The following is a 72089-nucleotide window of genomic DNA, read 5'->3' as shown; positions in this document are numbered from 1 at the left end:
GGCCTACAACACTACCCTGAAGAACTCCTGTAGAGATCAGATGACTGTGTGTCTCCAGCCACCAGAAAATTTGTCCTGATGCCCATTGATTCCAGTTTTGCTAGGGTTCTCAATGCCACACTCAGTCATATGCGACCTTGATGTGAAGGTGAGTCACTTTCACTTCACCCCTGGAATTCAGTTGTTTTGTCCATGAATTAATCAAGGCTGTAATGAGGTCAGGAGGAGAGTGGCCTTGGCAGAACCCAAACTGGGCATCACTGAACAGGTTATTGCTGAGCAGGTGCTCTTTGACAGCACTGTTAATGACATCTTCCATCACTTTAGCGATGTTTGAGAGTAGATTGATGGGGTGGTAATTGGTGGCTGGATTCTCCTACTTTTGGTGTACAGGACATACCTGAGTAAGTTTCCACATTGTTGGGTAGATGCCAGTGTTGCTATTGTTCTGGAAGAGCTTGGTTTGGAAAGCAGCAAATTCTAGAGCATAAATCTTCAGTATTATTTTCAGAATGTTGTTAGGGTCTCTTGCCTTTGCAGTATCCAGTGCTTCCAGCTGTCACTTGGAATGAATCAAATTGGGTGAACACTAATCACTGTGATGCTGTGGACCACTGAAGGAGGCTGAGATAAATCGGCACTTAGCTGAAGATTGCTGCGAATGCTTCAGCCTAATCTCTCCTTGGCTCTTCCATCATTAAGGATTGGGACACTTGTGGAGCCTCCTCCTTCACTAAGTTGTTCAAGTGTCCACCAATATTCACAACTGGATGTGACAGGACTGCAAAGCTTAAATCTCAGGTTATGGGATTGCTTAGCTCTGTCTATCACTTGCTACATATGCTGTTTGCCTCGCAAATAGTCCTGTTTGGTAGATTCACTAAGTTGACACCTCATTTTTAGGTATGCCTGGCACTGCTTTTGAAATGCCCTCCACATTCTCCATTAAACCAGGTTTGATCCCTTGACTTGGTGGTAGTGGTTGTGTATGTTGGGACATGAGGTTGCAGATTATATTGAAGTCTGCTGATATTGATAATATGCAACACCTCATGGATGCCCAGACCTGACTTCCTAAATCTTTCAAAGTATGCCCCATTTAGCAAGGTGACAGTGTCACTCAACATGGCAGAAGGTATTCTCAAAGTGAAGCAGGATTTCATCTTCACAAGGATTGTGCAGTGGTCTCTTACTGATATCACCATGGACAGATGCATCTGTAGCTGCCTAATCACTTGCTAAAGACACAGTCTAGCAGCTGTATCATTTAGAACCCGACCGGCTTGATCAGTAGTGCCCTGCTGAGCCACACTTGGTGGTGGACATTGAAATCTGCTAACCAGAGTATATTTTGTGCCCTTGATACTCTCAGTGTTTCCTGCAAGTGTTGTTCAATGTGGAAGAATACTGATTCATCAACTGAGGGAGAACAATACATGGTAATCAACAGGAAGTTTCTTTGCCCATGTTTAACATGAAACCATAAGACTTCATGGAGTCTGGAGTTAATGTTGAAGATTCCCAGGGCAACTCTTTCCATACCGTATACCAGTCTGCCACGATCTCATTTGTGTCTATTCAGAGAGCAGGACAGGACATTTCCAGAGATGGTGATGGTGATGTCCGGTACATTGTCTGTCAGGTCTAATTCTGTGAGTATGAGTATGTCAGGCTGTTGCTTGATTAGTCTGTGAGACAGCTCTCCCAAATTTGTCACTAGCTCCCCAGATGTTAGGAAGGAGGACTTTGCAGGGTCTACAGAACTGTTTCTACTATTGTTTTTTGCAATGCCTTGGTCAATGCTGGGTTGTCCATCTGTCTTCATTTACTTGTTGAGACTTTATAGCGATTGATACAGTGGCTTGCTATGTATTACAGAAGGCAGTTGAGAGTCAACCATGTTGCTGTTGGCTGGAGGCACATGTAAACCAGACCAGGTAAGGATGGCAGATTTCCTCCCCTGAAGGATATTGGTGTACCAACTAGTTGAAACTTTATTGCTGGAACAGCACAGCAGGTCAGGCAGCATCCAGGGAACAGGAGATTCGACGTTTCGGGCACAGGCCCTTCCTGAAGTTTCAGCAATAAAGTTTCAACTTTGATCTCCAGCATCTGCAGACCTCACTTTCTCCTCGAAGTACCAACTAGGTCTTTCTGACAATCAACAATGATTTAATGGTCTTTCGTACATTCTTAATTCCAGATTTATTTACTGAATTCATATTCCATAATCTGCTGTGGCTGGATTCAAACTCAGGTCCCCAGAACATGAGCGGAGTTTCTGGATTAATAATCTCCCAATAAAACCACTAGGCATTGCTTTTCCTTACATTGTAGAAAATTCAAAAAGGCATTTTTATATTAAGTGAGTCAAGAAAACTCTGACAAATTTCAATCCAAATTGATGTGAAGGACCAAAAATAAAAGATCAACACATTTTATTATAATGTTTTCTTGCAAGAATTTGTCAATCTCAGATTTAAAAACATTAATTGAACTTGCATCCATTGTTTTTGTGGGACAAATCTGCACTTCTATCTAATGACATGTAGAGATCCAAAGACATCCAAAGACAGCTCCCTGAAATATAGTCATGATGTTAAAGAAATTAATTACCAAGGTGAGCAGAATTTTTACCTTTTTAACTGGAGCACTGGAATGTACAAGCCAGAAGTTTTTGCCAAAACCATGAGAGGCAATGGAGTATTGCATATTGTGTGTACGTCTAGACACTGTGCACCATACTTTGAAAGAATTGTAGAGCAGATTCACCAGATTATTATCAATGCTCCCAATAGATAGATTATGAGAAAAGATATACTGGATTTGTATTCCCTGGAAAATAAGAGGTGTGGCATAACATGATTAATTTTTTAAAGAATTTTGTAATGATTTTAAATAAGGTAGAGAAATGTTTTCCTCTGATAGGGAATTCCAACAGAAGGTGACAGAGCCTAACATTAAAGTCAAGCGATTAAGGAGAGAAGTTTGGAAACATTTTTATATGTGATGGGTGATGGAAGTGTGCAACTTTCACAAACAAAACAATAACAGTTAGCTGACTAATGGTTCAGATTTTGCAGGGTTTTGGATAGAGCACCGGCAACGTTTGTTCTTATTCTATTTGACTACAGCTTCTGAATTTAGCACAGCAAAGATTATTGTTGAAATCCTTAAGTTACAGTCTGTCACTCAATATTTTAATACATGCTGTGCAGAGGACCAGCAAACCTAACCACCACATAGATAAAAAGCACACAACACCAGGTTATAGTCCAACAGGTTTATTTGGAAGCACCCTTCAGAGTGCTGCTCCTTCATCAGGTAGCTAGTGGAGCAAGATCATAGGACACAGAATTTATAGCAACAGATCATAGTGTCATACAATTGATGCGATGTATTGAACAAACTTAGATTGCTGTTAAGTCAATAGACAATAGACAATATGTGCAGGAGTAGGCCATTCTGCCCTTCGTGCCTGCACCACCATTCATTATGATCATGGCTGATCATCCTCAATTAGTATCCTGTTCCTGCCTTATTTCCATAGCCCTTGATTCCACAATCCTTGAGAGCTCTATCCAACTCTTTCTTAAATGAATCCAGAGACTGGGCCTCCACTGCCTTCTGGGGCAGAGCATTCCCCACACCCACCACTCTCTGGGTGAAGAAGTTTCTCCTCATCTCTGTCCTAAATGACCTACCCCCTATTTTTAAGCTATATCCTCTGGTTCAGGACTCACCCATCAGCGGAAACATGTTTCCTGCCTCCAGAGTGTCCAATCCTTTAATAAGTCTTTAATCACTTAGAATGGGTTGCCAGTTTCAATTCAATAATATGTAAATCTCAGAACTTCTTTCAAGTCACATTCCCGAGATAGCTTGAGATTTTATTAAAAAAAGGTGATATCTCAGCTCAGACAGTGCATTAAAGGTGTGAGGTTAGAGGATGTATGTATTCAAATCTTGAGTTAGACTGGTTCTATTTCCAAAGTAGGAATTTATAAAATGTCACATGGATTGACTGCTTATAGATTGTGAGATTTTGAAAAAAATAGAATGTATCTGCAAACACAATTCTGCAAATGGAACTTCACTCTATATGCTGATGTGTGTGTGTGTGCATGTATGTGAGGGAGAGAGAGAGTGAGAGAGTTGGTGTGTATATGTGTTTATATGTGGGAGAGAGGGAAAGAGTGTGAGTGTGTGCATATCAATGTGTGTATGTGGCTGAGAGAGAGAGCGTGTGTGTATGAGAGAGGGTCTGCATGAGTGTGTGAGTATGTAAGAGTGTGTGTATGTGTGCTTGTGTGTGTCACCTGTAGTATGATATGAACCCAAGGTACCGGTTGAGGTCATCCTCATGGGTACTAAACATGGCTTATCAGCCTCTGCTCAATCACTCTGCGTTGTTGCGTATCCTGAGGTCCACCTTAGAGGACGGTCACCCAAAGATCCAAGGCCAAATGTCCCTGACTGACTGGGAGGGAACATGCCTGTCTGGCGATTGTGGCACGATGTCTGTTCGTCCATTATCATAGACTCTGCTTTGTCTTGCCGATGTGCCATGCCTCGGGGCACATTGGCAGGGTATGAGATAGACAACATTGACCGAGTTATATGAGTACCTGCCACGTATATGGTGGGTGATGTTCCCACGTTTAATGTTAGTATCCACATCGACACTCTGACATGTCTTGCAGTGGTTGCCATAACGGGGTTGTACAGTGTTGTGGTCGATGTTGTCCTGAAGGCTGGGCAGTTTGCTGTGAACAATGGTCTTTTTGAGGCTTGGTGGTCGTTGAAAGGTGTGAAGTGGAGACATGGCGAAGTTCTTGGTGAGGTGCTCATCCTCATTGATAATGTGTTGCAGGCTGCGAAGAGCATGGCGTAGTTTCTTCACTCCCGGGAAATACTGGACAACGAAGTGTATCCTATCCGTTGCATTCCATGTCTGTCCCCTGAAGAGATCATCATGGTTTCTGGCTGTGGCAGATCGGAACAGGCGATCGATGAGTTGAGCATCATATCCTGTTCTTATGAGGGCGTTTAGCACCTTTAGATATCCTTCACATTCCTCCTCATCTGAACAGATTCTGTGTATCTGTTCCACTAGCTACTTCATGAAAGAGCAGCACTCTGAAAGCTTCTACTTCCAAATAAACCTGTTGGACTATAACGTGGTGTTGTGTGACTTTTAACTTTGTCCACCCCAATCCAACACCGGCACCTCCACATCATCACCACATAGACCGCAATAAGTGAATATACGATGAGAAATACCCATTTACTACCATCAGATCACTGAGAAGAAATCTTATTGAAAAGTTCAATGAAGTGTGACTTTGTTTTCAAACAGCAATGAGAGTTATGAATATTGTTAAAGAACAAATTGGACCTGAGAAAAATAATTTTACATTTCTGGAAGGTTATTAAATGTCTCCATTATATTAGTTACTAGATAGTTAGTTACTAAACACCAATCAAAATGCAGATTGACATAAATGTCAGAATTCTGAATTAAGAACAGAAAATACTGGAAACACTCAGCAGATCAGGCACTGTCTGTGGAGAAAGGAAAAACTTAAAAGCTACACATTGACGAGTTGATGATAATGCTGTGATGAAGAGTTATTGACTTTCTCTGAGATATTAACTCTTTCTTTCTCCATAGGCTGAGCATTTTTAGTATTTCCTTTTCAGACAGTTTACACAGTTCTTAAAAGAACTAAGAAAACATTTTTCCATGATATATCAAATGTAACTTTCATCATGTCTGTATGTCCCATTCTTTATTTTATTCGATGTTAAATTCTGAAGAGAATATTGTTTGATGTAACATTTTTCATTTTCTGGTTAGGTGACTCACAACAAAAGATGGACATTTCTCATGGCAGAGGTTGCTAGATCTCTCAGCAAGGCTTCCTTTTGAGGTCAATGCAAAGCACACTTGCCTCACTACTGACTTCAAAACTCTAGCCATTAATTTGAAACCATCAATCTATAAGATTGTTACAAAAAGATATATCTGGATATGGGGCTAAGGTATGGGGTAGTGGCCATGGTGTTGTTGAACAGCCTAAAGGGCTATTTTTGTTCCAATGATCATTATGCAATGAGATATGTAATAATATTCATAATCTAGAGGTTGGCTTTTGTATTCTGTGGAAAGGAAGACATTTTGTATTATTTTTACCTTTGATAATTAATAAAATGTAAATCATCTCGGAATTGACATTGTGGGACAATGGTTTTGCCTTGTACCACCCTTTGTATTTCTGTTTTTAAAGTCAAATGCAGGCAAGGTGGCAAAGCAGCATAGGTGCAAGGTATTGTAATTTTAAAGTACTCCATTCCTATTGCAACAAGTTTGACTAAGTACATTATTCTACAGCCCTTCACCAAGTCATACATCAATACCATTTAAGAGCCAGCAAGCTGCAGTTTGGTGGTAACGAGCAAATTGTGTATTAATATACAATTCTGCCCTTTTCATTTGGTCATGATATTAATGAGTAATGTGATGCTGCCAATTCAGAAGGCAACAGAAAATAACTGGAACCAGGGAAACAGCGTTTCCGGTGTCCGATAAACTGGACAAGTTGAACATCGCAGTTACTCAATTGTGAATCAGACCTCTTATAATGTCAGTTTAAGGACAAGCTGGGAAACTGATGGACTTGACCTTTGTTCTTGTTGTTCAATTATCTAATCCACTGTTGCTTGGAAAGGTAGTTCACACATATATTTATGTTAATTTACAAGGTAAATGCCACAAAGTTCAAAATGCAACTCATTAGATTGGAATGATCTTGCTTCGTTCTGCTCTACTTTAGCTTATCTGTTCACCCCACCAGCCTTCTTTCTTCATATTCTCCCATATTAAATACATCCTGCAGAAATTCTAGTTTTCTTTTACTTTTGAAAAAATGCTAACGAAATTACACCAGTTTCTGTTTCCCATAGCATTGATTGCCAGGATCTGGAGAGTAGGGCTTGACGACTTCAGATGCCTGGAGGTAAATAAGAGTAAACTATTTCGATTTGTTAACAATATTGAGCTTTTAGGCTGGAGCCGGGTTAGGTTTTGCTCTTGGGCACCATCGCCTTTTCAAAGGCAACTAGAGATGAGCAATAAATGCTGACCAGCCAGCAATGCCTACGTTCCACGGGTGAATAATAGAAAAAAAGAGCTTTTCGGGAAATTAGTTTTGGAATTTCCACTTCAGATTTAACACAAATATATAATGGATCTCATTTCCTTTATGCCAAATAAACTAATTGCTTAATAATAAAAAAGAGACAATTAGATAAAATTCAACTCCAGGAACAGCTACAAACAGCAACAAACAATTGTACAATTCAATGCTATCACACTTCAAGGGATTGTTGGTCACAGAATCAGGGTTTCAATTTTGTAGCTATTTCTCTTTACATAATGTATGTGTGAGTCTCAGGTTGCACCAGTACACAGTTTCAGCATCTGTTTTAACTGCAAGCTTCTCTTCTAACCTCAACTGTTGCCCAGCAGGAACAAAACTGTCCCCTGCTTCTACCTCCATAACACTAACTGCCTTTATACATCTCCTGCTGGTATCTTCATCTATCACTCTGCTGCACCCAGACAACAATATTCCAATGTTTTCCACGATGATCTCCTGGTAACGATTCTCCATCACTTCCACTCTTGTGAAATTCTGCTAGTCATAGAGTGATAGAGCCATAGAGTCCTACAGCACTGAGGAGACAAGCCCTTTAGCCCAAACTGGTCCACATTGACCAAAATGTCCATCCACTCGAAACCCATTTCCCTGCACTTGCCCATATCTTTCTAAACCTTTCTTATTCATGTTTTTGTCCAAATGCCTTTTAAATATTTAGGGTGTAGGTTTGCTCGCTGAGCTGTAGGTTTGATACCCAGACGTTTCATTACCTGTCTAGGTAACATCATCAGTGGCGACCTCCAAGTGAAGCGAAGCTGTTGTCTCCTGCTTTCTATTTATATCTTTCTCCTGGATGCGGTTCCTGGGGTTTGTGGTGGTGTCATTTCCTGTTCCTTTTCTGAGGGGTTGATAGATGGCATCTACATCTATGTGTTTGTCTATGGCATTGTGGTTGGAGTGCCAGGCCTCTAGGAATTCGCTGGCATGTCTTTGCTTAGCCTGTCCCAGGATAGATGTGTTGTCCCAGTCGAAATGGTGGTTGTTTTCATCCGTGTGTAGGGCTACGAGGGAGAGAGGGTTGTGTCTTTTTGTGGCTAGCTGGTGTTCGTGTATCCTGGTGGCTAACTTTCTTCCTGTTTGTCCTACGTAGTGTTTCTGGCAGTCCTTGCATGGAATTTTGTAGATGACGTTGGTTTTTTCTATGGGTTGCATTGGGTCTTTTAAGTTTGTTAGTTTTTGTTTGAGAGTGTTGGTGGGTTTGTGTGCTACTAGGATTCCGAGGGGTCTTAGTAGTCTGGCTGTCATTTCTGAAACGTCTTTGATGTATGGTAAGGTGATTAGGGTTTCTGGCTTTTAAATATTATTAGTGTACACACTTCAACCACTTCTGCTGGCAGCTCATTCCATGTGCGTACCACCCTCTGTGTAAAAATGTTGTCCCTCAGGTTCCTTACATTCTTTCCCTCTGACCTTAAACTTTTGCCCTCTAGTCCTTGATTCTCCAACTCTGGGATAAAGACTGAGGGCATTCAGCCTATCCATGCCTCTCATGATCTTATACACCTCTATACGAACACTCTCAGTCTCCTACAGTCTGAAGAAAAAAGTCCTAGCTTGTCTAACATCTCCCAGTAACTGGGAGTCCTGGTAATATCCTTATAAATTTCTGCTGCACTCTTTCCAGTTTAATAGCATCCTTCCTATAGAAAGGTGACCAAAACTAAACATAATACTAGGAGACAGTGAGGTCTGCAGATGCTGGAGATCAAAGTTGAGAGTGTGTTGCTGGAAAAGCACAGCAGGTCAGTCAGCATCGAAGGAGTAGGAAAATCAACATTTCGGGCTGGAGCCCTTCTTCAGGAATGAGGCTGGGACTGTCAGGGGAGGAGAGATATATGGGAGGGGCTGGGGCTGGAGAGAAAGTAGCTGAGAGTGCACTAGGTGGCTGGAGGTGGAGGTAAAGGTGATAGGTTGGCGAGGAGGGTGGAGCGGATAGGTGGGAAGTAAAATTGACAGATGGGACAGGTCATCCGGGCAATGCTGAGCTGGAAGGTTAGAACTGAGGTAAGGTGGGGGGAGGGGAAATGAGGAAATTGGTGAAGTCCACATTGATGCCCTGGGGTTGAAGGGTTCCGAGTGGAAGATAAGGCCTTCAACCCCAGGACATCAACGTGGACTTCGCCTTTCCCAGACCCGCATCAACCATTCCACTTTCCATTTCATTCATTAGTGTCTGTTGTCATTCTTATGTGACTTATGCTGCAGCAATGCTTTTCTCGGCCCATGGCACCTTTGCAAGTTCCAAATATGATTAGGTGAGTTTGCCAAGCATTTGCCCCCTCTTAAGTCAATACTATTGACCTCTGCATCACTGAGATGACAATGTTAGTTTGGCTAGTATCCATGGCATGTTGGCAATCTGCTTTTAATTGACAATTGATGTATAACCAAATTCACTCTGCACATTGAAATAACTGCACATGGGCTGGCTCCTGTCACCAAGTCACCCTTTATTTACTAGTGCACAGTACAAGCCAGCCAGCAGCCAACCAACCAGTCCCCTGAACTGAAGAGATTCTAAATCTCCTGTTAAATCTTTTTTTAATCTCCTGTTAATTTTTTTCTTCTTTTTTCTTTTTTCCTGCTCTTTCTTTTCTTTTCTTAAACCCCCACACTACCGCCAAGTGGCCAGTGACAAGCAGTGCCCTTCACATCAAAGGGCAGTGCTGTGTGATCAAACAGTGAAGGGGAGGGCAGGGATTAAATCAAAATAGAGTTGGAGGGGGAAAAAATGCACCCCACTCCCTGCGGCGCCCACCTCTCCCTGAACAACTCCAGGGTGTTGGTGGAGATCACGTGCTCCTTCTCCAAGGACACCCGGGCTCTAACGTAACCGCGGAAGAGGGGCAGGCAGTCGGCCCTCACGACCCCTTCCACGGCCCGCTGCCTGGACCTGTTTATGGCCAGTTTGGCCAGACCCAGGAGCAGACCCATGAGGAGGTCCTCAGACCTGATGTCCTGTTAATTTTTTTTTTTACTAGTGCTTATTTTATCCCCAGCACCCATGGTATGTGTGTATACGTGTGAGACACAGTGAAAGACACAAAGTGCACGAATCTTTATTCAATTTCCACCACCAGGAAGATAGGAAAACACCTGGGTGGCCAGTGACAAACACTGCCCTTCACATCAAAGGGCAGTGCTGTGTGATCAAAACAGTGAAGGGGAGGGTACGGACTAAATCAAAATAGAGTTGGAGGGAGAAATAATGCACTCCACTCCCTGCGGCGCCCACCTCTCCCTGAACAACTCCAGGGTGTTGGTGGACACTGCGTGCTCCTTCTCCAAGGACACCTGGGCTCTAACGTAACCGCGGAAGAGGGGCAGGCAGTCGGCCCTAACGACCCCCTCCATGCCTGGACCTGTTGATGGCCAGTTTGGCCAGACCCAGGAGCAGACCCATGAGGAGGTCCTCAGACCTGATGTCCTGTTAATTCTTTTTTTTTCCACCACCAGGAAGATAGGAAAACACCCAGGTGGCCAGTGACAAACACTGCCCTTCACCTCAAAGGGCAAGCACACCTGTTTTTTTTTTATTTTAACCCCCACACTACCACCTAAGTGCGGTAGTGCTTATTTTATCCCCAGAACCCATGGTGTGTGTGTGCAGGTGTGAGACACAGTGAAAGACAAAGTGCACAAATCTTTATTCAATTTCAACCACCAGGAAGATAGGAAAACACCCGGGTGGCCAGTGACAAACACTGCCCTTCACACCAAGGGACAGTGCTGTGTGATCAAAACAGTGAAGGGGAGGGTAGGGACTAAATCAAAATAGAATTGGAGGGAGAAATGATGCACTCCACTCCCTGCGGCGCCCACCTCTCCCTGAACAACTCCAGGGTGTTGGTCGACACCGCGTGCTCCTTCTCCAAGGACACCCGGGCTCTAACATAACCGCGGAAGAGGGGCAGGCAGTCGGCCCTAACGACCCCCTCCATGCCTGGACCTGTTGATGGCCAGTTTGGCCAGACCCAGGAGCAGACCCATGAGGAGGTCCTCAGACCTGATGTCCTGTTAATATAGACAGACAGGGCTTTCCTGATTGGCACAAGTTCACAACCACAATCAAAACCCTCATAGTCGATGAGGACACCTGGTTCAAATCACTACATCCGAGGATGTAGGTCTGGTCTTTCCCTTATAGCTTGTCTTGTGATGTTTTCGCTCCAAGTCCTGTTTCTGTGACTCAGACTTGGACACAGGCACCATGTACTGGACCATGGCCTGTCTCTTGCACCCAGAATGTTTCAGGAGAGTTTTATCCTCTACTTCTGGTAGCAATAGTATTGAGGTTGCTTTCATTTTGAACTCTGAGGTTTCCTCAACACTAGATGGAGGGAGAGCATCTACAGTTTCTGACAGGCCTTCTGTCTGTTCCGAGGGGTCAGGTATGTTTTATTCCTGCCCTGTTTGCTAGGTAACGGCTTTCAGGAGATTCATATGATTGCTCAGGAATGGATCACCTGCACCAACTTTGTAAGTCAAGTGACCTGACTTCACATCAACCTTGCCTTGTACCCATATAAGGTTAGAGACAATAAAAACTACTGATGCTGGAATCCAAAGTAGGAGACTGGCAGGAGACTGGAAGAACACAGCAAGTCAGGCAGCATCAAGAAGTGGAGAAGTCAACCTTTCGGGTGTAACCCTTCTTCAGGACCCTGAAACATTGACTTCTCCACCTGCTGATGCTGCCTGGCTTGCTGTGTTCTTCCAGCCTCCTGCCTGTCCACTTACTTAATCTATCAATATCTCTCTGCTTGCAACTCTCTCACAATTTGCCTTTGTACCTATTTTTGTGTTGTCTTCAAATTTGGTTACAGTACATTTGCTTCCTTCCTCCAAGTCATTAATTTATATTGTAAACAGTTGCAGTCCTTGAGTAACTGGTTACAGGTCACCAACCTGAAAATGAACCCCTTATCCCCTGATCCTACTCATGAACCAATGTTTTATACATCTGATATACTACCTCCTACTGTCGTGGGCTTTTATTTTAGGACTTAACTTTTGTGAAGTTGAATGCCTTTAGGATGTCCAAATACAATACATATACCCTAAAATGGCACCGGAAAGTGGCAACTCTGTACCTGTTTTCACTGTACTCCGGTACTCTTGTACTTGGGTATATGTGACAAAAAATAAAAAATATAAAATTTAAAATATATATCTACTGGTTCCCTCTATCCACACTTCTTGAGATAGCACTGAAAACCTCTTATGTATTAGGTGGACACATTTCCCTTTCATGAATATATGCTGACCTTGCTTGATTAGATAAAGCTTTTCCAATTGTTCTATTATTACTTCCTTGATAATTGATTCCAACATTTGTTTCAGCAAGAGAGGTCAGCTAATCACCCTATAATCATCTGCTTTTTTGCTTCCTTCCCTTTTTGAATAGAGTGTCACATTGATAGTTTTCTAAACCTCCTGTACTTCTCCAGAGTTCAAGGAATGTTTGGAAAATTACAACCCATATTTCCTGAGGGTTTCTGCTTTAACCACCCTTACAGTCAGTGAGTTCCAGCATCCCTTCTAGTGTAAAAGTTCTTCCAACATCCCCTCTAAATCTCCAGCCCCTTACCTTAAATCTATAGCCATTGGTCATTGTTCCTTTCACCAAGGGAATAGTTCCTTCCTATCTACCCTGTCTATGCCCCTCATAGTTTTTTTTATGAGTCTCAGTTATGTAGTCCCTCACTCTTCTCTGCACCAAGGAAAACAAACCCAGTCTGACCAGTTTCCCTTTGGAACTGAAACTTTTCAGCTCAGGCAACATCTTAGTTAGTCTTCACTGCACCCTCTCCAGTGCAATCACATCCTTCCTACCATGTGGATTCCAGAATGGCACAAACACCGTAGTTATTATCTACATAGAAATATTTGCAAATTAAATGAAGCTCGAGTTTACAAATGGATGCTTCATGTATTTGTCCCTTTGACTACTGAAAGTTTAGAAGACATGGATTTTGAGCTTTTGCCCATCCACCTGGGAATTGCTGGAGCGGGTTCAACTATTGCATTGCCTGTTTAGAGAATGACAGAGATGGCAGAGAATACAGTGCATGGTGGACACCACCATCAGCACTGGATTCGGTTTGATGGCTGATGCTGTCCCAGAGCTTTCCTATCCTTACTTATCTCTCAGTATCCAGACAGCCCATTTCAACCCACCTCTCAATGTGAAGATTGACCAAATTGAACTTCACTTCCAAATATCCACATTGCCCACTGAACACTGGTATTACACCTGAATGATGCCCACTCTTCTTCTTTTCTCTCCCTCTTTAGAGACTACAGTGGTAGTCACTGTAACTAATTACTGGCCCCTTCCTATTCACTGCCATGCCCTCTGATGCTGTTTTGTACACATCCCCCCCCTTACACCTTGGGTTTTGCCTGTGTTGTTTCTACCTCAACAAATGCATCTGCACTCTCTGCCCTACAGACTTGACACTCCCTTTGCTTTTAGCAGTGACCCCCTCCAGCCTCCCATTGCACTCTCCATTATGATTTAAGGATGGACTCCGAGGATTGTATTCTCCACAGACCAGTGACCAACTTTGATCAACATCCCTAGACATGACTGACCAGATCTGGCTTTTGTGTTTGCAGCTCCTTGACTGACACTATACGATGCTCCTGACTGCTGCTGTTGGCTCTACTGGATTGACCATTGACCATTCCTCAGACTATATTTCGACACATCCCATGATCATGAGCATCCCTAGCTGATGACTGACTGTGGCCAAGCTTGTGCTATAACTGAAAATACGAGGACAGACAGTGAAGCACCTGCTTTATTGGACTGAGGAGTAGCCCAAATCCACTTTCTGATGTGGCTATTTGGTTGCATACAAGTTCAGTGTGTTTGCTACTCAGGTAGCTTTCACATGCTGCTTGATACTTGGTGTGCTGCTCACATTGATGATGCCCATACTTGTGCCTTCCATATCTCTGTAGCTCCCACTCTGCAGACATCTCTACTGACAAACATCAAACATGACAAGCAGTCTGACTATGTATTGGTGCTAAAGAGTATATTAGTATGATAATTCTGAGAGACTTTATCTCTGGCTGAAACATTAAAATGCAAACAGAGATTACATAGTAAAGTAAGGTGTGGATGCTGAGCATGTAGTTAGGTGCTAAGTGAGCAAATAGTAAGAAAGCAGGTGAAGAGTCCCGAGATACAACCTGATCCAATCAGTGTCCTGGCCATATTCTTTTATGCTCGTTGTTGGTGTGTCCTGAAATGCACATCTGTTTCCAGAGTGGTCTGCAAGTGGATTGGAGAGGTTCCATAATGGTCATGAGGGGTTGGCAACCACTGTATGTGATTGTCCATCATCAACGGATGTGAGTAGCTGGTGCTATGGATCGTGTCCTGAGACCTTAGGCCTTAGGCAACACGGAGGCTTTTCCGAGCAAACAATGAATTTGCCAAGTATCCACTCTGATTTCCGTGTTGTATTTTTTGAATGTCTAAGTAATTCAGCACGTTTAGTAAGATAGGAAGCTGAATATTAATGAGGCGAATTGGGTTGTTAATAAGGCATTAACAAGCAATAATTTCCCTTCATTGCAACTCGCTGCTGCCTAACGAAAAACTCACTACACTGCTTGTTAAGAGCATAAAAAATGGAGCATGTTTCTCCTGCTGTTAAGATGGCTTCGTTGGACAACTCATCTGATTCTACCACAACCTGCCATACTGAATGCTCTGTCCCCTGACTTTCACTCTACATAACTTTATTCGGATAAAAGGATTTTGCAGTATACCCTGATCATAGGCTCTTGGTTACTGGAAATCAAGTACTATTTCCATTCCATCTCTCACGAGGAGATAGAAATGTCGTGAATTGATTATTTTATACAGATTAATATCAATTAATAGCTCACAAAGGTCAAATTTCACCTTATCATAATGGTGATTGACATTATTGTAACTGGCTTAACTGTTTAAGAGTCCATGGTACTGCCAGTTTCTTCTGTTTAACAATTTGAAATAGTACCTGCTGTGAGGGAAATGCATCAGCAACTGCTTAGAGAATCCTCTTCATCCCCAAAACGTAATGGTATAATGACTGAACTACTCACCACTGGAAGAATACTTTCAAGAATAAGTAACCATTTGAAATTAAACGCAATTAGTTTGAAGCTTGCTCCTGGCACGAGAAAAATCTTTACACTTCAACATCTCAGTAAACATTTAGATTTATTCTGTGGGACATTTATGGTCGTTGGAACCATGTTCCTTTAATCTGGATGGCAAGCCCATACAAACAGAAACAGAGAGATACATTTTAGGCCTCTTTGTGTTGAAGTACAAAGTCACCCATTGAGGATAATGTAGTGTCTTTCAAAGATAATTAAATCATTTCAGAATGGAACATTTTCATTTGTGTTCTTTGCACAATCCCTTCTGCATGATCAAGAAACAAACAATCTACTGAATGATGTGGGGTTTATAGAGTCATAGAGTCATACAGCATGGAAACAGACCCTTCAGTCCAACTTATCCATGCCAACCAGATATCTCAAGCTAAACAAGTCCCATTTGGCTCACATCCCCCAAACCTTTTCAGTTCATGTACCTGTCCAAATGTCTTTTAAATGTTGTAACTGTATCTGCCTCTACCACTTCCTCTGGCAGTTCATTTTCACACCACCTTCTGTGTGGAAATGTTGCCCCACAGGTTCCTTTCAAATATTTCCCGTCTCATACTAAAATCATGAGTAAAAGAATGTGGTGCTGGAAGAGCACAGCAGGTCAGGCAGATTCTGAGGAGCAGGAGAGTTGATGTTTTGGGCATAAGCCCTTCATCAGGCATGTGGAGGGGGAAGGGGGCTGAGAGATAAATAAGAGAGTGGGGTTGTGGGCAAGGTAGGTGGGATGGCAATAGTGGATGCAGGTGGAAAGTAATTGTGATATGTTGGTTGAGAGGGTGGAGCCGAGAGGTGAGAAGGAAGATGGACAGGTAGGACAGTTCAAGAGGGTGGTGCAGAGTTGGATGGTTCAATCTAGGAGGAGGTGAGGGGTGAGGAGAGTTGGAAACAGAAATAAATGTTGATGCTACGTGGTTGTAGAGTCCCGAGGTGGAAGATGAGCCATTCTTCCTCCAGTTGGCAGGTGGCTTTGATTTAACTGTGGAGGAGGCCCAGGATTTATATGTCCTTGGCGGATTGACAGGGGGAGTTGAAGTAGTTGGCCACAGGACAGTGGAGTTGTTTGGTGTGTGTGGATCAGAGATGTTCCCTGAACCACTCTGTGAGTTGGTGTTCTTTTTCATCTTGTGCGGTGGCAGGGGAAGGTGTCGGGTGCAGAGGGTGGGTTGGTGGGGCGGGGGGGGGGGGGGGAGGTGTGACCTAATGAGGGAGTCACAGAGGGAATGGTCTTTGCAGAATGCTGATAGGGATGGAGAGGGAAATATAGTTTTGGTGCCGGGGTCTGACTGTAGGTGGCAAAAATGAGGGAGGATAATGCGCTGTATCCAGAGATTCGTGGTATGGGAGGTGAGGACCGGGTGGTGGTGGGGGGACGGGGGGGGGGGGGGCGTCTATCCTTGTTGCGGTTGGAGGAGTGGGGCTCAACAGTGGAGGTATGAGAAGTGGTGGAAATGCGAGGGAGGGCATTGTTAATCATGAGGGAGGGGAAATTGCTGTCCTTGAAATAGAAGGACATCTGGTATATCCTGGAGTTGCATTTCTCCTCTGGGAACAGGTATGCAGGAAGCAGAGGTATTGGGAGTGGGATGGCATTTCTCCAGGAGGAGTTTGGGAGGAGGTCGAGTCAAGTTGCCTGTGGGACTCAGTGGGTTTGAAATAGTGTCCGTGTTGTTTCAGTTGCCGGAGGCAAAGAGGAGACTCCAGGAAAGGGAGAGAGGTGTTGAATGTGAACTTGAGGTCAGAGTGGCAGGTGTTTGTGAAGTTGATGAACTGTTCAACCTCCTCATGGGCGCCACTACAGTCATCATTGTAGCGGAGGAAGATGTTGGGGATGGTGCCGGTGTAACCCAAGAAGAGGGACTGTTCCACATACCCAATGAAGAGGCAGGCATCCTATGGGTGCCCATGGATACCTGTTTGGTCTGGAGAAAGTGGGACGATTCAAAGGAGAAATTGTTGAGGGTACCAACAATTGAATGAGTGTGTCAGTGGAATGGTATTGGTTTGTCAGTGAGAGGAAGAAAAGGAGGGCGTGGAGGCCTCTGCTGTGGCTAATGGATGTGTACAGGGACTGGATGTCCATGGTGAAGATGAGGCATAGGGATCCGGGGAACCAAAACTCATAGAGATGGCAGAGGGCGTGGGTGGTGTCCTGAATGTTTGTGGGGAGATCCTGGACTAAGGGGGACAGGACGGTGTCATGGTATGGAGAGATGTTCGGTGGGGCAAGAGCAGGCTGACATGATGAGCTGACAGGGGCAGCCAGGTTTGTGGATTTTGGGTAAGTGGTAGAATTGGGTGATGCAGGGTTCCCAGACTATGAGGTTGGAGGCTGTCGGTGGGAGATCCCCTGAGGTGGTGGGGTTGTGGATGGTTTGGTGATGGGAGCTGGGGTCATGGTTGAGGGGGGTAGGAGGAGGTGTCAGTGAGTTGGTGTCTGCCTTCAGCGAGGTAGATGTCAATGAGCCATCGTACCACTGCACTGCCCTTGTCAGCTGGTTTGATGGTGAGGTTGGAGTTGGAATGGAGGGAGTGATGGGCTGCATGTTGTGAGAGTGAGAGGTTGAAGTGACTGAGGGGGTGGACATGTTGAGTTGGTCAGTGTCGTGACAGGCAGTTGGAGGTAGAGTTTGAGGGAGGGTAAGAGGCCAGCACGGGGTGTCCAAGAGGATGGAATATGTTGGAAGCAGGTGAAAAGATCCTCAGAGGGTGGGTGGAAGCTGTGATCGAAAATGTAGGCATGGAGGCAGAAGTGGTGGAAGAAAAGTTCAATATTGCAACGCGTGTGGAATTCATTGACATGGGGGCATCGTGGGATGAAGGTGAAACCTTTACTGAGGACTGACTGTTCATTCTCAGTGAGGGGGAGGTCTGGGGAAATGGTGAATACTGCGCACGGCTTGGGGCTGGAGTCTGATGTAGAGCTGGAATTGGGAGTGGGGGTGGTCATGTGATTGTAGGTGACATTGTAAGTGATGTCTTCTGAGGAAATGACGTGCCTCGTCTCAGGGGCTGAAGTGCTGCATTCAGTGCAAACCATGGGGGCAGAAGTGATGTTCTTGGCCACATTCTTGGCTGCTTTTGGCAGCAGTGTTTTTGGTTGAGGTTGCAGAGACTGCATTTTTGGCACTGTTCCAGGAAGTGACCTCAACGGTGGCATTTATGGAGATGGAAGTAGTGGAAGACCTCAGCACCAAAAATATATTTCCCTCCCCAATCCTACCTGTGTTCTGCAGAGACTATTCCCTTCTTGACTCCCTTGTTAGGTCCATACACCCGCCCCCACTCACCCACCTCCCCATCCAGCAGATTCACCTGCTGCTTCATGAGGTGCAAAAGCCCCGCCCACACCTCTCTCCTCACCTCTGCCCAAGACCTTAAAGGAACATTTCAAATCTGGCAGAGATTTTCCTGCATATCCACCCACCTCCTCTACTGCATCTGTTGTTCTCGATACGGTCTCCTCTACATCAGCGAAACCATGCGCCAACTCGCAGAGTGGTTCAGGGAATATATCTGGTCTACATGCACTCAACAATCTCACCACCCTGTGGTCAACCACTTCAACTCGCCCTCTAAGTCCCCCAAGGTCGTGCAAATCCTGGGCCTCCTCCACTGCCAAATCAAAGCCACTGGCCAACTTGAGGAAGAACCCCTCATCTTCACCCTCAGGACCCTACAACCACACGGCATCAACATTGATTTCACCAGTTTCCAAATCTCCCTGCCCCCACTTCATCCCAAATCTAACCCTCCAACCGGGCACTGCCCTCTTGACCTATCCTACCTGTCCGTCTTCCTTCCCACCTATCCACTCCATTCCCCACTAAAACATCGCAATTACTTCTCACTGGCATCCACCTATCACCATCCCACCCACTTTCTCCCCAGCCCCAGTCCCATCCCCGTATTTATCTCTCAGCCCCCTTCCCTCCCCACATTCCTGATGAAGGGCTTATGCCTGAAATGTTGACTCTCCTGCTCCTCGGATGCTGCCTGACCTGCTGTGCTTTTCCAGCACCACACTCTTTGACTCTGACTCTCCAGCATCTGCAGTCCTCACTTTCTTCACATTAAAATAATGCCTTCTAGTTTTGAATCCCCCTAATCGAGAGAAAAGGCTTTTGCTATTCACCTTAGTTATGCCCCTCATGATTTTATAAATCTGTATTCAGCCTCCAATCGTTCAGGGAAAATAGTTTCAGCCTGTTCAGTCTCTCCTTATAACTCAAATTATTGAAGATCACCTGACAATTGAAGGTTATTGAAATTTTTTATGCACCCTTTCTAATTTAATGATATCATTCCAGTAACAGAGTGACTACAACTGTATGCTGTTCTCCAGAAGTGGCCTCACCAACATCCTGTGTAGCAGCAATAAAACATCCCAGTTCCGATACGCAGTGCTCTGATCAATTAAGGCAAGTGTGCTAAATGCCTTTGTCACCACCCTGTCTACCTGTGACACCACTTTCAAGGAAGTGCATACCTGAACCCCTAAGCCTAACTATTCGACAACATTCCACAGGGCCTTACCATCAATTGTGCACATCCTGCCCTGGTGTGACTTACAAAAATGCAGCACCTTGCATTTATCTAAATTAAACTCCATCTGCTGCTCCTCAGCCCATTGACTCAGCTGATCAAGATCTCATTGTATTCTTAGAAAACTTTCTTCACTGTCTACTATTCCACCAATTTTGGTGTCATCTTACTAATCATGCTTCCTTTATTCTCGTCCATTTATAAAAGTGACAAAACAACAGTAGATCCAGCACCAATCCCTGCAGAACACCAATATTAATTAAAAAGAACTAATGTTTTTTACTCAATTTTTAGCACACTGTGCTATGTATATGGATAGTAAATGTGTTATGCTAGTCTCATATGGTTGTGAGTGTACGAAGATGATAAAGTATTGTGTTAAAATAAAAGAATAAGGTGACATTAGGAGAATTTACCTTGCTCTAACGTGAACATCAGTTGTCAGGTGATCTTCAGTTTTTAACTAATGCCTGAACATGCTTCTGTAAAGTTCTTAAAATGTAAATGACCATAAGTGGGATCTTCTCTTGAATCGACATGCCAAGATAAAATTCCTCTGTGGAATTCACATCTCTTATTCCTGACCAAAAGTCAAAATCTATGGAGCCCTGGACTGACTGTCTCTGAGTTCAAACCTTAATGTAAAGAAACCACTGATGTGCAAGCTATCATGACAATGGGTTATCAACACAATAGACTCATGAGCATATGAATCTTTTGAGTGTGATAGTTTTTTTGCTCTTAAAAACAGAGAGGGCAAACCAAAATAATGGTGCTGGGATCAAAAGTTCTGAGAAGATAATTCAATGACTGGAAAATTCCTGTGATTATTATACTCAGTCCCAAGGGAGACTGTGGAATTGCACATCTAGGAGATGTCTAAGAACTTCAGATAGAAACACTTTAACAGGACGGAGACGATGCAAATGCTAAACTGTAACCTCCTGTGGTTACAGAGACAATGGGGATCAGTTACAATCTCAGCAGAAACCATCTCCTGTGAGGTATACCCCAGACTATGGATAGGAAACAAGGTAAAAAGAAACAGTTCTTGGTGAAAACCCTGTTTGTGTTCTCGCCTTCCAGGAATACATGAGAGAAGGAGTTAAAATCCCAGGTGAAACATAAAACTGTGCAGGCTAGAGTGGGGTTTTAGTTCTATGAGTTTAGTATATGGTGCAAAGGTCACAGCTGAAGAACTTCTGGGCACCTCTGCAGTGATACGTAGAAACAAAGTGCTCTTTCTCTTTCACTGTCTGTAGAACTAAGTCACAATTCTGCACAGCCACTGTTGAAGATGAAGCAGGATAAATTAAAAATCAAGAATTTCTGAACTGATTACCCAACTGCCAAGGTCAGTAGTGTTGGAAGTATCCAACTTAATGGCAGTAATTTTTCTGCTCCTCAAAAAAAAAGACTGATTGGTATTTTTTTCTCTACCTCTTATGTGTTTCCTCACATCTTATTTTGAATTTATGTGTATGGGTGTTGTGTTTTATTATTCTTATCTAGGTTTTAGCCATTAATTAACTCACTCTCTGTTTTACCCAGAAAGTCTAGTTAAACTGGTTCCCTTTAAAGCATAAATATATTGGAACTGGGAAAAATATCCACGAGTGAAAGAATCCCTTGTATTAAGTTAACCATCTTGTGAGTAACCGAGGCAAGGCAGGGTTGAATACGGAAGCAAAGCCAATTACTCCTGCCTCATACAGATGGGTAATAACATTGGTGTGTTCATATGAATCATAATGTGTGGCAATCTTCTCCTGGAGTCTGGTTGTAACAAAGACTGTCATCCTGTATAATTTTATAACAACTTTTATGACTTTGAATATTGCAAAGCATTACTCCAATAACCACAGTCAAATCAGCAAATCTGGAGAGATAAAGGGCAAGAGGGACAATTTCTCCACCCAAGTGGCCAGAACTCTGCCAAAAGAGAATTCCACAGTTCAAGGGACTCATTCATTTTCAACTGAAAAGATTTAGTTCTACAGACATTCAACCATCATCTTGTTTGGGAATGCAGAAACTTCCATTCTTCTTCAAAGAATCATCAGAGGAAGTCCATCCACCTCTATACACCTTAAATGTCTCAATTTGAATACGATTTGCTTCTTATATTTTATTAAAATCTGGTCACAAGCTTTATTCTCTAAATTCATTTTTACTTATGTTTGTGCCTTTGTGCAAGAGAGTAAGTGTGTCTATTGCATTTACCTTCCAGAGTGCTATATGAATAAATATTTATCTTTGTTTGGATTTAAACATATTAGAAATGCTGTATCATGTTTATGATTGAAATAGTAAAGCTCAGAGTGGTTTAAAAAACTTCCTCTCTAACACATCTTGAAAACCAAGAGGTGAAGAGACAGGGAAAGATTTCCTCCAATGTCTCACTCCCATAACAACTACTATATTTTAGCTATTTTGGAACTTCTAGGCACTACCAAAGGCAATACTGCTATAATCATTTTTTGGATTAGCTATGTTAATTACTTGTCAAGTCAGTGGCCTACATTAAAATTATGTGATGCTATTACAAACCAGCAATGTACACATGGATGGAACTACTAACTTAATAACAATCCCTTTGAGGGTTCACAAGAATAGATTTTGAAGAGGACTGTATTAAAAGGCCACAGCAGATCACTGCAATTATTGTTCAATTGTCTCTTTTCTAGATGTCAGAAACATGGCTTTCAATTAACATGCTTGAATTTTAATTTAACACTCCTGAATGAAATATTATCAATAAATTTACTAATGAGGAGCTAAAAATACACCCTAAATACATCATATGAAAGTATCAGTATCAAATTTATTAAGAGTTTAGTTATATAAAAGCAAGAAGATAATTAAGACACTTTTTTATTAATTCACTGGATGCAGGTATCAAGGACTAGGTCAGCATTTTACTATAGAGAATTCATTTTGTTATTTGCGATAGCATACTGAAACACTTTTCCAGGAATATCCATTGGTATCATCCATCAAAATAAAATATACTTAAATAACATCAGTAATTACCTGTTTGATGGATTAGCATCATCTGACCTTGAAAGACCAATGTTTTCAGCTTTCATCATGTAGTAACTTATCATTGACAGGTTTAGCATTTGTATCCATTTAAATAAATTAACACCCAATCATTTTTGAATAATAATATAATTATTCAGCTAGAGTAGGATTTATACTTACCAAGCATAAATCATCTTAAATACAATTTGTCACAATGCTATTAATTGTTTGCGCTACCCAAGATCGAGTTCAGCAGACAATGAGGCTGCTGAGGTTGCTTGGCCTTCATGTTTTGCCTGGACAGAGTGCGCCGCATCATCTTGTTAATTTATGCTCTGCAGGCAATGTGGTAGATGCTGAGGAACTGGGACAATAGGAACAGTCTTCTTCTGAGAAGGAGAAGGAGGAGGATGAGGATACTGAGGAGGAAGAAGCTCTCCTTGTGCATGGCAGAGCTTAGGTGTTTCAGGCTCTGCAAGGCAGACAGGAGGCATTGACATTCATCTCCCATTGATGAGAAAAGGGTGCAGCGGAAGGAGTAGTGCTGTTTCAATGGATATGTGTTGAGTGGTATGTTCTGGGAATTGTGCATGGTAAGATGGGAGTGGAACCAAATGAGAGACAACATGGGAATGGGATAGGTAGTTAAGAAATTGAGTTTGGTTTGGTGAGAAGTTTCTCTGTACCTTATGGTGAAAATCTTCAAAAATTCTTGATGCAGCTCATGTTGAGCCAAAAAAACTTAAGATTCAGCTCTTTGTGTTTGTCTTCACAGTAGAATGTGGCAAAGATGGGCATTTTGTACCAGTTAGAGCTGTAAGGATCACGTGTTGAGGCCTTAACTATTTACAACATAAAGTAATGACCTGGATGGAGAGAATTATGTAAGTTTGCTGATGATGTAAGAACATTTGGGTAAGAGGCAGATCATTTGGGACTGAAGTGACAGAAATTCCTCCAATCACCGTGGGCGGCACGGTGGCACAGTGGTTAGCATTGCTGCCTCACAGCGTCAGAGACCCGGGTTCAATTCCCGCCCCACTCTCTGTGTGGAGTTTGCACATTCTCCCTGTGTCTGCGTGGGTTTCCTCCGGTTTCCTCCCACAATCCAAAAATGTGCAGGTTAGGTGAGTTGGCCATGTTAAATTGCCCGTAGTGTTAGGTGAAGAGGTAAATGTAGGGGAATGGGTCTGGGTCGGTTGCGCTTCGGCAGATCGGTGTGGACTTGTTGGGCCGAAGGGCCTGTGTCCACGCTGTAAGTAATCTAATCTAAATGATTGTGAATCTATGAAATTCTCGACCCTGAAGGGTTGTAGATGCCTCATCTTTGACACATTTAAGGTCCAGATGGACAGAATTTTCGTCTCTGAGGAAGTCAAGGACAGGAGAGTGGACATCAAAGTGCCCTAAATCAGCTATGATTTTATTAAATAGTGGAGCAGGTTTGATGGATGGTGTGACCTATCTCCTACTCCTATTTCTTCTGATCTAGTGTACATGTTCCAGGAGTGAATTTGTGAGTATAGCCAGCATAAATCATTTTGAATACAATAAATTTTAAATTGCTTGCTGAAATCAGATTTACTCATAAACATGATTTGAACTGTAAATAATATTTCACTTGGGTTCATAAAAACAGTTGCAATGGTAAATGACTGAGAACTCATCAACAGGATAAACAGAACTGTGATTACAACATATTTAAGTAATTTCATGGAAATTTAATCATGGACTTTGGAAGTTCTTCAAATGATGTTACACTACTGCAGTTGTAGGCTTGAGCAAAAATTCCTAAAATTCCTAGAGAACCTGGACTTTTCTAACATCTAAAATATTGGACAAAATCCTGGGCTTAGGCTGCAAATATACAACATAGACAGAATGATTTCAGTCTGCGGCTATTTTCAGCCTAGAATTCCAATTTATAACTCCACTCCAAGAGAACCACCATCCAACTCAAACACTCTAGACCAAAATTAACTTTTACACCTCAGGCTCCCCAGCACAGACAGTATGAAGTCTGCAGAGATACCAAACGTTCAACTTTAATCAAAATCTATTTATGTATACTTGTACTAATCGGGAAACCAACTGGTTTCAAAACGAACACCAGTAACACAATGGAAAGCATGGATTTGGTGTGAAGATAAGGGGCCCACAATCAGTAAAATTGCAAGCTCTGACCTCACCTGAGGGGGCTACACCCGAAAGACATTCCAAGGAGCATTCCCCAAGAGCAATTTCAAGAGTTACCAGTACAAGCCTGTTCCGAATCAGGGGAACTAATGGCAACCGGCCACGACCTAAGGACCGACAAACTCAGAAAGCTACCACCCTGATCGACACGACAAGGCCGCAGACATATTTTGAGGTGAAATCCAGGCCTGCAAAACTACCAGAAAGAAAGGAAAACCAATGCTTGCCTGATAGATCCACTACACATCCTACTGCAATTGCAGACTCAACCCAGACTGAAGGTCTACGCAGTCCAAAATCTTCATCCAGGCACCGGATACAGCAAGCCAGAACTACCAGCTCTAATTCAAAATTGTGGTTTCCTCAGTGGTGAACTTAAATTCCTGAGACCCCAAATTTTCTGACCTAGCTAACAGGGAGGGAAAGGCAGGTGGTGACAGTGACAGGACTGCAAGGGTAGGAAGACTGATTAAAGTTGCTGTAATTAAAACTGCTGTTTAGGTTCTAATAATGTTTAATCTAGCTAATAGTATATTTCATAGTATTACTGTCCTATGTATAATTGATTGAGTCAATTTCACTGTTTATTGTATTTACCTTTATTCCTTGTATTATACTTACCTTTTGTATTGTAAATAAAGACAGAGATTCTCTTACCCTGAAATATCTGTCTACTGCCTTCTTCATTTTGCCTTTTCTAAGTAAGTCCAGTATCTAGAACCAGGGATCTGGGAGTGATTTGAATCACCTAAAATCTGTAAATTCCTGATTGCAAACCAGAATCCTACAAGTATATTAAATAAGTCTGCTAGCACTGTATTTAGCAGTTTCTTGTGATATGACTCCATGTAGAATAAAAAGGGTGATTTGTTTGAGGTAGCATTTGACATTTAAAAAATGTATTGTCACTCCAAAGTTACAAACTATCTGAGCAAAGACAGTACAACAGACCTGATGGCAGTTTGATTAATGAGATTAGGGAAATAACAGATGCTTGTTTTTTTGTCCTTCAATGGAATGAAACAGAATGTTGTCCATTTTTTGGTATTATTAACGACTAAAATAGTTATTACAGTTATGATCTGAACTTTATTCGTAAACCAGCTTATTATACCATTTTAAAAATCTTCAAAAATATTTACAATTATATACTTCACAGGTCAGCTTCAAGACTACCTATGTGTATGCAGTGTAATGTATGACATACAGTTGATTGATGAATCACCAGTCCTGGTTCTGATATAGTCAGCAATTAATTTTCAATCATAGTTGTGACAGATGAACATGATCATAGGAAATTCAGAATGTTAAAAGCTTCCAGTATCAGGCCCTTGTGGTGCAGTGGTAGATCCTCTATCTCTGGACTAGAATTTTCACCTGTTCTAGGGATTTGAGTAGGTGCTTGCAAAGTATCATATGCTTCTAAAGCATGGAATAGGCCTCTTGCATGTTTTAAACTTGTAGATGTTGCTTGCTCATTCCCTAAATGATGTGACCTGCAGAGTGTGAAATTCTGACTTCAAGTGTTTTCTCATAGAGCTCCCTTGCCCCTTATAGAAGTACAATGGCTCTACTGCCAGTGGAGACAAAATAGACAAGAAAGTTACAAACTTAAGCAATTAGCAATTAGCAATTTAGAGCTGTTGAAATTACTGTAAGTAAAATTTCATTTTAATTAACAGGCACTTCTACAAAACTATCCCATTGATTTTATGTACTTTGATATCATCTTTTGTGCATTCTCTGACTTGAAACCGTGCAGTAATTAATATTATAAACTTGACCATACACTTTGGAATTGTATTTTAAATGTTGCAGCCTGAAATTACAATTCTCATATAAAGAAATATATCCAAAATTGAAACACATAAACCTCTTAATTCCTGAATCTCTCCAAATACATCCAAGGTCATTGTCTTTTTTTACTATGGGGTAAAAACAATGACTGCAGATGCTGGAAACCAGATTCTGGATTAGTGGTGCTGGAAGAGCACAGCAGTTCAGGCAGCATCTACAACACAACACAGGAAGTGCAGAGGGATCTGGGTATGGAGAGATCAATCTGGGTTTTCTTACGCCAGAATCACAAGTTGTTAATTTACACTCCAGCAGCTAATTAGGAAAATGAATAGAATGTTATTATTTATCACAAGGGGAACTGAACACAAAAGTAGGGACATCATATAGGTACTGGTGAGACTACGTCTGGAGTACTGTACACAGTATCGGTCACCTTATTGCAGGAAGGATACAAGATCATTAGAGGTGGTTCAGTGAATGTTTGCTGGGCCAATACCTCGAAAGGACAGATTATTTTCTGAGAAAAAGTTGAATAGGTGAGGAGTGTATTGGGTGGAGTTTATAAACAGTAAGAGATGACTTAATTGGAATAAATAAATTCCTGAGGAGTTTTGCCTTGGGAGATGATTCTTCTAATCGGCAAAATGAGAAATGGGTGTCACAATTTAAAAATCAGGAATGTCCATATAAAAGAGATGAGGCAAAAGGTTTTCTCTCAAAGAACCGTAAGTCTTTGGAAACCATTTCCTGGAAAGGTGGTTGAAGCAGAGTCATAGACATAGAGTCATAGAGATGTACAGCATGGAAACAGACCCTTTGGTCCACGCCGACCAGACATCCCAATCCAATCTAGTCCCACCTTGCTGTACCCAGCCCATATCCCTCCAAACCCTTCCTATTCATATACCCATCCTGATGTCTTTTAAATGTTGCAATTGTACCAGCCTCCACCACATCCTCTGGCAGCTCATTCCATACACGTACCAGCCTCTGCATGAAAATGTTGCCCCATAGGTCTCTTTTATATCTTTCCCCTCTCACCCTAAACCTATGCCGTCTAGTTCTGGACTCCCTGACCCCAGGGAAAAGACTTTGCCTATTTATCCTATCCATGCCCCTCATAATTTTGTAAACCTCCATAAGGTCACCCCTCAGCCTCCGACGTTCCAGGGAAAACAGCCCCAGCCTGTTCCGCCTCTCCCTGTAGCTCAAATCCTCCAACCCTGGCAACGTCCTTGTAAATCTTTTCTGAACCCTTTCAAGTTTCACAACATCTTTCCTATAGGAAGGAGACCAGAATTGCATGCAATATTCCAACAGTGGCCTAACCAATGTCCTGTACAGCCGCAACATGACCTCCCAACTCCTGTATTCAATACTTTGACCAATAAAGGAAAGCATACCAAACACCTTCTTTACTATCCTATCTACCTGTGACTCCATTTTCAAGGAGCTATGAACCTGCACTCCATGATCTCTTTTTTCAGCAACACTCCCTAGGACCTTACCATTAAGTGTATAAGTCCTGCTAAGAATTGTTTTCCCAAAATCCAGCACCTCACATTTATCTGAATTAAACTCCATCAGCCACTTCTCAGCCCATTGGCCCATCTGGTCCAGATCCTGTTGTAATCTGAGGTAACCCTCTTCGCTGTCCACTACACCTCCAATTTTAGTGTCACCTGCAAACTTACTAACTATACCTCTTATGCTTGCATCCAAATCATTTATGTAAATGACAAAAAGTAGAGGGCCCAGCACCGATCCTTGTGGCACTCCACTGGTCACAGGCCTCCAGTCTGAAAAACAACCCTCCACCACCAAAGGTCTTCTACCTTTGAGCCAATTCTGTATCCAAATGGCTAGTTCTCCCTGTATTCCATGAGCTCTTACCTTGCTAATCAGTCTCCCATGGGGAACCTTGTCGAACGCCTTACTGATGTCCATATAGATCACATCTACGGCTCTGCCCTCATCAATCTTCTTTGTTACTTCTTCAAAAAACTCAATCAAGTTTGTGAGACATGATTTCCATGCACAAAGCCATGTTGACTATCCCGAATCAGTCCTTGCCTTTCCAAATACATGTACATCCCGTCCCTCAGGATTCCCTCCAACAACTTGCCCATCACCGAGGTCAGGCTCACCGGTCTATAGTTCCCTGGCTTGTCTTTACTTCCCTTCTTAAACAGTGGAACCACGTTAGCCAACCTCCACTCTTCTGGCACCTCACCTGCATGATTTTGTCTTGTACTTCTTTGAACGCAGAAGATGTGATTACATCAAGATATTGCTAGGGTTAATACAGAGAAACCATTTCTTCTGTTGATGCAGTCTAGGGAAGAGTGATAAAAATTTTAAAGCTTGAACTAAGTTGGTTGAAGTACAATCAGCATTTTTTTTACAAAGTATGCACTAGTGTCTATCCCCTAGTGGCTCAATTGAAACTTTGCAGTTGGAGATTGGTAGGCTTTTGTTATGTATTGGTATCAAGGGATATGTGACAAAGCTGAATAAATAGACTATCTCATAGATAGTCAAACAGTATTGGAGGAGTAAATTGAGAGTATAACAAATATCACATAGATTGGAATAATTATGAATAAACAGCTGTTGGAGATTTATAAGTGAAAAAGTCTAAACTCTAAATTACATAATACTTGAGAGAATTGAACTCAGTCCACAGGCGATTTTTTTGTAAATTGTTTTACATAAAAGAATTGAGTAGTTTCTTTTAGATAAAACTGTTGAGCCTTGTCTTAAACTGACATGGTGCTGCAGTCTGGAAGCTTTAAGTCACGAATTGTCCAGAAAAGGTTGTTGAGAATTCTTAAGGTAAATAATGAAGAGTGATAGCCTGGATATGATGCATAAGCTGAATAAGATGGAAAAGCTGTTCCCATCAGGTGAGGAGGAATGATTTGTTTCTTCTCTTTTTGACACCTTTGTTTGACTACAACAAAAATGTAAAATTCACTTTGGCACATAGCTACCCCTCACTTCCAAAAAAGCCATAGCTCACCAGAATCAATTAGGGAACTAAATTGTGAGGATTTTGTGTCAAATGAAGCGCAATTTGCTGACCTGAGAAAAATAGTAAAGGTGCAACAACAAACAAAAGCAAAAACAAAGGTCAAAGTTTTAAAAAGGGGACAATGTTCAGGACAAAATGAAAGATGAAACAATGTGCAATTTAACAGTCCTGAGAGTTGTCTTGAGATGTTAAGATTTGACCGGAGATCACGGTTGCTTAACTGATCTTTCATATCGTCAGTAGAACTGAATTTTCTTTTATACATTCATGAGAAATTGACATTGTTGTCTTGTCCATTATTTATTGACTATCTATTGTTGTCTATGTGAAATGGTGAGCTTTCTTCTTGAATCACTGCAGTCCAGTTGGTGTATGCACATCAACAATGCTGTTAGGAAGGGAGATTCAGAAGCGTTACTTCAGAGCCAGTTAAGAAACGATGGTATGTTTCCAAGTCAGGATGGTGGGTGATTTTGAAATGAACGTGCACATGCCATACATCTGCTGCCCTTATCTTTCTAGATGAAACTGGTGATGTGTTTGGAATGTGCTTGGCAGGTGCTGTCCAAGGAATGTACATCTTGTAGGTGGAACACATTGCTATTACTGAGCATCAATGTTGGAAGGAGTAGATATTTGTGGGTGTAGTGTCAATCAAGCAGGCTGCTTTGTCTTGAATGATGTCAAGCTTCCTGAATGTTGTTGGAGCTGTACTTATCCAGGTAAGTGGGGATTATTCCATTATACTCCTCATTTGTACTTTTTCCACTTGTACCTTTGTAAATGGTGGACAGCCTTTAGAGAGTCAGGATGTGAATTACTTGTTGCAGCCTTCTCACCTGCTCTGGTAGCTATTGTATTTATATGGTTCATCCAGTTTAGTTTCTGGTCATTGGTAACTGCAGGATGGTTTTAGTAGACAATAAAGTGATGGTAATAGTGAATGTCAATGGCCGATGGTTAGAGTCTCACTTGTTCGATATAGTCACTGCCTGACATTTGTGTTATACGAATATTATTTGTGACTTGCTGTCCCAAACTTGGATGTTGTCCGGGTCTTGCTGCACTTGGACATGGACTGCTTCAGTATCTGAGGAGTTACAATTAGTGCTTGGCATTGTGCAGTCATCCGCGAACATTCCCACTTCTGGCCTTATGGTGGAGTGAAGGTCATTGATGAAGCATCTGAAAATGGTTGGGCTTAGGATACTATCATGAGTAAATCCCACAGAGATATTCTGGAGCGGAGATGACTGGCTTGCACAACCAAAACCACCTTCCTATGTGCTGGGTATTACTCTAATCAGTGGAGAATTTTTCCTGATTTCCTTTGGTTCGTGTTTTGCCAGGGCTCTATGAAGCCACATTCAATAAAATGCAGCCTTGATATCAAGGGCTGTCACTCTCACCTCACCTTTGGAATTCAGCTCTTTTGTCCATGTTTGAACCAAGGCTATAATGAGCTCAGGAGCTGAGTGGAACCCAAACTGTACATTAGTGAGCAGTTATTGCTAAGCAGGTGCTGCTGGATAGCACAACTGATAACACCTTCCATCACTTTACTGATGATCAAGAGTAGATTGATGGGATAATAATTGACTGTTGGATCTATCCTACTTTTTTGTACCTCGTGTGCCTGGGTAATTTTCTACATCATTGGTTAGATGCCAGAGTTGGAACAGTTTGGTTGTATGGGCACTGCTTGGTGAGAAGTGCAGCATATTCAAGAGTACAAGTGTCCAGTGCTATTGATGGAACATTGTTTAAGGCCCATCACTTTTGCAATATCCAGTAGCCTCAGCTGTTTCTTGATATATTGTGAAATGGATCAAATTGGCCAAAGATAGGCACCTGTGATGCTGGGCACCTCTAAAGGAAGCCAACATGGATCATTTATTTGGCACTTCTGGCTGAAGATGCTTGCAAATGCTCAGCTTTATCTTTTGCACTGATGTGCTCGACATTCCCATTATTGAGAATGGGGATATTTGTGGAGCCTTCTCTTCCAGCAAATTGTTTAATTATCCACTACTATGCTCTTTTTGTTGCAGGATAACAGTCCGAATTGATATAAGGTGATTATCATTCAGGGCTAACTGATGGTACAAATCATTTGATGAACAGAACTAAGTTGTAATTGATCATTATTTATGATATTTAATCCAGAACTTCACACATTGATAAAAGGAACTGTGTATTCTCCTAAAGAAACACATTCAATATATCATAATTGCATCATAATCATCATTCCAATGACAAAGTGCTCAGCTCAACAAAGCAATGTCTAAAAATAAAGGAACAAGAAACACCAAAAATACATTTCATCATCTGTAATAGAATCTAAAACAAGTTCCTGTAACTCTGGTTCTTATTGCTTTAAAATTTCTAGTACAAACAAGATACTTGCATACTACTCCCCTCCCCAGTCAAATACTGGAGATCTGCAGGCCAACAAAACTTAGATCTGATCTGTTGGTTATAGATTGCTTAGCACTATTTAGTATTTTGCTGCTTATGCTGTTTGACATGTAGGTAGTCTTATGTTGTACTTTCAACAGGCTGATATGCCTAGTGATTCTTCTGACGTGCCCCTTACACTCTTCATTGAACCAGTGCTGATCCCCTGCTTGACAGTAATGGTAAAGTGAAGGCTATGTCATGCGTTAACTTTGCAGATTTGCAGTTGAGTACAATTCTGATGCTGCTGATGGGCTACAGCACCTCATGCATATTCAGTCTTGTGTTGCTAGATCTATTCGAATTCTATTTCATTCAGTACTACACAACATCATGAATAGTTTCCTCGGTGTGAAAATGGGACTTTATCTTGTTAGATTTTGATGGTTCATGATCACTGTTGTTAGGTATAGGGAGGTGACCATTTGTAAGCAATTTTCTATAGTGTCTTGACTTTGTTCAGAAGCAACAGTTAAGATATGGTACGTTAGTTAATTAGATAAGAAAAGGAAATATGACTGGTGACAGAAGACAACATCTTATTGATCTCAAAGTCATTCTTTAGAATGGAGAAGCAGAGGCGGTGAACCCCTGTGGTTTATATTGGCTAGGTATTCATTTCTGGTGTTTCACAATCTTTGATGATAGCAGTCTTTGTTCTTCCCTCAAATTTCCGGTCTTCATCCACATAAGTGATAGCTTTTGACTCTGGAGCCTCTCTATATCACTTGCTACCTGTCATGTCTATTGATTTATCTTATTTTGGGGGCTGGCAATCTCTACTTTGTCAATCATTTGTCTGAATACTCTCAGCCATAACCATGGGCTGTTACTTATGATGGCAGATGACTTGCTGACCTTCATTTGAAGATTAAGTTGTCATTCCTTCTCAGACTGAAACATCCTGTTTTCCTGAACACTGGAATCTAATAAGGTAGTGTGGGCCTGATAAATCTTTGACATCAGATCAATGGAACTTCATCGCCTCATTGATTCTTGTGACCTTTCTTCTTTTTACATATGCCAGAAATTTGTTTTATATTGGTAGAAGTCTAGTTATAACAGTAGCATAATTCAATTAGGTCTAATGTTAAATAGGAAATATTAAATATGGAATATTAAAAATAATTCAGCTTTAAAGATTGCCTCAATTTCCAACAATTTCAACAAGGACTGTCTGTTGATCACTCCTTTCAATAAAATTATAGACAAATGTGTCTGCAGCAGGCAGATTAGTGGGTATGAGATTAAGTACATTTTTCCCTCTTGTTCGTTCCACCAACATCTTCTTGAGACACAGTCTAGTTATATACCCTATGGAAGCTAACTAGCTTCATCACTCCTGGTAATAGAGTCATAGAGTCATAGAGATATACAGCACAGAAACAGACCCTTTGGTCCAACTCGTCCATGCCGACCAGATATCCCAACCAGACTTTCAAGTCATTCAGATATGGGGATGTATATGTTTTTAAATGAGTCAAACATAATAAGGTTTCCTCTCTTAACATGCTCTTCCCATGATATGTCTCACTCTCATTTTAATTATAGTGTGATAATCAGCCTAATCTTCGGTGAAGACAAACAGAAAGTCTTCAAGATGTCCCTTACTCGTATTCTCTGCCTCCACAGATAGGTTGCCACTTTGATCATAATATAGCTGACTTGTTGCTTCATTTATCTTTGCACTTTGCATACTTCTAACACAAAAAATTGTTTTTTTTTTGGTGTATTCCTGTCCATACGCTTTCCTGATCTGTTTGCTTTTCTTTCCTGAACTTCGTTTTATAATTCACCTTTATGCTTATTGTGCTATTTATGATTTTCTGCAGTATTTCACTCGCTTTGCCGGATATTATTTTTCTTGCTTTTTTGAAATTGGATCCTTATTGCAGCTGCTCAGTAGAGCAAGGTGTAGAGTTTGTTGTTTCACATGTTTGATTGATCAGATCATGTTCAGCCTAAATTTCCTTACTCACCTTTCTGTCAGTGTCCTCTTGGACTGTCACAGATTTCTGTTATCATTGCTATTTTCAGCTCACTTGCTTCTCAGCCAAATACGTTTGAACTCCCCTTATAGAAAATTTGCTCTTATTTTACCCTTTTTTCCCACATTTATGCTAAAATATGCATCACCCAACACAAAAAAAATGCTCTCCTACTAATAGTCATTTGAGCTATTCCATTTCAGTGTCCGAAATCTAAATGTGGAATTTCCAAACACTGGCAGGTGCACCATTGGACTACGACAGACTGGTTAATACTGCTGTGCATTTAAAGTCTGAAGTAGAGTATTCATGCAATTTCAGTGACTATGTGCAAATCATGTAAGGTCTCATAATATTACTGTTTTTGTATTCTTGATTTTTTTTTGAACTTACCGGGAACTTGCCTCCAACATGTACAATTCTCCTCCCTGAATTCTTGCAAAATTAGCAATATCATGCTTCATTTTTTGAACGTGTGTCTTTTCCTTTGTAGATCTATCTAACATATCCCCTCTCTTCTACCTCTTTTTAAAATTTAAATAACTATTGCTGCCTGCAACTTTGGTTTTCTATTATGAAATCCTGTCTGAAATTCCAGGAAATCAAAACTTTAGGATGTTGTTCATTCCCTTCTCTAAGCTGTGATCTTAATCATGCCACATATGTGCCATGCATTGACTATATTGACAGAGAATCTAACCGTCACCCCTTGACAGTCAACGACATTGTCATTATTGAAATCTTCAGTGTCAAGCTTCTGGACATTATCTTTGATCAGAATCTGAACTAGTCTATCCATATTGGAATAGGTCCGGGTGGGTTATTCTTCGGAGAGTCAGTGTGGACTTGTTGGACCGAAGGACCTGTTTCCATACGTAGGGAATCTAATCTAATCTAATCTAATCTATTAATATTCTAGCTGTGAGCGTAATTTCTCCCACTGTGAATCCTTTACACTTGCAGCTGAAGTTTTATGGGATTTAAATCATTTTATTGATATCCATTTTCAAAAATAGGACTGTCAGCGAAACCTCAGTGAACAATATCACCTCAAACACTATTGCTTGCTTTCAATGGAGATTTAGTAATGTTGAGCTATGAGGAAGTGAGGACTGCAGATGCTGGAGACCAGAGATGAAAAATGTGGTGCTGGAAAAACACAGTAGGCCAAGTAGCATCCGAGGAGCAGGAGAATCGACGTTTCGGGCATAAGCACTTCTTCAGGAAATAATGCTGAGCTATCTTGATGTGGCCATTTTAATTCCCCATCTAAAGTATATTTTGTGATCCTTGTCATCCTCAATGCTTCCTGCAAGTAGTGTCAGTATGGAGGAGCACTGATCGTCAGCTGAGGGCAGGCAGTACATGGTAATCAGAGACTTCTTTGCTCATCTTTAACTGGTGCCGTAGCACTTCATGGGATCTGGAATCAGTGTTGATGATTTCTTGACCATCTGCCTCTGACAGTGGGACAGGATGTACTCAGAAGTGATGATGGTGTTGTCGGGGGAATTGTGAGTATGACCTAATTGGGCTCTGCCAATCTAAACTAGTCCCCAGATGTTGCTAAGGAGGGCTTGTAGGATCAATAAAGCAGAGGATGCCATTGTCATTTCTGGTGCATAGGCTGATACTAAGTGGTGCATCTGATTTTATTCCTTTTTTGAGACTTTTTAGCAGTTTTTACATAATTGAATAACTTGCAATTACTACCCATTCCTAGTTGCCTTTGAAAAGGGGGTGGTGAACTACTTTATTGAACCGCTGCAGTCCGTATGTTTTAGGTAGGCACACAATGCCATTTGTGAGGGAGTTCCAGTGACATTGAAGCTGCTGAAAGTGAATTGGTGACATGCCATGATGATACAGAGAGGCTGCTAAATGTCAGAGTCCATCGTGCGGATGTGCAGTCCGTGCAATTGCTTTCTATGGAGACTGGTGTGGGGGTATATCCAAGGTGGATGTCAGGAGGAGCAAGTAACAAACTGGGGTCATTAGGTAGCCACGCAAACTCTCATGAAAGGATTTCCCATTGTTTAGTTTCTAACTGTGGCAGGGGTGGTGAGACAATAGGAGGCTGTAGATTCAGGAAATGAGAAAATAATAACACGTGTGATAATGAGTGATAATCCATTCTAAAGAGCCTCTCAATACTCACTTGTGAGGAACTTATCTCTCTATACAGGACCTGGTTAAGACGTTTTGATCTTAACATCAACGAAGAGCTCACTAGACATTTCACCCAATTTTCACAAATTCCAAGCGATTTCCCATGTTGTTCAGTAGTTGGAAGAACCCACATTAACAGTTACATCTTGTAAGTAAGTGTAAATACTAATATTTCAAACTATCATGTCATCAAATTCAACTTTTTTCTGTCATTGGTGTCATACAGATTGAATACTTTTCACTTTGGATAGAGTTCAATGAACATAGTGTGGTATGGTGTCTCAGTGGTTAGCACTGCTGCCTCACCATGCGAGGGACATGGGTTTGATCCCAGCCTCGGGTGACTGTGTGGAGTTTGCATATTCTCCCTGTGTCTGTGGGGTCTACTCTGGTTTCCTCCCACAATATAAAGATGTGCAGGTTAGGTGAATTGCCCATAGTATAGATTATTAGTCAGGGGTAAATATAAGGTAGGGGTCTGGGTGGGTTACTCTTTGGAAGGTTGGTGTGGGCCTGTTTCCACACTGTGGGATTCTAATTCTAACATCCATTTTCAATGCAGCTACATTACACTCTTTGAACAAAGGACAGAATGTTTTGGGATTGTCTCAGTTACATCACTACACTTCTGGTTTCCAGGCAACCATATTCCCTGGAATAATCAGAGGCAATTTGATCTGTCCATTCTAGTTCACAACGTCCAGGAATTGGGCTATGCAGAGATACTTTCATTTCCAAAGCTGTGTTTTTACAAAGGAATTTTCAATTTGTGAATAACATTTCTTTGTTTACAAGCCTACCAAATTATCATACAAGGCACTTAGTTACATGACCATGTCTCTTTAAGATCATGAAGAAAATTCTCTTGTGGTTTATAAAAGATTCATATGTGAATTTACTTCATAATTCTTTTTTGCATTGCATTATAAGTTGCTGTGGAATGTATAACTATAGATTATTATATGAAGCTATGATGAACAATGGTTGCAATTTAGGTCAAGACTGGTAACATTTTTAAAAGGTGGAGGAAATCTGAAATTCCAGTTATTTATTTTAAAAATGAAGCCGCAAGATCATATGTGATACATAAAATAATTTGTATTATAGAAGTCATACAAAATGAACACTAAATTCTATGTCAATACATAGAATCCCTACAGTGCAGAAAAAGGCCAGTCAGCCTACCAAGTCTGCACCAACACTCTGAAACGTATCCTACTCAGCAACTGCCCCCCACCCTATCCCCATAACCTTCATTTACCATTGTTAATCAGCCTAACTTGCACTTTCCTAGACACTATAAGGCATTTAGCATGCATATCTTTGGATTGTGAAAGGAAACTGGAGCAGCCAGTGGAAACCCACACTGACAAAGGGACAATGTGTAAACTCCACATAGACAGTCACCTAAGGCTGGAATTGAACTTAGGTCCCTGGTGCTGTGAGACTAACTTCTGAGCCACCATGCCATGCCAAATTATGCATACTTTAAAAACCCAATTTAACATCTTGAATAAACTTAAATTAATAGGCAAATTATAGTCATAGAGTCATAGAGATGTACAGCATGGAAACAGTCCCTTCAGTCCAACCGTCCATGCTGACCAGATATCCCAACCCAATCTAGTCCCACCTACCACAAACCGGCCTATATCCCTCCAAACCCTCCCTATTCATATACCCATCCAAATACCTCTTAAATTGGTGGGCGGCACGATGGCACAGTGGCTAGCACTGCTGCCTCACAGCGCCAGAGACCCGGATTCAATTCCCGCCTCAGGCGACTGACTGTGTGGAGTTTGCACGTTCTCCCCGTGTCTGTGTGGGTTTCCTCCGGGTGCTCCGGTTTCCTCCCACAGTCCAAAGATGTGCAGGTCAGGTGAATTGGCCATGCTAAATTGCCCGTAGTGTTAGGTAAGGGGTATGGGTGGGTTGCGCTTCGGCGGGTCGGTGTGGACTTGTTGGGCCGAAGGGCCTGTTTCCACACTGTAATGTAATCTAATCTAAATCTAATCTAAATCTAAATCTTGCAATTGTATCAGCCTCCACCACTTCCTATGGCAGCTCATTCCATACACGTACCACTCTCTGTGTGAAAAAGTTGCCTCTTAGGTCTCTTTTATATCTATCCCCTCTCACCCTAAACCTATGCCCTCTAGTTCTGGACTCCCTGACCCCAGGGAAAAGACTTTGCCTATTTACCCTATCCATGCCCCTCATAATTTTGTAAACTTCTATAAGGTCACCCCTCAGCCTCCGACGCTCCACGGAAAACAGCACCAGCCTGTTCAGCCTCTCCCTACAGCTCAAATCCTCCAACCCTGGCAACATCCTTGTAAATCTTTTCTGAATCCTTTCAAGTTTCACAACATCTTTGAGATAGGAAGGAGACCAGAATTGCACGCAATATTCCAACAGTGGCCTGACTAATGTCCTGTATAGCCGCAACATGACCTCCCAACTTCTATACTCAATACTCTGATTGATAAAGGAAAGCATACCAAATGCCTTCTTCACTATACTATCTACCTGCAACTCCACTTTCAAGGAGCTATGAACCTGGACTCCAAGGTCTCTTTGTTCAGCAACACTCCCTAGGATCTTACCATTAAGTGTGTAAGTCCTGCTAAGATTTGGTTTCCCAAAATGCAAACTCGCATTTATCTGAATTAAACTCCATCTGTCACTTCTCAGCCCATTGGCCCATCTTGTCAAGATCCTGTTGTAATCTGAGGTAACCTTCTTCACTGTCCACTACACCTCCAATTTTGGTGTCATCTGCAAACTTACTAACTGTACCTCTTACACTCGCATCCAAATCATTTATGTAAATGACAAAAAGTAGAGGACCCAGCACCGATCCTTGTGGCACTCCACTGGTCACAGTCCTCCAGACTGAAAAACAACCCTCCACTACCACCCTCTGTCTTCTACCTTTGAGCCAGTTCTGTAACCAAATGGCTAGTTCTCCCTGTATTCCATGAGATCTAACCTTGCTAATCAGTCTCTCATGGGAAAACCTTTTCGAATGCCTTACTGAAGTCCATATAGATCACATCTACCACTCTGCCCTCATCAATCCTCTTTGTTACTTCTTCAAAAAACTCTTTCAAGTTTGTGAGACATGATTTCTCACGCACAAAGCCATGTTGACTATCTCTAATCAGTCCTTGCCTTTCCAAATACCTGTAGATCTTGCCCCTCAGGATTCCTTCCAACAACTTGCCCACCACTGACGTCAGGCTCAATGGTCTATAGTTCCCTGGCTTGTCCTTGCCACCCTTCTTAAACAGTGGCACCATGTTAGCCAATCTCCAGTCTTCCGGCACCTCACCTGTGACTATGGATGAAACAAATATCTCAGCAAGGGGCCCTATAATCACTTCTCTAGCTTCCCACAGAGTTCTTGGGTACACCTGATCAGGTCCTCAAATTATGTTTGATTATAAACTCTAAAATATATGTAAATGACAGATACAAACAAGTCAGATTTTACCAATGAGCTCAATAGTTTATTCAGAAAATAGTCATCAAACTTAGTCACAAACTCCAGATTGATTCTGTTATGAAGGGGTAGAAGTGTACTGTACCTTTAAGACAGTGAAGGACTTAGAGAGGTGCACAGAGTGCTGGAGAATTTACAATGTAACATTTGGTCCAGTAGCTAGGGTAGCTGGTTGTCTGGATACAATAACAAATTCAACTGCGGTCAATCAATTTAAATTACACAAATTCCAAGCTTGTATGAATTTAGTATATTGACAATATTAAAAACCAATAACACAATCTGATGCTTTGGGGTATAAGACTGGAAGAACTTGAACAGTTGAGAGAGAACTGCCAACCATCAACATTTGCAGACTGCCTGGAAAATTAGCTGTCTTAAAGGTACATTTATCTATCAATGACCGGTGAAAGAGAAATTCTAAGAAGAAGAAAATCGACAGAGGAAGATACAAAGGGAAGATTCAACAGCTACCTGTTTTTGAAATTTGCATTTTGATAAATCTTAATTGGGGGGTTTATTGGATTAATATTATAGAAGGGAAAATAAATGATAGGTTAGAGGAAGGAGTTGTAAATAGTTGTTAGTTAATTATTCTCTATTGTACTTTAAGAAATAAAGTTACTTTTTACTTTAAATAGTTCTTGGCCTCTCGAATTTTCAGATTACTGCATGGGATAAAATCCTTTCTGTTGCTGGTTTAAATTAACAGAGGGGGTTTACCCCGTGTCATAACAATTCTTAAAAGAAAATATCACTAAAAATTGTAATAAATTTATAGACCTATTCTTTTTGCCTCAAGAATGGAGAGTTACATATTCTGAGATTGGTTAACTTAGGAGAACTTTCTCTGCTGCTTGGTAAATACTTTGTAAATATATCTTATCCTGAGATACCTTTGGTAGTCTGAGTGCTGCTAGGATTGAGAACACTTTACATTAGGCCCAAATTTGTAGCTAGTAATGCTAAGTTCCTACAATGATTTAAAATCACACCCAGTTGAGGATATGGGTTAATAATAAGATATACTGAATACATTTACCTTGCCAGGGATAAGGATAATTGAACAAGATGACCAGTTCACCTCAAGGTCCTCTTATGCTTCAGGTGAGCAGAAAGGTGCAGGCATGGCTTGAGAAGGAGAAGAGGAAGCCATATGAAGCAGACTTCTCAAGCCACTCTGGTGTCAACAGTAGTTCATTAGCATGTTCCACTGTAGTTCCTCTGAGAGTGACATTAACCTTTCACAGAGCTGCAATGACAGAGAAGACTCCTGCCCTTCTGCAGGAGGTCTTCAATAGGCTGCGACTCTCTGGACACCGGGCAACCAGAGGATGATGGGCAAGATCATCCCAAGTAAAAAATAGCAAAGTCAGCAGTCTCCTTCCACCTCAGCTGACATTGTATGGGGAGCACAACATTAAAGCACCTGTTAGAGATTTAAGAAGAACATTGACCTGCATTTGGAGTTCAGCAGTTGGAAAATTTTGGAAGAATGTTGCCATTTTTTTCATTTGTTAATAATCTGCATGGAAAGATTCGGCAACTAGACTGCCTTACTTTGTTGACATCATGTCTCCTTCTTAGGAAAGGTGAATTGACTGGGAGGAAAGTCTTGTGGTGGTTGCAAAGCAGTTGTACCTTGAAAAAAGGGCAGCCCCTCCTATTGGTGAAGAGTGCTACCTGGCCAGTGGGAACTTTGAAAGCCTTAGCTATACAGTTGAGAACATCCCACAACTGGTTGCACCCAATGATGGCTGCAAATTGTACAGCCATCTTTGATTGGCTTTCTGGATCAGCACAAAGTGTGTCTATTGTCTGGTCCTCGCAAACATAGTTGATGCAGCAATGTGCTATAAAATGCAAGATTTTGCATATGTGCCCTGTAGATCCCTTGAATGAGCTTGCAGCACAGAAATTCATAAATCATTGATGGTTATCCCTTCCTACACGGCTCAGCATATCCCCTGTAGGTAGCTGAATCTCAACTAGTAGATTGTCCATGGCAAGTAAGCTCATTTTCACCTAGGATGTGGCTATTTGTCCCTTTTCACCTTTTCACCCATCACGATCCTGAAGCTAGCTCACTAACTGCCCTCTAGATTTTGATACCTCATGGCTCTGGCTGCTTCTCCTTGGCTGCTTCTCCTTGCTGTAGGAACTGAGACATGAGTGATTGAAGCCCATGGCATGCAGATTCTTTGAGCCTCCAGGGCCTTTTACTCTGATCATTTACCAAAATAAGTGTTAACTTCACCTTTCATGACTGTGAATATCAATGCCCATGCTGGTCCACCTTCTTGCAAAGGCACGCTGGGATTCCTGATGGTTGCCATCTGGAACCAGAGCTGGTCTCCCACTGATTCACTGCATCTTCCGCCCTAGTAATGTTCAGAAACTTGAAACCTTTCTGAGCATTCCTAGTAAAGGTTAGTAAACTATAACAAAACTGGAGTGAATGATTGGTTAAAGATGTTAATTCCCTTTCTCCTGTGTGAAAAATCTTCCGTCCTAATGCTAGGTGCCCTTGGGAATATCAAACTTCAATGTGATAACAGTCAGATTTCCATCCCAAATTCTTCTTTCCTGACTCTCCAATCCCTCCTGCATCTCAGCCTGACGTCAGTAGGCCCATTGCTTGTGCATTTAGGGTGGTTTAATATATTAGACAGGATGTCTATATTATTTAAGGAGGTCTGCTGATATGCTGGTTTTGCCTGATTTTCACTTTTCCAAATATACAATGCAACTTGTCTGCAATTACTCTGGCATGTCTGTTGTCCAATTACACCTAGATTGACCCCTCTTCCTGCTGCCCACCATTTTACCCTCTAGAAGAGCTCTCTACACCTTTTCAGCTTTGAACAAAATGTCAAAATATTGACCTGTTTGTTTCTGGATATTGTATGTACAGTCCTTTTTAGATTAGATTAGATTAGATTAGATTACTTACAGTGTGGAAACAGGCCCTTCGGCCCAACAAGTCCACACCGACCCGCCGAAGCGCAACCCACCCATTCCCCTACACTTACCCTTTTTACCTAACACTACGGGCAATTTAGCTTGGCCAATTCACCTGACCTGCACATCTTTGGACTGTGGGAGGAAACCGGAGCACCCGGAGGAAACCCACGCAGACACGGGGAGAATGTGCAAACTCCACATCATCCCTTCATTCCTCACATAATTTATTTATGGAATTTTAAACATGCATCTTAATATCTGCATTTTAAAGGCCTCTGTTTTTTCCCCACAAATCTCATTCTCCTAGTTTCTGAGATCTACGGGAAGTTGGACAGAATTCTACTGGCTTTTTTACAAGCTTGAATTTTCTTGTTGTTAACTCATTCTTCACCTTTGCAAAATTACTTCTGACTATCTCTATCCTTCCTCTATCTTTGCTATTAAATATACCATCTTCTGTTTTCAGTTGTCCTAAATAGACAAATTAATTTATTTCTTCTAATGTGATGCCACTTCAATTCATTTTAATTTCTTCTAACATAATCTTTCTAACTACCATTGAATTTAATTTTTGGTGTTCATACTCAATCCATAATCAGCTGACATTAGAGAAAGATGAGAATTATGATGAGTAAAACATACATTTTTTGTTAGTTTTATAATAGATTGATCTAGTACAGGAAGCAGTTACTCCCAATAGATGAGAACTTAAATACAGTATAAATGTAATTCCATGGCAGAGAAACTAACTACCTGTGATGAAATTCAGATTGCAGATCTATATATGATTGAGGTTTTAAGATAAAAACTTAGATCATCATTTACATGTGTGCAACAAAACTAAAGGAAGCTAAATGTGTCTTTATTAAATACAAATAGCAAACCTTGAAGTATTTATTAAGTTAATATAAATAGTGAGTAGAAGAATGTGATATAAATTTTGTTACAACCAGGCTACAAAGGGTGAATCAATATCCCTTCTTTCAACATCCTCTACATTTGTTAAAAAAATGTTATTTTTAGCACAAGGCTATACTTCTTTCCAGTTAAAACATAGTTAACTGGTTCATCAGGAACAAAATGAGCCAATTTCAACATTTTTTTTGAGTGGAAGAAAAAGCAATTTCATTATCTGCTAAACTCAATAAAAATAATTAAGGCATGATCTCAATAACGTCTGCACGTAGGTTCAAAATTGAGACAGTTCACGCCCAGTTCAAATGGAAAAGGAAAGGTTTGTACAATTTAACCTCTAAGAGAGCCCTCGGGTTGTAAATGTTTTAACTTGAGACTATTTAAATGATGTCTTATATCTTCACCAGTAACATATATTTCAGTTGTACTTTGAGTTCCAGGTATTCTAACATTTCCTTTTGGTTTATGTTGTCATTGGGTGCTTTGTCTTTCAATAGGGTAAGGCTGATTCCAGTAATACACCCATCTCTTCTGCCCTATTGAAAACAGCTCCTGAAATATTACACCTTTCTGTATTCAAATGTTTGAGCTCATTGTTTTCAAGCTTGACAATTGTAGGCAATACCTTTAATCTCCAATTTGTGATACATTTCATACAAGCATAATTCAAAACTGGAGGTAAATGTTTCTTGGAGAAAGTGAGGACTGCAGATGCTGGAGATCAGAGCTGAAAATGTGTTGCTGGAAAAGCGCAGCAGGTCAGGCAGCATCCAAAGAGCAGGAGAATCGATGTTTCGGGCATGAGCCCTTCTTCAGGAAATGTTTCTTCACTAGTTTCAGTGGCTTTTGGTAAAATTCTGTTCTGATGGGTTTGTTATTTCACATTAGTTTTGCAAATATTAGTTAAGTTGTGTGGCCAGCTGATTGCTTTGACCTTTTTGTAAGTCTATATATGTAAAGGTATTTTAATCCGAGAAAGTCCCAGGTATTAAACTCAGATGAGGTAATTTGAAAATTAATGATTTATTTTTACTGTTATTTTGACAAAGATATTATGCGTTTGTATGCAAACAACACAGGTCACCATTTCTAGGCTGCAATTTTTTCTTTGTACTCATGAACTACTTTTTGTCATTTACATAAATGATTTGGATGTGAGCATAAGAGGTACAGTTAGTAAGTTTGCAGATGACACCAAAATTGGAGGTGTCGTGGACAGCGAAGAGGGTTAACTCAGATTACAAAAGGATCCTGACCAGATGGGGCAATGGGCTGAGAAGTGGCTGATGGAGTTTAATTCAGATAAATGCAAGGTGCTGCATTTTGGGCAAGGACTTAGCAGGACTTATACACTTAATGGGAAGATCCTAGGGAGTGTTGCTGAACAAAGAGACCTTGGAGTGCAGGTTCATAGTTCCTTGAAAGTAGAGTCACAGGTAGATAGGATAGTGAAGAGGGCGTTTGGTATGCTTTCCTTTATTGGTCAGAGTATTGAGTACAGAAATTGGTAGATCATGTTGCGACTGTACAGGACATTGGTTAGGCCACTGTTGGAATATTGCATGCAGTTCTGGTCTCCTTCCTATCGGAAAGATGTTGTGAAACTTGAAAAGGTTCAGAAAAGATTTACAAGGATGTTGCCAGGGTTGGAGGATTTGAGCTACAGGGAGAGGATGAACAGACAGTTTTCCTTGGAGTGTCGGAGGCTGAGGGGTGACCTTATAGAGGTTTACAAAATTATGAGGGGCATGGATAGGGTAAGTAGGCAAAGTCTTTTCCTTGGGGTTGGGGAGTCCAGAACTAGAGGGCATAGGTTTAGGGTGAGAGGGGAAAGACATAAGAGAGACCTAAGAGGCAACTTTTTCACACAGAGGGTGGTACGGGTATTGAATGAGCTGCCAGAGGAAGTGGTGGAGGCTGGTACAATTGCAACATTTAAGAGGCATTTGGATGGGTATATGAATAGGGAGGTCTTTGGACTCCTCCATCGTCAGACCACAGCGAAACGACGGTTGGAGGAAGAACGCCTCATCTTCCGGCTAGGAACCCTCCAACCACAAAGGATGAACTCGGATTTCACCAGTTTCCTCATTTCCCCTCCCCCCAGCCTGTCTCAGTCAAATCCATCAAATTCAGCACCGCCTCCCTAACCTGCAATCTTCTTCCCGACCTCTCCGCCCCCACCCCAATCTGTCCTATCACCCTCACCTTGACCTTTTTCCACCTATCACATTTCCGACGCCCCTCCCCAAGTCCCTCCTCCCTATCTTTTATCTTAGCCTGCTGGACAAACTTTCCTCATTCCTGAAGAAGAGCTAATGCCCGAAACGTCGATTCTCCTGTTCCCTAGATGCTGCCTGACCTGCTGCGCTTCTCCAGCAACACATTTCCATCTCTGATCTCCAGCATCTGCAGACCTCATTTTCTCTTCATATGAATAGGGAGGGTTTGCAGGGATATGGGCCGGGTTGTGGCAGGTGGGACTAGATTGGGTTGGGATATTTGGTCGGCATGGACAGGTTGGACCAAAAGGTCTGTTTCCATGTTGTACATCTCTATGACTCTATGACTCTACAAGTGAACAAACAAGAGTAGAGATAAACATATAGCTTTTAACAGTCAACTGGCAGAATGCCAGTCTGCTGCTGGTTGATGGTATTAGTGGGAGGGCTAGGTCACTCTCATTAATGCTACTACTCCTTTTGGACCCACAAAAATAACTTATTTTTCTGGGTTTCTTCAGCTGTACTATTTACTGACTCATGTTCATATTACACAAGATGAATTCAGTAAGCATTTAAAATAAGGATCCCTTATTCTCCCATCTGTTTCAGTCACGTTGCTCAATTACTCAGAGGAACGCCCATTGATAAATGGTAACAAAACAGGAATGGTCCAGTCACCATCCTGTTTTCAGAAAGCAGAAATTAAAAATCTTCCCTCACACTTTGTGACCACAAGAATATTAAAAAGAAAATTAAATATTTATTGTATTCTAATATGTGCAAAGATGAAGTGCATCCCATATATAGGCTGCCTTACAAAGATTATTCGGCAAATGAAAGATAAAATGGATGGTAAATATTATATGTCAAACCAATTTTAATTTTTAAGCCTTAAAAATGTTGTCTTTCAGTATATTCATCATTTTCTCGAGTTAATGGGATCTGGATGTCCAGTTTAGTACTGTGGAATAGATGTGCTGCCTTTAGACTTCACTGAATACAGGAAATTGCCTGGGGATTGAAATAAAAAAATACATTTGATTTAGGACAGTAATGTATTTTGCTTAGAGTGTTGTAATCTATTAGGGTCTAATGGCGCAAGCTTGATTTATGAAGGGAAATGTTCTGATAGGGATGTGGTGTCCTCTCTGCAGAGCTGCATGTGAGAGAATCTCATTAAGCGATCATAAGAAAAAACATGCATCAGGGTTAGAATCAACTGACACACACACAAAAGAACTTCAAACATGGCTTGTATCAGAAAACGCTTGTCACTTGGCTCACTTAGCTGAACAAGAAAAATTATTTTCTGCGTCCTTTAATACCCTTCGGTGAATTTTTTGTCTGTTCATTTATAGAATCATTAATCTGGTGCTTGATTTCTGTTTTGTCCAGCTGAAACTTGCTGAAGTGGCACAAACACTAGTGTAATGATCAAGCTTCAATATATCAGAACTATATGTAGCTGCACTTGATGCTGGATGTTTGCATGAGTTTTTAACATGGTTGAGGGCATTCAGTTGAAAGCATATATATCAGGAACAGCACAATTTGGCTTTATAAATGACTTCAAATCAATGCTCATTTTAGGCTTATTGTGTACTCGTCACTGGTCTGTAACGACCACTTGGATGCCACAAATACATATCATAATTCTCCTTATGTTGATGGTTGATGGATCAGAGAACAAGATTTAGGGATACAGAGCAGCAAGGGTCAATAATTAAAAGTAGATTGCTCAGATTTGAATTGAAACTTTCCCAACAGAAGAATATAACATGACCATTAAATGTAACAATTTATAACCCCAACACCAAATTTTTGTAGCAAAGTTAACAAAATTAAATGCCCCAAAACACATAATAGGGATATTCCAAAACAAACTTTAACACATAACCACATGAGGACATATTGTGGGAATTTTGTTGAGATGTTGGAAATCTTGCCTATTGGCTGGAGAGCTGGTGAGAAACCAGCTTTGATTCTTTTTTGGGAAGACCTATTGAAGCACAAGAGCAACTGAGCAAGTTCTCAAGTAAAGTACTCTCAGGATCCTGGAGTTCTAGGACTTGAGCAACCCTGCTCTACACTAAATACTTTATCCAATTACCTAGCACCTTATCTACATCGCATTCGTGTCTTACCCCTTTGGCAGTTACCTGGCAACAGAGAGAATTGGATCTCAGTGGTAAAGGTGGTCATGTCCCAGGTATGAAAAGGATTGTCTTCTTCTGTACATCACCTGTCTACACCTGGGGCCCAGCACCCATCCTTTGCAGCCAAACCCTGATACTTTGTGCTGCCAGCCCCAAAACTCTCCTGCTCCTTTCCCCAGGACCTGGTGCCCTGTCCTTCATCATTGAGGCCTGTAATACCCCCAGCCTTCCCAGGAACCAACATTCTTAGGTCCTCCCTGACCCATGCCACTAGACTCAAGCTCCTTCCCTGCCTCTATATCTGATATCCCTTTAGGATATGACCATCCCATCCGATGTATCTGATAGCCCCTTTTCCTGTGAGAACCAACACTGTCCAGCCATCCTGCTCTACACTAAATACTTTATTCATTTAACTAATATCCTATTTACCTGGCATTCAACATACCTGTGCCTTACCCTTGGTTCAGCCTACTTACCTGGCACCCTATCTATACCCACTTGGCTTCATACTCATTTGGATCACCCAACCCTTCTCCCAAATTTCCTGGCACGTTATTCCTACTTACCTGGTAACCTAACACCTACCTGCTACTAGCAACTCACCCCTTACTCATCTGGCACCCTACTTACCTCACATGCTACCTCTCTACTAGCAACCATTCTGGCATCCTAACCTCATGCTTACCTTATGAATGCAGGTTAGCTCGCTGAGCTGGAAAGTTTGTTTTCAGACATTTCATCACCATACTTGGTAACTAGTGAGCCTCCAGATGAAGCCACTTACTTTATGTATTTACCCTACAGGAATTCTCAAAGTACCTGGCCGTAATGCTGGACTTTTAAGTTATAGCCATTCTTCAAAAAAAAGCCTGGCCCAAATACTCTGTAAAACAATATACAAGTTCAAATAATTGAATAAGAAAATTGGTGAATGGAGTATAATGTAGGAAAATGTGAGGTTGTACAATTTGATAGGAAGAGCAGAAATATGCAATATTATTTAACTCTCAAGAGATTGTCGAATTCTGCAGTTCAGAGACAACAGGGTGTTGCTGTACATGAAGCAAAGAAGGCAACATGCAGGTACAGCAAGTAATTAGGAATGCAAATGGAATATTAAGGGTGTGTTGCCAGATTTGTACAGGGTGTTGCTGACAACACATCCAGAGCACTGAGTACATCTTTGGTATATTTGCATTGCTAGCAGTTTGGAGAAGACTCACATGTTTGTTTCCTAGGATGAAGAGGTTGTCTTCTAAGGAAAGGTTGAGCAGCTTTGGCCTACACTTTATTGATGTTATTTCATTCAAAATGATCTTAAAGAAATATATAAGATTCTGAGGGAGTTTGATAGGATAAATAAAGCAGGACATTTCTCCTTACAAGGGAATCTAAAAGTGAAGGGAACATTTTCAGAATAAGGGGTACCCATTGAGGAAGAAAATAGTGAGGATTTTCTTCTTTGGGAGGGAATTCGCCATGCAAAGAATGGTGGAGGCTGAGACATTGAATATATCCAAGATAGATTTTTGATCAGTAAGGGAATTGAGTGTTATTGTGGGAAGGATGGAACAGACAGGAAAGTGAAACTGAGGTTGCAATCAGATCTTATTGAATGCTAGAATAGGCTCAAGGGGGCAAGTGACTTTTACACAGCTTCTACTTATTAATGTTGTTAAGCAAGCATATACAATTCCTCTTCTGTGGCACTTTAACAAGCCTGTTTAAATAAAAAAACATTGAATACGGAGGCTGGGCTGAGCTGTCTCTGGTGATTCTTCTCACTGCATTATTGTGAAATCAACAATACTCCTCTGCTCTTCTGGAATGTTGCCATTCAGGGCACAATGAGTATTTCAATGTCCCTTCTATGTGGAATTTTCTGTGAAGGCCATTAGGGATTGTTGTTAAGCTGCTGTACAACACAATGATTTGCCGTTAATATTCTAACTTCACTTTATTGCGTTAAACCACCAATGTAAATATAATGGAAGGCCTGTTCTCAAATTTGATCTCACAGACACAGGAAAATGTTTTTGAAGCACTGAATTTCATTTCATTAAAATTTAGTATTTGTTCTTGTTTTTTGATTGATAAAACCAAGGGCCCCATCTGGATGTATAAGTTGTGTGCTTCTGCAAGAAGATCCCAGGGGGTCCTGATGTTGTGGCCAGCATTTAATCCTCAGCCAATGTCAGAAAGCAGATTATCTGCTCACTTACTTCACTCCTGTTGGTTTGATCCTGCTATGCTTGGTTTGATGCTGTATATTACTACAATGAAACTGTGACAGCATGTCAAAAATAGTAATTTATTGACAAAGGGGTTTTTTATGTTTTGAGGTCATGAATGACACATTCTGATGTTTACTGAGAGGTAGTCCTTGAGCATCATGCTCAGCAAATAGTTTGTGAATTCCACAGCCTTCTTACTTTTGAAAACCAACATATCATAGACAAATAAATTAAGAAAGTGATGCCATTTTTCACAGGCAATTCATACTCTGATGATTGATAAATATACTTTTTAAATTCATATTTTCATTTCTGCAAATATTGCTCATGGACAGAATAAGACAATTGCACGTGGAAGATATTGCATATAAACACTTGGATATTATGCAAAAGATATACTTTACATTTCTTTACAAAAAGCACTTCAAATTACAATGTATAAAACTGCATTGACAACTTTAGCCGCAACATCATTATGAAACTTGAAATCAAATATTTGTTTTCTCTCAAGTGTCTTCCATTTGTCACATCACAGATATTCAATTTAGTTTCAAACGATGATACCTGGCAGGACAAAGTTTTACATAATTATTTTTAGCTATTTACTTGTGACAGTTTAACTGAATTTCAGTCTCTGGATTAACTGCTTCATCATATTTCAAAATATGCTTGCCACCAATGCAAACTGCAGCCAGGTGATTCAGTGTGCAAAGTTTGACAAAAAGTAATGGAGAAAATGGAGGCAACTTAACTGTTCTGTGACATTGTGTGTGATTGAAATGGAGGAAGGAGATAGTGTTGATAAGAATCTGATAGTTTTTTGTTCTCACGACATGGGACAGGCACAAACCTACTTTATAGGAAAGATGTGATTAAAAATGTGACAGCTTGCATTCTAGTTGTTGATTGATGATTGATGATTGAGGCTGCGAGATACAATTTCTGCAATAAAGAACTACATACCGATACCAGAATAATGCCAGAGTTATAATGATGTCACAGATTACAATAATATTAGAACTTATATTGATAACTATCCCGAATGTGGCAGGTTTCAGTCCCTGCAGAAAAGTGCAATTGTAAGCACCACAATGACATTGCAGTCAAGAAGAGAGTGACCTGATCAGTCACTGAAGAAAGGAGGAAAACTCATTCAGCAGACTGGCCACCTGAGTACAATTTATTATCATGCAAGGTTACCAACTGTCAGTATAATAAGTATACACATGATTTGGGTATAAGGATATAAAGACATTAGTAAGAACAAATACGTGCTACATTCTGTGTGAGGCACGATGTACACAATCTGGGAAATAAACTGGGGAAGGTGGGTGACTGGGTTACTGCACCCCTTCTGTGCATTTGTTATTCATCCTCCTGGAGGTAACTATTGGTAACCGAGCTGTTCAGCCATCTGTTATACTCCTTTTGATGCAGGCAACTGACTTGGAAAGTATCTGGTGCAGCAAGTAAACAGTTTCTTCTTTATTAAGATGTATGCATTCAGTATACTACAAAACACAGATTTCTTACACATATTATACTTTGTATAATATGAGTAAGGTTTGTTGGTTGTACACACATCCTTTTGTTGGAACCCTGACATATCAAAGAACAAGTTAAATTATATTGTTTTATTCAGCTGATATGGTTCAGACATGGCTTCAAATTTTATTTTGCACATTTCACAATGATTCTGAATTTGTAATGTGACTCAGGTAGTTGGAATTCCACCTTCCTAACAGTCTATTTGATATTTTTCAACATGTGAATACAATGTATATTGCTGGTAGCAGATTTGTGAAATATTGTAATACCAGCAGAAGTATTTTTGAGCCAAGGAATTTTTTTAAAAATTAATTCACAGGACGAGGGCATCACTGACTAGGTCAGCATTTATTGCCCATCTCACATTAAGAGTCAACTACATTGCTGTGGGTCTGGAGTCACATGCAGACCAGACCAGATGAGGATGGCAGTTTCCTTCACTAAAAGGCATTAGTAAACCACATCCTGTGAATTAATTTTTCAAAAAATTCCTTGGCTCAAAAATACTTCAGCTGGTATTACAATATTTCACAAATCTGCTACCAGCAATGTACATTCCCTAAGGGAATTATGGATCTACCTACTGCCCATGGATTGCAGCGGTTCAAGAAGGTAGCTTACTACCTCTTCTCAAAGGCAATTAGGAATGGGCAATAAATGCTGGACAAGCCAGTGATGCCCACGTCCCATCAATAAGTAAAAGCAAAATAACATTGAATAGGTAGAATTTGAATACTCCTGTTCGTTGGGTGCAGGGCTTGTGAGTTGCCACTTTTCTCAACCCAATTCAGATTGAGATGGGCAACATGTCAAATTTATATACCCATCTAATCTAGGGGATTGTGGTGCTGGATGTTAACATCCATCTCTGAGGGTGAGCTCTGTCTATGCTAGAAGGCCCTAGCAGGATTTTTCGCTGATTATGTATTTATTTTAAAAATAGGCTGGCTCTTAAAGGAAATCTGAGCAAAGAAAAATACCACAACGTAATTTCTTACAAATGGAGGGAAGGCAATAGTGATGCACAAGGGTTGTAGGCCATGGTTTCAGGGAGGGCCAGCAGATTCTTACAGATGAAAGAAAGGAATGGGAAAGAAGTTTCCAGGTAAGTTGAGAGTTCAAAGCCTGGCAGCAGTGTCACATGGAATCTACTGACTGGGCAGTCAAGTTGAGTGTGAAACCTTCCCAGGACATCTTTAATTTATCACTACACCAGATTATCATGTTCATCAATATTTCACCTTTATTTCATACTCAGCACTCCCCAGCACTAACATCCAAATACTTTATCTCAGCCTTACATTCATACCACTGTTGCTATCTTCAAATCCACAGCTGCCTGACAGCCTCGCACTCTCTGCTACCATATGCCTCCAGCTATTTAACAATGGCAGACAGATCACCTTAATGCAGAGTTACACAACCCCTACCCATATTCTTCCTCCTCTCTTGCAGGATAAGTTAGCACCAAGTAGAAGCAAGTGGAATAAAATGTTTGGGGGACAATGAAGTCTGTGTCTCCTAAAATTTATGGAAGATGTTAATCTCTGCCTTATGTTGCTAGTTGTAATGAATGAATTTAATGTCATGTTGATGATGATGACATGTTTCTTTCTCAATCACCGACAGTTCCTCATCTTGCATGGACAAGCTACTAAAGATGTGGTCAAGGACCTCTTTCTTTCAAATCCCTAAAATTCAATGCAAATCTATCCTTCTGACACACTTCAAGAGTCATAGAATCATGCAGCATGGAAACAGACCCTTCGGTCCAACTCGTCCGCACCGACCAGTCATGCCAATCTGACCTCGTCCTATTTGCCAGCATTTGATCCATATCTCTCTGAATGCTTCCTATTTGTGTATCCTCCCTGATCCCTTTTAAATGTTGTAGTTGTACCAGCCTCCACCACTTCCTCTGACAGTTCATTCCATACGTGCATCACTATTTGAGTGAAAACGTTACCCCTCAGATCCTTTTTAAATAATTCCCCTCTCTCCTTAAACCTATGCCCTGTAGTTTTGGTCTTCCCCACCCTGGGAAAATTACCTCGCCTATTCGCCCTAGCCGTGCCCCTCATGATTTTATAAATCTCTACAAGATCACTCCTCAACCTCTGACACTCCAGAGAAAAGAAGCCCCAGTGTATTCAGCCTCTCCCTGTAACTCCTCAACTGAAGCATGGTAAAATCAGTTCCTGTGATACGGCTTTCAATTCACAAATGATCCTGACTTGGAAAAATATCACTATCAACTGGGTCTACAGCCGCGAGCCCAGTTCCAAATAACAGCCTGTGGAACTATGGACTGCAGTTGTTCAAGAAGACAGCTCACCAACACCTTCTCTTTTTCAATTAAGGATGACCAATAATTGCAATCATTGTCTGTGATGTGCAGAGCTCATGAAATAATACCATAGATTCTTTTTTTAATCCCTGCAATATGGAAACAAGCCCTTTGGCTCAACAAGTCCACACCGAGCCTCCAAAGAGTAACCCACCAGACCCACTATCCCTGACTAATAACCTACACTATGGGCAATTTAGCATGGCCAATTCACCTAATCTGCACACCTTTAGATTGTGCGAGGAACCCAGATCTCTTGGAGGAATCCCACGCAGACAGGGGGAGAATGTGCAAACTCCACACAGACAGTCGCCTGAGGCTGGAATCAAACCTGGGTCCTTGCTAACCACTGAGCCACCATACCACCTACAGTTTGTGTTTGATCTAAATTCTCAAGAAGATAGGCATCTGCTGGATGAGATTGACACTGTCTTAAAACAGAACATCGCAGCCTCACAGCAGCTGGTGTCTGATAGAGAGGAAGTTCACAAACAGTTGTTTTAGACACATTTGTTTGGAGAGGCTACAGCCCGAGGAGAGACAACAGAAAGTCCAAAATGAGACACACAGAGAGCTGTAGTTCCAATCTGGTAACCAAGGTTGAAGGAAACTGAACAAATAAATATTTTTTCAAATCCTAAATTTGGGGAAATAATGAGATTATTAAATGAATTGTGGGGAGAAGAGAGAGAGAAAAAGAATGAGGTGAAAAGAGGGCAAGATAGAGAGGGGGAGAGTGTGAGAGAGAAAGTTTTCTGCTGGTTTGAAGTGAATATTTCTATGGAGGTACAACACTGTAAATGTGATCTGCCAACAGGGAACCTCACCTGCCGTGATTGCGTGTCGGGGCATTGATAATGATGGGGCTTATAACCTCAATTTGGAATGACTGTGATAGTAGTATTGCTGGAATTCCAATACTAAATGATTTGACTGGCTCAATATTGCAACAAAACATCATTAAAATCAGAAGTCTTTCGAATATAAAAAGTTTAAAATCAAAGTGGGATCCTTTCTTCTCTAATGCCCAGAACCAAGATGGGCCAATGAACTGAGAAGTGGCAGATGGAGTTTAATTCAGATAAATGCGAGGTGCTGCATTTTGGGAAAGCAAATCTTAGCAGGACTTATACACTTAATGGTAAGGTCCTAGGGAGTATTACTGAACAAAGAGACCTTGGAGTGCAGGTTCATAGCTCCTTGAAAGTGGAGTCGCAGGTAGATAGGATAGTGAAGAAGGCGTTTGGTATGCTTTCCTTTATTGGTCAGAGTATTGAGTATAGGGGTTGGGAGGTCATGTTGCGGCTGTAGAGGACATTGGTAGGCCACTGTTGGAATATTGCGTGCAATTCTGGTCTCCTTCCTATCGGAAAGATGTTGTGAAACTTGAAAGGGTTCAGAAAAGATATTGCCAGGGTTGGAGGATTTGACCTATAGGGAGAGATTGAATAGGCTGGGGCTGTTTTCCCTGGAGCATCGGACGCTGAGGGGTGACCTTATAGAGGTTTACAAAATCATGAGGGGCATGGATAGAATAAATAGACAAGTCTTTTCCCTGGGATCAGGGAGTCCAGAACTAGGGGGCATAGGTTTAGGGTGAGAGGGGAAAGATATAAAAGAGACCTAAGAGGCAACCTTTTCACACAGAGGGTGGTACGTGTATGGAATGAGCTGCCAGAGGAAGTGGTGGAGGCTGGTACAATTGCAAGATTTAAAAGGCATTTGGATGGGTATATGAATAGGAAGTGTTTGGAGGGATATGGGCCAGGTGCTGGCAGGTGGGACTAGATTGGGTTGGGATATCTGGTCAGCATGGACAGGTTGGACTGAAGGGTCTGTTTCCATGCTGTACATCTCTATGACTCTAAGCGCTGTATTAGCTTAGGGCCATATCAGACAACTCTCCCCAGTCTAAATGTTGTACTTGAAATGATATTGACTGTGCGGTGTTCTCCTGCTTCTGTTTCTGTTGCTGTTGAGTTTTTTTTATCACTTTGAATTACACTGAGATCTGTTTCTTCATTAGATTCCAACTGGAAAGAGAAATCTCTTGCTAATATTCTCTCAAATGTGCAAGTCTTAGGAAATATATATTCTTTTTGTTTGAACAGACATTTTTGATGCAGCTACAACTGACTGAATAACAGGAAGAGATAATTGATCATTGTACACTGTGTCTTCTTTTACATCAATCTTCTTTGAGGCACTGAAGAGTGACCACCTGCCCACCCAAGGTGCTCCAGAAAGAGAAATGAGATTATAATGCAGACCTGCTGAAGAGGTCCTGTGATTTGATTTGGCACTCAGTCATCAACTCAGATAACAGCACTGCAAGTACGGTGGAGTCTAGCATAGAGTTGGGATTAGTATGCGCTGAATCAATGGGCATGAGGGGGCTATAACAAGGTAATGGATAATGCATGATTTGTTCTGCACTGGTATTTTACAACAAACGACACACAACAAAAGAAAAACAGAGCGGTCCAAAGATGCTTCTCAAGTGCTTTATTAAGTAAGATATTGCACTGAAAATCTCAGAAAATGTGAGGATAAGTGGTCAAAGCTTGGTCAATGTACTAAGTTTTACATCCAATGGGATTGTTAGTGATTGAAAGTGTTTGGAAACAATAAAACCTTGAAGAGGGAGAAGACTAATACAAGACACTGTCATAAAGCTAAAACAAATGCCACTGCTGGTCAGATAAATTGTATCCCACTGTTATGATTTAACTGGGTCTAATAATTCCCCCAATGTTCTACAAGCAGCCCCAATACATATAAAATCACAATTAGACCACCACAATGATTAATTTACCTAAAAACAATCTACACCAAATTTTGTCAGTAACAGTAAAATGACTCGATTGATTGCAAGAGGCTTAACTTTAGCAAATGGCAGAAAAAACAAAGGATTTATAATCTGCTATTTTAAAACTTTAAAAAACCCTAATCCACATGCACTGAATCATGACTAAGACAGGTACAGGTCGAAAGGTTTAACACAGATTCATAGAGGAGGAAAAGAATATAGACAGAATGAAAAAAGGTTTGAAGATCAATATTTCAGATGTCAAAGATGAGTTAACTTGTTTCTCATAGTTTCTTTCAATTTTGAGCACTGATGACAAGCTGTTGCCTGTAAAGCAATGGTTGTTCTTCACTTCAATATTTGATCTGCTGAACCTAAATCCTTTTGTTCGAATGTTTTCTTTTAATCTTTCTTGGATTTCTGTCTTTTACCACAGGGAGAGTTCATAGAATCCCTCCAATTTGGTCTGCACCAAAGGGCATCCCACCCAGATCCATCCTATCCCCAAAACCTTGCATTTCCATGGCTTATCCATCTACACATCCTTGAACTGTGGGAAGAAACCCGATAGACATATGGAGAACGTGCAAACTCCACAGAGACGGTCACCTGAAGCTGGAATCAAATGTGGGTCCCTGGTGCTGTGGTAACCACCGAGCCACCATGCTGCCCCAGTATGATGCCTTCAGTTTACCGCTCTGGTTTTTCGTTGCTTTCCTGGCACTCAGCTTTTCAACAATCTACAGTTTAATCCAATCAGGGGATGGACATCAGATAAAATTTCCTTAACTCAGAATCAGTCTCAAAATCTCTTCCTTACTACTCAAAAAGCACCATTGTTTGGAGCAGATGAAAATGTGTAGCACTTGCTTTTCAATTTATAAGATTCTTCTGGTTTTTTTGATACACATGTAAAGCAATCCAACTTCCTTTCAGCTTATAGTCCCAAAATAGAAAAATATATGATCGCTTAAACTTCATTTTATGTTAATGATTCTGAAATACAATAAGACCTATTTATTTTGGGTATTAATGATCAGGGGGACTTATCAGGGGGTAGTTCATATAGTCCTGAACAAAGTGGCAAACTTATATTTGGGGGTGGTGTTCATTGGACTGGATTGCTGAGGGAATGATGATATTGAAAGGGAATAATTCAAGATAGAAGAATATAATCTCAACAACAGGTGTTGTAGGAGGGAGGTTTGTACAACTTACATCCTCAGTATGAGGAAATTGAAAGGCTAACAAGGGCATAGGAACATGTAAAACCATGGGATCTAAATTAAATGGGGAACATTAATTCTGATATTAAGGGGCTGAGTGGAAACAGGGGCGGCTTAAAGGGGAATACAGAGACAGTAACCAAAAGGAACATGAAGGATTGGGGTTCATTGTCTATCTCAACGCAGGTGGAACCTACAGCTCACTCACAAGGACGTGGAGCTGAAATGTTGTCATCCTTGTGGCAAACTCAAGCTCGCAATGAGTCAAAATGGATGTCACTGCATACAGAGTGGGTAGGCTAAGTTATTCTTTTTCAGGTGCATAGATCTTTAAAATGCAACAGACAGGTTCAGAAAATAATAAAGGCTAGTGGAAAGCTGGCCTTTATACTTAGAAGACTGGAGTATAAGGTCATAGAAGCTATATTACGGCTGTAAAAATCCTGGTTAGACCCTATTTGGAGTACCCAGAGCAAATCTAGGCAGCACACCTTAAGAAGGACAAATTGGTATTGGGGGAGTGTAAAGTAGTTTTACAAGACTATACTTGGAGTTCAGGAGTCAAATTATGAAGAGAGATCACATGAATTTGGCCTGTTTTCTCTATATTTTAAAAGGTAAAGGGGTAATCTGATTGAAGTCTTCAAGATATTAACTGGAAAAGACGAAGTAGATAAATATAAACTATTTACATTGATTGGGGATTTTAGAAGTAGGAACATAATTTAAAAATTGGGGTCAGACTGTTAAGGTAAGATTTTAGGAAGCACATCTACACACAAAGTTTGGTAGAGGTTTGAAACTTTCTTCCACAATTGGCAATTCTAAATATGAAATAGATGTTATTTTGTTAAGCAAAGTACCAAGGAAAATGGGCCAAAAGCAGATCTGTGAAGTTAGGCCACAGATCAGCCATGTTCACATTGAATGGAGGAACAGGCTTGAAAGATTGAATGGCCTACTCCTGTCCATATTTTTATGTTACCTAATCAAGGGAGAATATAATTCTTTATATGTGAAGCCCCGTTAAAAACAATTACACTAATCATGCATCCACAGATTTAGTTGTGGCATCCTCCTGAAGATTAACTCCAGTCATTTCCAGCATTTTGTCCTCATATGTGTTGAGGAGCCTAATGTCTGTCACACTATCCTTGGTCTTCATCCTCTTGACCCAGCTATCAGAGACAGAGACGTTTACCTGCAATGATAGTGGACACCCAGTGAGTGCAAGATAGCAGAGTGAGGGTGGCTTGAGGCAGGTTGAAGGCAGGTTTAAAAGACTTTACATTCTTATTTTACATCTGATCCAAGCCCACACTAATATAACAGGAACTTCAGATGCTTTATTCATTCACAATTAGTTATGGATGTTGCCTTCGCATTAAAATTGGTTTAGCAATGGTTGGGTGTGCTGATTTGGCATCTACCTCAGCCTCTGCTTGTCCCAAGTTAAAATTGGGTTTACAGTATGACTACCTAATTTAATGCCATCAGCAAATTACCTCAGAAATGTCTGAGTGGTATAAACGATAGCCATTCAATGTAGACCAATACAGAAGTCGGCTTGGTGATATGCAGAAGCAGAGTTTGATCAGTTTCTCATCTTCCCCTTTCTAGGTTTTAACAAACTAGTCAAATGGCTAATGATTGCAGCATCAGAACTAATACATCAGTGAATCGATAAGTAGCAATGGCTGGGTGGCAAAAATTTGATCCTACCTGGAGTCTGCTCCAAACTTGGAGAAAGTGAGGACTGCAGATGCTGGAGATCAGAGCTGAAAAATGTGTTGCTGGAAAAGCGCAGCAGGTCAGGCAGCATCCAAGGAGCAGGAGAATCAACGTTTCGGGCATAAGCCCTTCTTCAGGAAGGGAAATTCCTGAAGAAGGGCTTATGCCTGAAACGTCGATTCTCCTGCTCCTTGGATGCTGCCTGACCGGCTGCGCTTTTCCAGCAACACATTTGTCTGCTCCAAACTTGCCATTCTTGTTTGAATTTTATGCTTATTGATATGATCTAATTTAGCTAATAGCTACAGTGGTAAATTGTAATGATCTTATAATGTAACAAAAACTGAAAGGAATTCACAATATCTAATCACCAGTAATGAATCTGACTTGTCCTTTTGCCAATAAATTATGCAGTTTTTAAAATACAAAATGAAAATTTATAATAAAAATGTCTAAACATTTTAAACATTGAGCTATGTTTCCAGTATTCATCATTTTATCACACTGACTGTAATCTAGGCAGCTGCTGCTTTTGTTCCTACCAGCTGATTGATATCGCATAAACCACATGTTCCCTTCACAGGTAAAATTGTGCAATGCTTTACTTTTGATGATGATAATCTTTCCACAGATTGAGGACACTGTGACAGTTGGTGACAACCCGCCTTGAACAAATTGGTGCTGAATGGTGAACAAAGCAATCAGAATCTCTGCACCTCCAGAAACTTCTGGAAGATACTTAATATTGCTATGGCATCCAGAGCTGAATCATAATAGTTGCTGTACATTGTCCTCAGGCAATATAGATACATTAGCTTCTTTAAAGTGGATTAAATTTTCTGAATGAAAAGCTGTTTGAACTGCCATGTATTCTCTCAGTATTTGGTTAATGCACTGTTCTTATCCAGCAGTGAATAAAGTGTATTTAAGAATCACTGATTACAGGATATATGTTTAATTTTGTTTCTATTGCTTTTCAGATACCACTTAGGAATCAATGCTCCAACGCTCAAGTCCAACAGGTTGTATTTTTTTTACATTATTGAATTCTGCTCATTTTTGCTTTTTTAAAAATATGTTTCATCAGAAAATGATATTCCTTGATGAAGAAGGTGGTGATGTGGATTGAAGCTACTATAGAGTATGATAAAGCAAGGAAATTTAATGTGGGAAAGTCTTGGATATAAACACAAATGTCTTAGCTGGAAAGTACTATTAAGTGACATTAACATTCAAATGTCTTTACAATTGCACGAAAGCGTTTATAATTGAACTTTAACAGACTAAAAAGTATGACATTGTGATCACCTTGTATTCAAATTATTAAATGAAAATTAAACAGAAATATATAATTTCTAACCAGCATAAGGAATTGACAATGTGTGCATTTCTGATGTCAGAAAGGAAAGGCAATCGTTAGTCTCTTATTTTCCTACATTCAGTGTTTTATATCTTTTTGCCTCCCACCCCAATATACAGCAAGTTGGATCAATTCTTTCACTAACTGCTCATGTCTACTGGGAATTGAGGAATATTTTGTAAAAGAAACTGCAACCAATACTCATTATTTTCACCACTTACTTCACAATCGTATAGGAAGGAAATGGATAACTAATGAGATAATACATTTTAATATTATTACAGCTTTTTTTTCATATTAGCAGAATTAGAATGGGAATTCAGCTCAATTACTATAATTTCACATGGACACCTTAATTCAATTATCATATGTTGACCGGTTCAGAATCTCTTCTGGCCAATCCCCAGTGGGACCATTGGTGCTGAAACAAAATTAGTTAGTGTTTAGCTTCTTAAACTGAATTATTTGGTTTAGATTCTGTGATAAATTCAATTAATTTCTTGGTAATAGGAATCCTACATTAGCATTCAAATGAATTCACAGAACCACAAAATTACAGAAACATGACAATGCAGAAAGAAGCCATTCTGTGAAAGGTCTCCAAATGAGCATATCCCTTCTCTTTGTAATCCCATACATTCTTATAGAATTATAGAATCATAAAGGCCGATAGCACAGAAAAAGCCATTTGGTCCATCAAGTCTGCGAATGTCAAAAACAACTGCCTAACTATTCTCATGGCATTTTCGAGCAATTGGTCCAAAGCCTTGTGTGACTTAGCATAGAATCATAGAAGCTGAAAATGTGTTGCTGGAAAAAGCGCAGCAGGTCAGGCAGCATCCAAGGAGCAGGAGAATCGATGTTTCGGGCATGAGCCCTTCTTCAGGAAGAAGGGCTCATGCCTGAAACGTTGATTCTCCTGCTCCTTGGATGCTGCCTGACCTGCTGCGCTTTTCCAGCAACACATTTTCAGCTTTGATCTCCAGCATCTGCAGTCCTCATTTTCTCCTCATCGAATCATTGTAGTGTAGAAACAGGCCATTCAGCCCTTGAGCCCACACACCCTCTGAAGAGCATCCAATCCAGATACACTCCCATTCTCTATCCCTGTAAACCTACATTTCCCTTGGCTAATCCACCTAGCCTGCACTTCAGTGGACACTAAGGATAAATTAGCATCTTACCAATCTATTTAACCTGCACACGTTTGGACTGGGGGAGGAAACCGGAGCACAGGAGGAAACACACAGAGACACAGGAGCAAAGGAGAGAGATAGACCTTTAACTTTCCTCACAGTCTTACATGTGGCACTATACCAAACGAATTTTAGAATTCCTATATACCACATCATTGACATTGTCCCGATCAATCCATTATGTTACCTCATTAAAAACACTCCTGTAAATTATTAAGCATGATTTTCAAGTAAGAAATCCATGCTGACTCTCCTTAATTAATCCACCTTTGTCTATGTTGTAATAATTATAATTAACCATATGCATATTGTTTTGGATACTACTGGACCTACCAGGGGAAAGCTACAGCAGCCAGGTCTCTGGCACTGAGCCTGGCTTTGTGGCTCAGAGGTGAAGTGGGGAGAATAGGAGAGCGATAGTGATAGAGGTTTCAATGGTGAGAGGAACAGACAGGAGATTCTGTGGTTGTGAACGAAACTGCCAGATGGTATGTTGCCTCCCAGGTGCCAGGATCGGGATGTCTTGGATTGAGTCGGCAGGATTCTTAATTGAGGGACAGCAGGCAAAAGTCATGGTACACATCAATGCCAATGACAAGGGATGAGGACCTGAAAAGTGAATATAGGGAGTTAGGTTGAAAGCGAAAAGGCAGGGTGAGCAGAGTAATAATCTCAGGATTGCTACCAGTGCCATGGGATAGTGAGGCTGGGAACAGAGAGTGAGTGCAGATGAACACATGGCTGCAGGGCTGGTGTAGGAGGGAGGGCTTCAGATATGTGGATCATTGAGATACCTTCTCAGGATGGTGCGACCTATTAAGAAGTATGGGTTTCACTTTGAATTGGAGGGTCACTAATATGCTGGATGGAAGGTTTGCTAGAGCTCTTTGGGAGGGTTGAAACTAATTTGGCAGGGTGGTGGGAACTGGAGCTACAGATCTGAGGATGGAGTGGCTAGTGAACAGTCAGATACAGTGTGCAGAGAGTCTGTGAGGAGGAATAGACAGTTGATAGGGTAATGTTGCAATCAGTGTGATGGATTGAAGTGTGTCTATTTTAACATAAGAAGTATCAGGAATAAGAGTGATGAACGTAGAGCATGGATCAGTACTTCGAACTGTGATATTGTGGCCATTATGGAGACTTGGATATCACAGGGGCAGGAATGGTTGTTCGGTGTTCCGGGGGTTAGATATTTCAAAAGGAATAGCGAGGGAATTAACAGAGGTCCCCGCTAATTAGGGACAGTATCACAGCTGCAGAAAGGGAGATCATCAAGGAGGTATATCTACAGAGTCAGTATGGGAGGAAGTTAGAAACAAGAAAGGAGCAGTCACTTTATTGGGAGCTTTCTATAGAACCTTCAATAGCAACAGAGGCACAGAAGTGCAAATTGGGAGGAAGATTTTGGAAAGGTGCAGAAATAACAGGGTTGTTGTCATGGGTGACTTTAACTTCCCTAATGTTGATTGGAACCTCCTAAGTTCAAATATTTTGGATGGAGGAGAATTTTTCAGATGTGTCTAGGCAGGATTCCTGACGCAATATGTAGATAGGCTGACTAATGGTGTGACCATACTGGATTTGGTACTAAGCAATCAACTAGGCCAGGTGCCAGATCATGTGTTGGGAGAGCATTTCGGTGATAGTGATCCAGGTCCTTGGCCTTTACCATAGTCATGGAGAGGGATAGGAGCAGATGGTATGGGAAAGGAATTAATTGGAGGAGAGGGAATTACAATGCTGTTAGGCGGGAACTAGGATGCCTAAATTGGGAACAGATATTCTCAGAAAAATGCATGACAGAAATATGGAGGTTGTTTAGGGATCACTTGCTGATAATGCTGGATAGATTTGTCCCATTGAGGCAAGGAAGGGATGGTGGGGTGAAGGAACCTTGGGTGATAATGGATGAAAAACATCTAGCCAAGAGGAAGAAGGAAGCTTACTTAAGGTTGAGGAGGCAAAGATCAGACAGGGTTCTAGAGGTTTACAAGGTTGCCAGGAAGGAACTGAAGAATGGTCTTAGGAGAGCTAGAAGGGTGCAAGAAAAAGCTTTAGTGGGTAGGATTAAGGAAAACCCTAAAGCATTATACACATAAGTGAGGGACAAGAGTATGGCCAGAGTGAGGGCAGGGCCGATCAGGGCTAGTGGAGGGAACTTGTGCCTGGATTCAGAGGAGGTGGGGGAGGTCCTTAATGAATACTTTGCTTCAGTATTCACTAGTGAGAGGGGCCTTGACATTTGTAAGGACAGCGTGAAACAGGCTGATATGCTTGAACAAGTTGATGTTAAGAAGGAGGATGTGCTGAAAGTTTGAAAAACATGAGCATAGATAAGACACCTGGGTTAGATGGGATATGCCTAAGTTTACTACAGGAAGTGAGGGAAGAGATTGCTGCACCTTGGGTGATGATCTTTGCATCCTCACTGTCTATTGGAGTAGTGCCAGATGACTGAGGGTGGCAAACATTATTCCTTGGTTCAAGAAAGGGATTAGGGATAATCCTGGGAATTACAGATCAGTCAGTCTTACGTCTGTGGTGGGCAAATTATTGGAGAGGACTCTTAGAGACAGGATTTATGATCACTTGGAAAACGATAGTTTGATTAGAGATAGTCAACATGGTTTTGTGAGGGATCGATCATGCCTCACAAGCCTTATTAAATTCTTTGAGGATGTGACAAAACACATTGATGCAGGTAGAACAGTGGACGTGGTGTATATGAATTTTAGCAAGGCATTTGATAAGGCTCCTCATGGTAGGCTCATTCAGAAAGTAAGGAGGCATGGGATACAAGGAAATTTGGCAGCTTGGATACAAAACTGGCTGGATCATAGGTGGTGGTAGATGGAAAGTATTCAGCCTGGAGCTTGGTGACAAGTGGTATTCCACAGAGATTTGTTCTGGGTCCTCTGCTCTTTATGATCTTTATAAATGATTTGGATGAGGAAGTGGAAGTGTAGATTAGCAAGTTGCCAATGACGTGAATGTTGGTGGAGCTGTGGATAGTGTGAAGGGCTGTTGTAGTTTGCAGTGGGACATTGACAATATGCAGAACTGGGCTGAGAAGTTGCAGATGGAGTTCAAACTGGAAAAGTGTGAAGTGATTCATTTTGAAAGTTTGAATTTGAATGCAGAATGCAGGGTTAAAGGCAGGATTCTTGGAAATGTAGAGGAACAGAGGGATCTTGGGGTCCATGTCCATAGATCCCTTAAAGTTGCTACCCAAGTTAGTAGGGCTGTTAAGAAGGCATATGGTGTGTAGGCTTTCATCAGCAGGGGATTGAGTTTAATAGCCGTGAGGTAATGCTGAAGCACTATACAACACTGGTTAGACCACACTTGGAATATTGTGTTCAGTTCTGGTCACCTCACTACAGGTAGGATGTGGAAGCTTTAGAAATGGTGCAGGGGAGATTTACCAGAATGTTGCCTGGACTGGAGGGCATATCTCACTGGAATGAAGAAGGATGAGAGGTGACTTAATAGAGCTGTACAAGATGATGAGAGGTATAGATAGAGAGAATAGTCAGAGACTTTTTCCCTGGGCAGAAATGGCTATCACAAGGGGACATAATTTTAAGGTGATTGGAGGAAGATTTAGGGGCAATGTCAGAAGTAGGTTCTTTAATAGAGAGTGGTGGGTGTGTGGAATGCACTGCCAGCGGTGGTAGTAGAGTCAAATGCATTAGGGACATTTAAGCGACTCTTGGATAGGCACATGAATGATAGTAAAATGAAGGGTATGTCGGTTAGTTTGATCTTACAGTAGGATAAAAGGTCAGCACAACATCAAGGCTGAAGGGCCTGTGCAATGCTGTGCTGTTGTATGTTCTAATCTTTATTGTATAATGAGGAAGGAATAATTGACCTCCTAGTTGTGCACAGGTCTTTATGGAAAAGTGACTACAACAGGATAGAATTGTTCATTAAGATGAAGAGTGATATTGTTCTTTCCAAGACAAAGGTTCTGAATTTAAATCAAGGAAATTCCGATGAGGTATGATAAATTGTGGAGTGTTCCTTAAAGGAATGAAGGTAGATAGACAGTGGCAAACACTTAAAGAATACATGAGCAAACTGCAAAATTTATTCATTCTAGACTGGCATATTTGGGAAAAGGGAAACATAGCTAACAAGGGAAATTAGGGATAGTATTATATCCAAGGAAGAGGCTTATAAATTGCTCAAAAGAATGATGGAATGTTGGTGATCATTGTGAGAGGATTCGAGTACAGGAGCAGGGATGTCTTGCTGCAACTTTACAAGGCTTTGGTAAGACCACATCTGGAGTATTGTGTGAAGTTTTGGTCTCCATACTTGACAAAGGTTGTTCTGGCTGTTGAGGGAATACAAAGCAGGTTTACTCAATTGATTCCTGGGTTGGTGGGATTGGTGTAGAGGGAAAGACTGGATTAGCAAGGACTATATTCACTAGATTTTAGAAGAAATAGGGGGATCTCATAGAAACTGATAAGATTCCAACAAAAGGGTAAATGTAGGAAGGATGGACAGTACAACTTTGATTATCCGAACGAGACAGCCGGGGAGTATTTTGCTCAGATCATTCATCGTTCAGAAAACTCTGATTGTAAACAAGTGATAATTTATGAGTGCCTGTTATCTGAACATTTCTCGGCTATCTGGCAATGCATCCCATAATGCTGTTTAATTGATAGTTGAATGCTGAGTTGCCTAGTGTTGTTTTTTACGGGACCTTGAGATCTTGTTCAGATAATCCGAAATTCGGATAATTGAGGTTGTACTGCACATGATGACTGGTGAATCCAGAACTAGGAATCACATTCTGAGGATAAGAGTTAAGCTTCTTCTTACTGACATGAGAAGAAATTTCTTCATCCAGACAGTGGTGAATCTGTGGAATTCTTTACCAAAGGAAACTGTTAGGCCAAAATATTTAAGATTTTCAAGAAAGGTATCAATATAGTTCTTATAACTAAAGGGATTCAAGGATATGGGACGAAAGCAGGAACTGGGTACCGAGTTGAATGAATAGGCAGGATTCATATTGAATGGTATCCAGGCTTGAATAGCTGAATGACCTGCCCGTGTTCCTGTATTTTATATTTCTACGTTTCTCCAAATTTTATATTGAATTATAGCTTCTAAGGTGGAAACTGAGAGCTGAAACAAACAGAGTTATTATATCTGGTTTGTTACCCGTGCCACGTGATAGCGAGGCAAGGACTAGGGAGAGATATCAGAAATAAGGTAGGTGTACTTGCAGCATGGATAGGTACCTGGGACTTCGAAGTTGTGGCCATTTCGGAGACATGGATAGAGCAGGCTGAGGAATGGATGTTGCATTAAGAACAGGCAAGGTGGTAAAAGAGGGAGAGGCGTGGCCTTGTTAGTAAAGGATAATATAACAGTGGCTGAAAGAACTTTTGACGAGGACTCGTCTACTGAGGTAGTGTGGGCTGAGGTTAAAAACAGGAGAGGAGAGGTCACACTGCTTGGAGTTTTTTATAGGCCTCCGTAGAGTTCCAGGGAGGTGGAAGAGAGGATTAGCAAAATTATTCTGGACAGGAGAGAAAGGAACAGGGTGGTCATTATGGGGGACTTTAACTTCTCCATCATTGCCTGGAAATGCTATAACTCTAGTACGTCGGATGGATCAGTTTTTGCCCAATGTGTACAGGAGGGTTTCCAGACACTGTATGTCAAAGGGAGGGGAGGGGAGGCCACACTGGATCTGGTGCTTGGTAATGAACCAGGCCAGGTGTTTGATTTAGTTGTAGGTGAGCACTTTAGAGAGAGTGACCATAATTCAGTTACGTTTAGTTTAGCGATGGAAAGGGATAGATACGTGCAACAGGTCAAGAGTTATCGATTGGCCAAGGTCAATTATAATATGATTAGGCAAGAATCAGGATGCATAAAATGGGGTAGCAAAATGCAGGGGATGCAGATAATGGAAATGTGGAGCTTATTTAAGGAACAGCTATTGCGTGTCCTTGATAGGTATGTCCCTGTCAGGCAGGGAGGAAGCAGTAAGGTAAGGGAACCGTGGTTTACTACAGAAAATGCATCTCTTGTTAAGCAGAAGAAGGAGGCTTATGTGTTGATGAGGCAAGATAGTTCAGATGAGGCGATGGAGAGTTACAGATCAGCTAGGAAGGATTTAACGAGAGAGTTAAGAAGAGCAAAGAAAGGACACGAGCTGTCTTTAGCAAATAGAATAAAGGAGAACCCTAAAGCTTTCTATAGGTATGTGAGGAATAAGAGGATGACTAGGGTAGGAATAGGGCCAGTCAATGACAGAGGTGGGAAGTTGAGTGTGGACCCTGTGGAGATCAGAGAGGTACTAAATGAACATTTCGCATTGGCTTTCACTCAGGCAAAGGAGAATATTGTAGGAGAAGAATGAGGTATGAGATGTTAAACTAGAAAGGATCGAGGTTAGTTACGATCAGGTATTATTAACTCTAGAAGGAGTGAAAGTAGACAAGTCCACTGTACCAGATGGGATCTATCTGAGGATTCTCTGGGAAGCTAGGGAGGAGATAGCAGAGCTGTTGGCTTTGATATTTGAGTCATCGTTGTCTACAGGTTTAGTACCAGAGGACTGGAAGATTGCAAATGTTATGCCCTTGTTCAAGAAGAGCGGGATAGATGATCCAGGTAATTATAGACCAATGAGCTTTACTTCTGTTGTTGGAAAGCTTTTGGAAAGGATTATAAGAGATGAGATTTATAATCATCTAGCAAGCAACAATTTGATTTCAGATAGTCAACATGGTTTCGTCAAGGGCAGGTCGTGCCTCACAAATCTCATTGAATTTTTTGAGAAGGTGACCAAGCATGTCGATGAAGGTAGAGCAGCTGATGTGGTATACATGGACTTCAGTAAAGTCTTTGATAAGGTTCCACATGGTAGGCTGTTAGAGAAAATGCAGGGGCATGGGATTGAGGGTAATTTAGCAGTTTGGATTAGAAACTAGCTTTCTGAAAGAAAGCAGCGAGTGGTGGTTGATGGAAAATATTCAGCCTGGAGTCCGGTTACTAGTGGTGTGCCACAAGGATCTGTTTTGGAACCATTACTGTTTGTCATTTTTATAAATGACTTAGATGCAGGCATAGATGGATGGATTAGTAAATTTGCAGATGAAACTAAAGTTGGTGGAGTAGTGGACAGTTTAGAAGAATGTTACAGATTGCAGGAGGACTTGGATAAACTGCAGGACTGGATTGAGAGGTGGCAAATGGAGTTCAATGCAGCTAAATGTGAGGTAATGCACTTTGGGAAGAATAACAGGAAGGCAGAGTACTGGGTTAATGGAAAGATTCTTGGTAGTGTGGATGTGCAGAGGGATCTTGGAGTCCATGTACATAGATCTCTGAAAGTTGCTGCCCAGGTTGATTGTGCTGTTAAGAAGGTATACAGTGTGTTAGGTTTCACTTGTCGAGGGATTGAGTTCTGGAGCCCCAATATTATGCTGCAACTACACAAAACGTTGGTGCGGCCACACTTGGAGATTGTGTACAGTTCTGGTCGCCATATTTCGGGAAGGATGTGGAAGCATTGGAAAAGGTGCAGAGGAGATTTACGAGGATGTTGCCTAGTATGGAGGGAAAGTCTTATGAGGAAAGGCTGAGAGACTTGGGAATGTTCTCATTGCAAAGAAGAAGGCTAAGAGGGGATTTGATAGGGACATACAAGATGATCAGAGGATTAGATAGGGTAGACAGTGAAAGCCTTTTTCCTAGGATGATGACATCAACTTGTATGAGGGGGCATAACTACAATTTGAGAGGTGATAGATTTAAGACAAATGTCAGAGGCAGGTTCTTTACTCAGAGAGTGGTAAGAGAGCAGAATGCCCTACCTGCCAATGTAGTCAACTCAGCCACATTAGGGAGATTTGAACAATCCTTGAATGACCACGTGGATGATGATGAGATAGTGTAGGGGACGAGCTGAGAATAGTTCACGGGTCGGCGCAACTTCGAGGGTTGAAGAACCTGTTCTACGCTGTATTGTTCTATGTTCTATGTTCTATGTTTTAAAAGCTTTCAAACCACTGAAGTTAAACTGATTGCTCTGTAATTGCTTAGCTTCATTTTTGTTGTCTGCTCAGTTTCCCTCTCCAAATTAAAGCATGCCTGTAAATCATTTAAACTTCTCAATTATTAGGATGCTCTGAATAGTGAACAAATCTTTTCAAGTTAAGAGTCATATAGATTGCTCCCTGTTTTACAAGATTACAACAAAGAAACATTTATGTCACTGCTTCTTCTGAGATTCAGGGGAGACCAGACAAACCTATGCCATCAAACACTACCAGCCTGCTCTGAAGTTGCCACTGGACCATAGTCCAGAGAAATTCCCACTAATGCCATGAGAAACTTGATATCCTTTTCTGCTCCGTGGGTCACCATCTTCACTTTTCTGCCTCACACACACCTAAACAGTGCCACTGCACTTGCTCCCAACATGGTCAATCGCCCTCTCTACATACAGCATCTTCCTTCACTTGCTCTCACCCACACCATCCACCTACCCACACTCATAACTCTGCCCTCTGTGCAATCTATCCACTTACTCAAGACTCCTCAGTACTTCTTCCATCTCTGCATCAACACTAATGGCTGTGCCAGCCATTTTTAACACTGTCAATCCCTCCCTTTCTCTCATTCCAAGAGAAAACAGTCTACAGTAGGGCAGAGAGAGCCAAGATAAGTGTTGAGGTACCTACAACTCATCTCTTCACCCTCCATTAGGAGAGGACTGTGACTTCTCAGGTGGTGATTCTAAAATCGGAGTCAAAAAGGGTGGCGCTGGAAAAGCAAAGCAGGTCAGGCAGCATCCGAGATGCAAGAGAATCGATGTTTCGTACATAAGCCCTTCACCATGAATCCCTTTCTGATGAAGGGCTTTTGCCCAAAATATCAACTTTCCTGTTCCTCGGATGCTGCCTGACCTGCTGTGCTTTTCCAGCACTACACCTTTTGACTCTGATCTCCAGCAACTGGAGTCCTCACTTTCTCATGTGATTTTGAAATTTCCATGTCCCAGCAACCAAGTCAGAATCATTGGTCAATGATATGCTGCTCTCCTATTACCATCACTGTGAATATATTCCTAGCATGTCTGAACTTCTCTTCCATTTTACAATTCTCTTTTTTATCTCCTGCAGGTACAAGTGAGATTTATAGTGGTTTGAATCTGCCGCTTCCGGTTGTCAGTTCCAGCTGTCCGTTCCCTGGCTGTTCTCAAAGAACAGCCAGG

The sequence above is a fragment of the Chiloscyllium plagiosum genome, unplaced genomic scaffold (genome assembly GCF_037043375.1).
Source record: "Chiloscyllium plagiosum isolate Xiang-an unplaced genomic scaffold, Cpla_swu_hap1 HiC_scaffold_16, whole genome shotgun sequence".
Taxonomy (NCBI): domain Eukaryota; kingdom Metazoa; phylum Chordata; class Chondrichthyes; order Orectolobiformes; family Hemiscylliidae; genus Chiloscyllium; species Chiloscyllium plagiosum.
The sequence above is the reverse complement of the archived record's forward strand: the minus strand, read 5'-3'. Positions refer to the sequence as shown.